The sequence below is a fragment of the Cynocephalus volans genome, chromosome 1, assembly GCF_027409185.1.
Source record: "Cynocephalus volans isolate mCynVol1 chromosome 1, mCynVol1.pri, whole genome shotgun sequence".
In the NCBI taxonomy this organism is placed as follows: Eukaryota; Metazoa; Chordata; class Mammalia; order Dermoptera; family Cynocephalidae; genus Cynocephalus; species Cynocephalus volans.
In genome coordinates this window covers 103,315,378-103,387,466 of record NC_084460.1, presented here as the reverse complement: position 1 = coordinate 103,387,466, position 72,089 = coordinate 103,315,378, and the positions used below count along the sequence as shown (strand labels likewise).

General features: G+C 36.7%; 1 protein-coding gene and 1 pseudogene across 2 annotated transcripts; one reads left to right on the top strand and one right to left on the bottom strand.

The window, feature by feature from the left end:
* Positions 1-14,963: 14,963 nt before the first annotated feature.
* LOC134365852 (small nucleolar RNA SNORA17) lies at positions 14,964-15,076 on the bottom strand (annotated as a pseudogene).
* Positions 15,077-37,715: 22,639 nt separating this feature from the next.
* ZMAT3 (zinc finger matrin-type 3) lies at positions 37,716-62,895 on the top strand. 2 transcript variants are annotated; one of them, XM_063100295.1, is made up of 6 exons: positions 37,716-37,864; positions 41,344-41,670; positions 56,696-56,815; positions 59,202-59,368; positions 59,484-59,584; positions 61,556-62,895. In XM_063100295.1, the coding sequence occupies exons 2-6, from the start codon at positions 41,401-41,403 to the stop codon at positions 61,762-61,764; spliced, it is 867 nt and encodes a 288-aa protein (XP_062956365.1). In that variant the 5' UTR covers positions 37,716-37,864; positions 41,344-41,400; the 3' UTR covers positions 61,765-62,895. The 2 variants fall into 2 exon arrangements, with proteins under 2 accessions (XP_062956365.1, XP_062956358.1); XM_063100288.1 differs by having other exon boundaries at positions 61,553-62,895.
* The last annotated feature ends 9,194 nt before the right edge of the window (positions 62,896-72,089 follow it).

Here is a 72,089-nt window from a genome sequence, read left to right as displayed (position 1 = left end):
CAAGTAATGAGCCATCTTAACAAGGATCCTCCAAATCTTCAGAAAACTGTAGCCCCAGCTGACAGCTTTCTCATGAAAGACCCTAAGCCAGTTGCTCCCTGATTCTTGACTCACAGAAACTGTATGAGGAAATAAATGTTTGCTGTAAGCTGCTAAGTTTTGGGGTAATTTGCAATAGACGGCTAACACACCTTACCTCTTAGTGTTCCTTTTTATGGCAACTGTTCTTGTTTCACAGATGCCCTATGTTCTGTTATTCCACAGGACATTATTAGTCTTTGTTTAAGTTTCCTTTTGCTGACTGCATTGTCTCAAATTCCTTTGAGTTTTATTTTATTATTTTTTGGATTGAGGATTGTTGACAAAAAGCCAAAAAGGTCAAAGGGGATACAGATTTTGGGAATGAGTTTGGGGAAGAGGAGGCAAACAAATGGCAAATGTCTGTTACAGGAATCAAGAAAAGTAAAGTAGAAGGAAAAGATAAATATCCTGCAAGATAAAGAGAGCTATGAATATATTCTAGAGGCTTGTTTGTTTTGCTCACTTATAAATCATGGAAAGCATTAAACACATAAATTCTGTCTACCTGATTTCATCAACTATCATCAACACTCAAATTCCTTAATCCATGTCACCTTTGGCAAAGAGTTTTACATAATACAACTTAGAAGTACTTAATGGTGATTCCACACATTTTATTTGGATTCTATTGTTCCTAAAGCTTTATGATGAATAGACAAGACTGTGTTAAGAAAACCTACACATTATTTATGTAATAAGTGGATTGAGTGTTGAATTAGTCATTGGAATCCTTGTAGATCCCGTCACTTACTGTCTGGGACTCTGAGTAATTTTCTTAAATTTTAAGAGCTTCTTTTGTAAAATGGTAATATTTATAGTATCTACCATTGGGTTGTTATAATGATTTAATGAAATAAGCTGCTTAGATTAGTGCTTGGTGCAGTGTTCCCCTTCTTTTTTCCTCTTCTTCTTCTGCTTCTCTTCTCCCCCTTATTCTCTTCCTTCTTCTCAGTCTACTTCTCTTTTTCTGTTTCTCCTCCTCTACCTTTTAGTTCTCCTAGTATCATATAACAAGATATTATCATGAATCTTGAATCTTGGAGAGACTTCTGGCTTATTGGCCAGTTTTATAAGTCTTATCCATATGCTACCACACTAAATTATGAGATAATGGCACCTACATGTGTAAATCATAATCAGACCTCTAACATGGAAGGCTCAATTTCCTTTAACACACCTAAATCATTCCACAACATTTTACAGAAAGCCAACTCCATGATAGAAACTGTGCTGGTTAGTGACTATACCAAAATGTGACATACTGCTCATAGTCTAGTGGAGGAGGCAGTCAAGTATAATAAATATAACATAGAACGACCCACTATTACAGGCATTCTCAAAATGTTGTAGGAACATAAAAGAAGGAGCTCTGACATGCTTATGATGGTCACTGAAGGCTTGGCAAAAGAGAAAGTACTTGAAAGGGATGGTGTGTGTGTGTGTGCATATGTGCATGTATGTAGGGGTTAGACAAATCATTCCACCTGTAGAGAATAATATCTACAAACAAAAGAGGTGTGAGAGTACATGTTATAATTGGAGACTAGAAAGTAGCTAAGTGTGAAATCTGAAGACCTACTATGAATCAAAGTTATATGGCAAACACTGAATCTTCAAGGACCAAAATATATTGCTTGTACAAGAGCAACCCTAATCCTAACCCTAACTCTAACCCTAATTAAGTCTGTGCTTAGTATCTGAGAATTATAATATTAGCAGAGAGGAAACAGTTTCACGGCACTTTTTTATAGTCTAAGTGTTTGTTAATAATCTGTCAGTGTTTGTTGGATGAAGAAATAAAGAAATGACAAATCTTGAAGAATGTTCAGGAGTCAGGCAGTTAGAAGCTTTATTTCTCTTTCCCAAATATAACTGTTATCTCTCTATTCATTCCAGTGCTTCAGTATTTATGTGAAACTTAAGTGTTTCTTTTTATTGGGTGGGACTTTCTAATTGTTTGCTGCCATCTAGTGTAATAACGATGATGTTGTAATGTTTTTAATTAAAATGATACTCGGTTTTTGAGGAGTAATGCCTTTCATAATTCATTTTAAAATTTAAGCCATAATTAAATTTTCAATAAAAAGTGAGAAAGTATTATCACAATGGTGCTGTTTAAGAGTGTATAATGATGACTTTTGAGATTAGATTCTACATATTAAAGCTAAATCAATGAAAGAACCTGGGAAATATTCAAGAGCCGGTAGGTCCATAAAGGTAACTAATATAAATTTAAAAATTAAAAATGTTCTAAAGTAATGTAATGGAATGGGGTGCAACTTGGAGTACCTTCTGTCCACTATTGCTGTGTCCTAGGTTCCTATGTTCCATCTACTCAAAGTTCATTAATATTTTCCTGATGATGATTTTGTAAAATATAAAAATGAGGTCAATCATTTTCTTTCTTGATAATTAAAAAAAAAAAATCCTAAGCAAGCTAAGGTCAGAAAATATCATTTAATTTATTCACTGGCTTTTATTGTTGCTGTGGTCTGAATGTGTCTCCCTCAAATTTATATGTTGAAACCTAATCCCTAATGCAATAGTATTAAGAGGTGTGTTCTTTAAGGGGTGGTTAGGGTCACCATGAATATGCTTAATGCCCTTATAAAAGAGGCCTGGGGAGCTTGTTTGCCTCTTCCATCACATGAGGACACATAAAAGGGGCCATGTATGTGGAATGAGCACTCATCAGACACCAAATTTGCTGGTTCCTTGATCTTGAACTGCCAGCCTTCAGAATTGTGAGCAATAAATTTCTGTTATTTATAAATTACCCAGTCTAAGGTATTTTGTTATAGTAGCTCCAACAGACTAATGCAATTGTCATATACTTACCATAGTGTCATTTTCTCTCCCTCCCTGCTCCCCTTTTTTATGTACTCTGTGAAAGAGAAAATATGATTTGGTTTTTGGTTTTTATTTCACTTTTGGAAAACTTGTGGCTCTGAAAGAAATGTTGGCTAGGTAGGCTTGCCATGACATCATTACTAGATTTTCATGGCAAATGTAAAATTGTTTTTGAAGCTAGCACTTTCTGTGATGGAAGAGACTCTGGATGGAGGACTTCCTGCCCTTCCAGGGTTAGGGTCTCTCAGAGTCTCCTTTGAGAGCACCAAATTAGAATTGGAATGCTTTATTAGAATATTTCATCTGCCTTTTTTTCCCCCTCCCAATTCTCTATCTGCTTGTACAATCAACATTATGAATTCTTACACATAAGAAATTCTCTGCTGGCACTAGGAGACCTGAATTCTAGTCCCAGTTCCTATTGTAAGTGGTGGTATGACATTAGTTGAGATACATAGGCCACTCTGAGTCTCACTTTCATCTTTTATAAATTCAAACATTGGATTAAGGCGTGTTCTTGTTTTTGTTTTTCCTTTTCGTCTCTAAGACGTAGTTTTTTTTCTTGCTATTTACTTTGCTGAACTTTATTCTCCAGATTTGAGGGGAAAGCAAACCTTGGTTAGAAAACAATCCTTGAAGAGGGAGGAAAATAGTAGTGGAAGAGTTGCTAGAGAAATAATGAGAGTTAACAGGTTGCCATTCTTCTTTTAGGTCTATTTGCTAAAAGATAATAATAGTTTTGGACTTATCTCTCATCCTCCCAAAATTTAAACATTGGTTAGATTAAATCTGGGCATATGTTTCTGTTACTATAATGATACAAGGACCAGTATTGGGAAAGATGTAAGTTCACAATGTATAGTTTATCACAGGGGGATGCAAAGTGCAGGTAAGGTAAAATGAAAAGGAAAGTATAGTAAAGTACTGGAGGCACATTAAAATATTCAAAACACCACAGGAGATAAAGAATGTACTAACTTCTCACTGATAAGTTGCATCTATCTACATTACTTGTGGAAACTGTATCTCTTTTTTATAAAGTAATTACTAGAACGGTTTATGAAAATTGATCTTATTGTCTCATAAGATGGATATTAGGCTTAATGAATAAATTATTGGGATAATCTGAAAAACGAAGAATTTTATGTTTAAAAGTGAGGCAATCTAATTTTATTTGGAGGTAGTAGAAAGGAACCACTTAACTTTATAAAAAAAATAAAGAAGAGTTAGGTGTCAGATTGAGAGTCTATCACTGCTAAGAACCCTTCCCAGAAGCTCGTTTTACGGGAAAGAAGATTCAAGCACTTCGTTGTGCTTTCTTTTCTATTTTCTTCTTTCAGGCCCATGCAATCTATTAAAAAACACTTACTTAGCACCAGTGGCTCCACACCATTTCAAATGCTCCTTTTTAAAAGCATTAAAAAAAAATTTAAAAGATGCCCACTTCATAGTAGTTATATTTTTGTATCTAGTAATTGGGAGAAGGCACAATGTATGAAAACTGCCATGAGTTTAGACCATTTTTAATGAAATTTGATTAATTATACTTAGTAGTTCTACATATTTGAAACATAGCATGTATATTGTCTGGAGACACTCTTCAGACTACAGATAATTTTGGCATGCAAAAGGATTGGATGACTTTTTGTATTATACCCACAGGGCCCCAAGTCCAAAGGTAGAAACCTGTTTACTGCTCTGGAACGATGACACCCAACCAAGTCAGGGAGTGAAAGATGTGAGATGCAAGGTGGTTAAGCTTCCCTTCTATAGTTAGTGTTATGAAAACAAAGGGTGTATTGAAAGGATAAGTTGTTTTTCCCCCTCAAACATTCTCCTGCCTTGAGATTCATGCACTGCCCTGCTGCCTCCTCTCCATTCCTCAATCCCTAGAATCCCTCAATCCCTAGGTGCAGTGGTGGTTCCTGCGCTTAGTAGTTTCATGCACAGGGAACATTTAACAAGACAAAACCAAATAAAAACACATAAATGCTGGGGGAAATGGAGACATTGTATGATTAAGAACATTAGAAAAAGCAATCACCATCCACTATGTGGGACTGTGAGCATAACTGACTCCATCTTGAGCCCATACCATTTGTTATGCCTTTGTGAGAGCTTTGCCCATAAAGTTATACAGTAGTTAAGGAAAATGTAGTTAGAACAATAGACAGGAACAACCTGCTGGCTGTAAAGAAGACATGTTTGAGTACTGGTGTGGCAATAAACCATCCTGGCCACCTGCATCAACATTTGGAGCTAGTTCTGTTAAGCTTGTTTATGAACTGCTTATATAAACCAGAGCTTAGCTAGGAGACAGTGTGGAGAAGCTTGGCATATGCCTTTGGGTTATTGCCTGTCTGACCCATCTCCCTATAAGTTACCCTTTAATAAAATTCCATGCTTTACTGCACAAAATACCCTATTTTGTTGTTCAGTCTTGAGATACCTTCTCAGTTTAGACTTTCTGCCTTTGGTCCACCTTCAGACACACTATTATGATCATATTATAAAAGAAGGCACATCAAAATTAAAAAGATAGTGACAACATAAATGGTCATATTTAAGCTGAACAAATTTAGTTTAATGGAAAATTGACTGTGTTGTCCTTATTTTTCTTATTTTTATAAGTCTTCTGGAGAACATCCTTATGGACTTGTGGTTGCGAATCACTATTCAAAGGACAAAAGATAATCTTCATTTCAAATAACTTATAATTTTGTTGAATACTTTAATTTTTTTCTGTCTAGAACTTATGTTCAAATCTTTTAAGAGAGCCTCACATAATAACTTGGTTTTTCCATGTGTAAGGAAGCTTCAAACTTTGGTCTTACTTGAAATGTTTATTTCTTTGCTTACATCCTCCTCTGTTTATATTTTGTGATAAAAATACTTTGTCTCATTTCCAAAAACTACTTGAGGTGGCTTACAGCATATATTATAGTAAAGTTAAATAAATAGAAGAGGAAATTGAAATTTAAAAAAATTGGCCGACCCGGTGGCGCACTTGGGAGAGTGCAGCGCTGGGAGCGCAGGAGTGCTCCCGCCGCGGGTTCGGATCCTATATAAGGATGGCCGGTGTGCTCACTGGCTGAGCGCGGTATGGCCAGTCACAAAAAGACCAAAGAAAAAAATGAAATTTAAAAAAATAAAGAAAAAATGTTAGAATACAAACATGCATGATGAGAGTCCTGTATAGATTTTATGGGTGAACCTCATGTATGAACCTAGAATTCCTAACAGCAAAAAGAAAGAGGGAAGCAAATAGGTAAACTATTTATTATTGTATAACAAATTACCTCAAAACTTAGCTGCTTTAAACAGAAAACATTTATTATATCTGAGGATCAGGAATCTTGAAGTGGCTTAGCTGGTGGTTCTGGCTCAGAGTTTTTCATGAGGTTGCAGTTAAGATGTCAGTTGGGGCAGCAGTTATCTGAAAGCTTGATTGGGCCTGAAGGATCCACTCCCAAGATAGTTCATCACATGGCTGTTGGCTGAGGCTAATGGCCTTGGTCCTTGCTGGGCTGGCTATTGGCAGGAGACATCAGTTCTTCACCGTGTCTCTCCACAGGGCAGAGCTGCCTGGGTGTCCTTACAAAATAGCAGCTGGATTTACAGAGAGGGAGTGATTTAAGAGCAGAAGATAGAGAGGAAGCTGTATTGCCTTTCATGATCTAGTCTCGGAAATGACATACCACACTTGTGTAGTGTTCTGTTGGGCACATAGACCAACCCTGGTACACTATGGGACTCAATTAAACAAGAATGTGTTTAATTGGAGGAAGCTGGGATCATTGGGGGCCATCTTAGCAGATTGCCACCATAGTCTTTTGAAATATAAGATTCAGTGTCATTAGTTTAAAAACCAAACTAGTTTCCTAGGAAAAGAAAAATGGGGTTTTTGTTTGTTTCTTTTTCCTAGACTGAGATAGAGGAATTTGTTTCATGGAACTGCATAAAGTGGACATTACATGAACTTGATGAATGTTCTCACCAATACATGTAGTATATTGGATATGAATGTTTTTTATGTATACCCTGAATGTAAATTAACGATGTAAAAATGATATATACCTCAGTGAAAGCACAGATATGAGAAATCTATATATTTAGCCAAAATTCAAAGTGTTCAGATGTACTAACATGATCCAAGGATTCTCTTTAGGCAAACTGGAGTGATGTTTCTCAAATTGAGGTAATTTTCCCCCTGGGATTATACATGTTGGTGTGCTGGGAAGTACCTAAAGTCAAAGAATTAACAAGTCCCATCTTTCTGAAGCATTACGTCTATGTGAAGATTTTGGAGGAAAGTTGTGAATATTTTTTCTTAAAACATTTTGTCACATAAACCCACAAGAAAAACCAGTAGTTTTGCTTTCATTTATACCAACTTTATGTTTTATGTTTGTTCGATTTTCATGTTTTTATATTGTTACATATCAGGAATTATTGGGAAATTTGGACTTATGAATGAGGAAACCTGGTTTATTTGCTGACCCCTCCCCACAGCTGGGTGAATTATTGCTATGAGCCTAGATTATGTGATTGTAACATTCCCCTTGCTACCACCCTCCCTCCCCAAAGTAGTGCTCAGACCTAAACCTTGTGATTTCTTCGTCATCCTATAGAGGCTCACACATTTATTTTTCAGAATTAGGTTGCCTCCCTTCAAACTCCTGGGTATATTTGTGTACATATGCATTTATTTATGTATCTATCTATGTATCTATCTCTCTCTCTATCATCTATTTATTTATATATTTATGATTTTGATTATAGAAAACAATTTTTTTTCTCACAAATCAGCTCAACTTTCTAACATAATTTTCTTTTCTTTTTTTTTCTTTTAAATTTTATTTTGTCGATATACGTTGTAGCTGATTATTGCTCCCCATCACCAAAACCTCCCTCCCTTCTCCCTCCCCCCTCCCCCCCAACAATGTCCTTTCTGTTTGCTTGTTGTATCAACTTCAAATAATTGTGGTTGTTATATCTTCTTCCCCCCCCCCAGTTTGTGTGTGTGTGTGTGTATGTGTGTGTGTAAATTTATATATTAATTTTTAGCTCCCTCCAATAAGTGAGAACATGTGGTATTTCTCTTTCTGTGCCTGACTTGTTTCACTTAATATAATTCTCTCGAGGTCCATCCATGTTGTTGCAAATGGCAGTATTTCATTCATTTTTATAGCTGAGTAGTATTCCATTGTGTAGATGTACCACATTTTCCGTATCCACTCATCTGATGATGGGCATTTGGGCTGGTTCCAACTCTTGGCTATTGTAAAGAGTGCTGCGATGAACATTGGGGAACAGGTATACCTTCGACTTGATGATTTCCATTCCTCTGGGTATATTCCCAACAGTGGGATGGCTGGGTCGTATGGTAGATCTATTTGCAATTGTTTAAGGAACCTCCATACCATTTTCCATAGAGGCTGCACCATTTTGCAGTCCCACCAACAATGTATGAGAGTTCCTTTTTCTCCGCAGCCTCGCCAGCATTTATCGTTCATAGTCTTTTGGATTTTAGCCATCCTAACTGGGGTTAGATGGTATCTCAATGTGGTTTTGATTTGCATTTCCCGGATGCTGAGTGATGTTGAGCATTTTTTCATATGTCTGTTGGCCCTTTGGATATCTTCCTTAGAGAAATGCCTACTTAGCTCTTTTGCCCATTTTTTAATTGGGTTGCTTGTTTTCTTCTTGTAAAGTTGTTTGAGTTCCTTATATATTCTGGATATTAATCCTTTGTCAGATGTATATTTTGCAAATATTTTCTCCCACTCTGTTGGTTGTCTTTTAACTCTTTTAATTGTTTCTTTTGCTGTGCAGAAGCTTTTTAGTTTGATATAATCCCATTTGTTTATTTTTCCTTTGGTTGCCTGTGCTTTTGGGGTCGTATTCATGAAGTCTGTGCCCAGTCCTATTTCCTGAAGTGTTTCTCCTATGTTTTCTTTAAGAAGTTTTATTGTCTCAGGGTGTATATTTAAGTCCTTAATCCATTTTGAGTTGATTTTAGTATATGGTGAGAGGTATGGATCTAGTTTCATTCTCCTGCATATCGATATCCAGTTATCCCAGCACCACTTGCTGAAGAGGCAGTCCCTTCCCCAGTGAATAGGCTTGGTGCCTTTGTCAAAGATCAGATGGCAGTAAGTGTGTGGGTTGATTTCTGGATTCTCTATTCTATTCCATTGGTCAGTGTGTCTGTTTTTATGCCAGTACCATACTGTTTTGGTTATTATAGCTTTGTAGTTTAGCTTAAAGTCAGGTAGTGTTATGCCTCCAGCTTTATTTTTTTTGCTGAGCATTGCTTTGGCTATTCGTGGTCTTTTATTGTTCCATATAAATGTCTGGATAGTTTTTTCCATTTCTGAGAAAAATGTCTTTGGAATTTTGATGGGGATTGCATTGAATTTGTATATCACTTTGGGTAGTATGGACATTTTCACTATGTTGATTCTTCCAATCCAAGAGCATGGAATATCTTTCCATCTTCTTGTATCCTCTCTAATTTCTCTCAGCAGTGGTTTGTAGTTCTCATTATAGAGATTTTTCACCTCCTTGGTTAACTCAATTCCTAAGTATTTTATATTTTTGGTGGCTATTGTAAATGGGCAGGCTTTCTTGATTTCTCGTTCTGCATGTCCACTATTGGAGAAAAGAAATGCTACTGATTTTTGTGTGTTGATTTTGTATCCTGCTACTGTGCTGAAATCATTTATCAATTCCAACAGTTTTTTTGTAGAGGTTTTAGGCTGTTCGATATATAGGATCATGTCATCTGCAAACAGGGACAGTTTGACTTCATCTTTTCCAATCTGGATGCCCTTTATTTCCTTCTCTTCTCTGATTGCTCTGGCTAGTACTTCCAACACTATGTTGAATAGGAGTGGTGAGAGTGGGCATCCTTGTCTAGTTCCTGTTCTTAAAGGAAAAGCTTTCAGCTTTTCCCCATTCAGGATGATATTGGCAGTGGGTTTGTCATATATGGCTTTAATTATGTTGAGATACTTTCCCTCTATACCTAACTTATAGAGGGTCTTTGTCATGAATGAGTGCTGAACTTTATCAAATGCTTTTTCAGCATCTATAGAGATGATCATATGGTCCTTGTGTTTGAGTTTATTAATATGGTGTATCACATTTATTGATTTGCGTATGTTGAACCAACCTTGCATCCCTGGGATGAATCCCACTTGATCGTGATGAATAATTTTTCGTATGTGTTGCTGTATTCTGTTTGCTAGTATGTTAGTGAGGATTTTTGCATCTATATTCATCAAGGATATCGGCCTGTAGTTTTCTTTTTTGGTTATATCTTTACCTGGTTTTGGTATCAGGATGATGTTTGCTTCATAGAATGAGTTTGGGAGATTTGCGTCCGTTTCAATCTTTTGGAATAGTTTGTAAAGAATCGGTGTCAATTCCTCTTTGAATGTTTGGTAAAATTCTGCTGTGAATCCATCTGGTCCTGGGCTTTTCTTTGTTGGGAGCCTTCTGATAACAGCTTCAATCTCCTTTATTGTTATTGGTCTGTTCAAATTTTCTACGTCTTCACGGTTCAGTTTTGGGAGCTTGTGTGTGTCCAGAAATTTATCCATTTCCTCCAGATTTTCAAATTTGTTGGCGTATAGTTGTTTATAGTAGTCTCGAATGATTCCTTGTATTTCAGATGAATCAGTTGTAATATCGCCTTTTTCATTTCTAATTTTTGTTATTTGAGTCTTCTCTCTTCTTTTTTTTGTTAGCCATGCTAATGGTTTGTCAATTTTATTTATCTTTTCAAAAAACCAACTTTTTGATTCATTGATCTTTTGAATTGTTTTTTGGTTTTCAATTTCATTCAGTTCTGCTCTGATCTTAATGATTTCTTTCCGTCTGCTAACTTTAGGATTGGATTGTTCTTGTTTTTCTAGTTCTTTAAGGTGAAGTGTTAGGTTGTTCACTTGCCATCTTTCCATTATTCTGAAGTGAGCATTTAATGCAATAAATTTTCCCCTCAATGCTGCTTTTGCAGTATCCCACAGGTTTTGGTATGATGTATCATTGTTTTCATTAGTTTCAATAAACTTTTTGATTTCCTGCTTGATTTCTTCTTGGACCCATATGTCATTAAGTAGAATGCTGTTTAATTTAAATGTGTTTGTATAGTTTCCAGAGTTTTGTTTGTTATTAATTTCTAGTTTTAATCCATTGTGGTCTGAGAAGATACATGGGATAATTCCAATTTTTTTGAATTTATTGAGACTTGATTTGTGACCTAATATGTGATCTATCCTGGAGAATGATCCATGTGCTGATGAGAAGAATGAATATTCTGAGGTTGTTGGGTGGAATGTTCTGTAGATATCTGCCAATTCCAATTGGTCTAGAGTCTTGTTTAGATCTTGTGTTTCTCTACTGATTCTTTGCCTAGATGATCTGTCTAATATTGACAGTGGAGTGTTCAGGTCCCCTGCTATTATGGTATTAGTGTCTATTTCCTTCTTTAGGTCTAATAGAGTTTGTTTTATAAATCTGGCTGCTCCAACATTGGGTGCGTACATATTTATGATTGTTATGTCTTCTTGATGGATCAGTCCTTTTATCATTAAGTAGTGTCCCTCATTGTCTCTTTTTATGGTTTTTAGTTTAAAGTCTATTTTGTCCAATATAAGAATAGCCACTCCAGCTCGTTTTTCTTTTCTGTTTGCATGGTAAATCTTTTTCCATCCTTTCACTCTTAGTCTGTGTGAATCTTTATGGGTGAGGTGGGTCTCTTGTAGGCAGCATATAGTTGGGTCCTGCTTTTTGATCCAGTCAGCCAGTCTGTGTCTTTTAATTGGGGAATTTAAGCCTTTAACATTAAGAGTTGTTATTGAAAGGTGTTGATTTATTCCTAGCATTTTATTGGTTGTTTGGTTGTCTTAGGTGTCTTTTGTTCCTTGCTTTCTGATTTACTGTTTGGTTTCTTTGTTTGTTGGTTCCTTAGGTTGTAGATAGTGTTTTTGTTAGCTTGTTTTCTCTTCATGAATGCCATTTTTATTGTACTAGCAGGTTTAGATTTTTCTTAGGTTTTTATGGCAGTGGTAGTTATTTTTCAGGAACCAAACCCAGTACTCCCTTGAGGATTTCTTGTAAGGGTGGTCTTGTGGTAGTGAACTCCTGCAGTTTTTGTTTGTCTGAGAAATATACTATTTGCCCCTCATTTCGGAAGGATAGCCTTGCAGGGTAGAGTATTCTTGGCTGGCAATCTTTGTCTTTTAGTATTTTGAAAATATCATCCCATTCCTTTCTAGCTTTTAGGGTTTGTGATGAAAAGTCTGATGTTAACCTGATTGGGGCTCCCTTATAGGTGATTTGACGCTTCTCTCTTGCAGCTTTTAAGATTCTCTCTTTGTCTCTGAGTTTTGCCAATTTGACTATGACATGTCTTGGAGAAGGCCTTTTTGGGTTGAATACGTTTGGAGATCGTTGAGCTTCCTGGATCTGAAGATCTGTGATTTTTCCTATACCTGGGAAGTTTTCTGCCACTATTTTGTTGAATATCTTTTCAATGGAATCTCCATTTTCCTCCCCTTCTGGAATACCCATGACTCGGATATTTGAGCGCTTGAGGTTGTCTGATATCTCTCTCAGATTTTCTTCCATGTCCTTGATTCTTTTTTCTTTCTTTTTGTCTCCTTGTGTTATTTCAAACAGCCCATCTTCAAGTTCAGAGGTTTTCTCTTCAACTTCGACAAGCCTGCTGGTTAAACTCTCCGTTGTGTTTTTTATTTCGCTGAATAACTTCTTCAGTTCAGCAAGTTCTGCTACATTTTTTTTCAGGACATTGATTTCCTTGTATATTTCCTCTTTCAGATCCTGTATACTTTTCCTCATTTCATCATGATGTCTAGCTGAGTTTTCTTGTATCTCATTCAGTTTCCTTAGAATTATCACTCGAAATTCCTTGTCAGTTATTTCAAGGTCTTCTTGTTCTGTAGGATCTAGAGTATGAGATTTATTAACTTTTGGTGGTGTACTTTCTTGATTTTTTGTATTTCTGGTGTCTTTTTTTTGGTGTTTATTCATTGTGGCAGGGGGTTTCACAGTCCACCGGTTTGAGACTAATGACTAACTAGGATGTTGCTGTGGTTGCCAATTTGGTATGGCTCCCGCCGTGACTGCTCAGTTGGCCTCTAGTGTCTTGTGTGTGTGGTTGCCTCGGGTCTTGGGCTTCTCCGGGGATCCACCTTTCTGGTCAGCTTGGACTCTGCTGGGCTGGTGGATCACGTACCACAGGGTGTGTGATCTCTGTTGAGCTTTCACTTTCTGTACAGGACTTCTCCCCGTTCCGTGTGCTCTGGCCCAGGCTCTTAGATAATGCTAGCCTGAAACCTCGAATCCTGAATAGGGCAGCTGGCCGCCTTCAGTGCGGCCCCAGCCTCCGGGATCCTGGCTGCATCCACAGGAGCCCTGGCGCCGTGTTCCCTGTTTCAAGACTCGCTTTTGCAGCTAAGAATCAGTTCTTTTCCTGCTCCACACTTCAAAGCTGTTGCCTGTAAATGAGGCAGCCTCTCCTGCCGGGGGCAAAGTGGCGTTGAGCCCCCATGACGGGCCAGCAGCAGCAGTCCTCCCTTAAGAGATGGCCAGAGGAAGGTCCACAAGTTTCCCGGCTGCCTGAGGCCCAGTGGCCACCTTTTCCACCTCAGCTACTCCGCGCCAGCCGCCGCAGCCGCCGCCATCTTGAAACTTCCATAGCACAGTCATTCTAACATAATTTTCCATAAACAAATCTTTTGTTTACAAATGTGAAGTTCTGCTTAGTTTTACTTACCAAGGAAATGAATTTCCTAGTAATATAAATATACCTGAAATTCTGTGTGGTTTTTTTTCAATTCAAGAACAGTTTATTCTCAAATTTTGCCCACACAGAACGAATTTCCTTGGAGAAAAGTGCATCAAATAGATTTTTCAATTGACTTTAAGACCTTTTGCTTAAAACTTCAACCATAGTTTGAGTTGAAATTCCAAAATTTCAGCTATAATGCCCATATTCTTATTGTAGTTCTTAAACCTCATCCTATATTTTAAAATAATTCTTCTTATCCATCCTTGGGGTGGGGGTGGGGGCCCCAAAACAAAATAATCCAAATACAGGAAGAAGAAGAAGAAGGAGGAGGAGGAGGAGGAGGAAGAGGAGGAGGAGGAAGAAGAGGAAGAAGAAGAAGAAGAAGAAGAGGAAGAGGAAGAGGAAGAGGAAGAGGAAGAGGAAGAGGAAGAGGAAGAAGAAGAAGAAGAAGAAGAAGAAGAAGAAGAAGAAGAAGAAGAAGAAGAAGAAGAAGAAGAAGAAGAAGAAGAAGAAGAAGAAGAAGAAGAAGAAGAAGAAGAAGAAGAAGAAGAAGAAGAAGAAGAAGAAAGAATTAAGATCTTGGGTTCTAGGCAGTTCAAAAACTGTCAAAAAATTGTATTTACTACCAGAATACAATGACAAAACAACCTAAGAATTAGGATACTAAGATGAAAGAGTTGAGTAATCCGTCAGTAAGGCGTTCCTGAGTCCTTCCCTCGCTGCAGGAGAGGGCCGTGCAGGGGGGTCCTGCAGCTGTCCTAACCAGCTGTGGTACAGCTGTGCAGCTGCAGCGCACAGCACTGCCAAGGGTGGAGGCAGGTGGGCGGCCCCCAGAAGCCGTTCTGCACTAGAGCAGACCCTGCACCTGCGGTGTGCTGAGGGTGGGGTGCAGCATCCCTCTGGGGTGGGACTCTATTCTGGCCGCAAGGCACAGATACATCCACATCCTTCCTGGCCTCTGGATCTTGATCTGGGCTGAGGATGTGATGGCGGGTCATTCTGGCTAATGCTCACGCCCGATCTTCCCAGGTTAATAGTTACCTTTCTTCCTAATAGGCTTCAGGTTGCCAGCAAACACATATCGCTGCGGTAGAACACTGTCAAGTGTCAGACTATTAACCATTTAAAAGTTCATGGGTGAAAACACTCAGTGTAGACCGGCCATTTAGCTCAGTTAGTTAGAGCACGGTGTTCTAACACCAAGGTCAAGTGTACCGGCCAGCCATAAAACAAAAAACACTAAGGGTAGACATAGCCTCTTCTCTCTGCCACCTAATGACACAAATGTGGCACAGCAGCCACATCTGCAACACCTCTAGGGGCAGTGTGAAATTGTTTTTAAAACTATTGTAATGCTTCTCTTTGTCTTCTTAAAATGTAATATTATACATTTAAAATTATATTTTCAACTAGGATCACCCATTGATGGTGGAAAGTGAAAAGTTTGATAGCATGAGCTTAAAACCTACAAATATGTAAAATATTCATACTCAAATAAAGAAAATTATTTAAATGATCAAAGGTTGTGAGCAAGTGGATTTGTGCCTGAAAACTCTCTCACTGAACTTGGCAGAAGAGTTAGCATTACCCTAGTCACAGTAGAATCAGCAGTATGAAGCACCAGTAAATAAAAAGGTGTAGAATATACTCAGATACTAAGTTATATGTGGTAGCAAATTAACCTCAAAATTTTAGTGACTTAACAGTACAATGGCCAGTAGTTGACCAGTTGATTGTGGGTTCAGTGACTCTCCAGGGCAGCTCCCTTCCAAACAGGGACTCAGGGCTCTAGTCTTCTTCTATAGTGTGACTCTCATCTCAAAACATAGCTTCTATATTCAAAAGACCATGTACTGGCTCTTAAATGCTTTGACTTAGAAATGACATGTATTATTTTCTTTCCCAGCCCAGAAGTGATTACAAGGCTTATCAAACTACAAGTGTGCAAGGAAATGTGGAGGAGCAATGAAAATTTGGTGAGTATGGATGCTACTCTAAGCATGAATCCTATCATGGGTGTGCCAAATAGCTTAAACCTTAGTATGATTTATGGGGACAGCTCTGAGTATATATATATATATAACTACCTCTCTTTCAGTGGCTTTTACAAACCAACCACATGAAATATGAAAAAAGTCATTAAAAATTTTCAACCCCCCCAAAAAAAAGGACATAATAATTTAAACAGAAAATAAAATAATTAAAGCTGCCTTTAAAATCAGCTTCAGGCAGCTGGCCAGTTAGCTCAGTTGGTTAGAGTGCAGCCCAATAACAACAAGGTCATGGGTTCAGATCCCCCAACCAGCTGGCTACAAAAATAAATAAAATCAGTTTCAGAATCCTTGTGGACAATGAAGCTACTGACCAGGAGCACGTTTGGCACTGATTATTTGGCCAAAACACGTTTTGCTTCAAAAATTGGTATCCAAGCTAAAACAATTGATCTTTTTGATCTATACATTGAAGAATACATTTTTATATGCTCAAAACATGTACCCAAATATAGCATGTTAAAGACAAATATTATCGATGTAGCTTTTCATTGATTTTTGTTTACTGCTGTTTACAATGAGAATATTTGTAAAGTTATGTTTATTTGCAAAGTGCAAACAAAAATATTTCAACAAGATAAGTGAGCTTTTAGTGAGCAGATTAGCAACTGAAAAAAAACTAATAAATGGGGCCAATTCAATCACATGTGATGCAGTGGGGATGCCTATCTCCTGAATTTATTAGCTAACACTGCATCGTTTATTGACAACATCCCATCTCAAGAAATTTGCTTCTTTACTTAGTATGTTTAACAGGATGGTAAAATTGGTAAATTGTGAATTTTGTTACTAAAAACAATAGCATTGCTTCAACCAAAAATGAAGTTCAAGGATTTTGTGAAGAATGATGATCTTGAAGACCATGAATCATTTGAGACTTTTTTATTCACATGTGCTAAAAATTATACCTTCAATGGTAAAATCTCAATTTCTTCATTGAAGTGTTTTTTTACATCTAATCCTGAGATTGAAAAACATACTGACCCTGGATTATGGAGCCTGTCAATCTTCCTCATGTCATTAGTGACTTGTTCTCACAGAATGTCTACAGTGGCCTGTAATTTCTGCTTGCATCCTATTTTCTCTGTACCTGCATTCTAAGTGTGTGCCCTTGATGATTTCCCTTCATAGCTTACAGTGTAGTGAAAACAAACATACATACAAACCTATTGTCATGTTTATCCACATTTTTATGGGATTCTGTGATCTCCAAAATACCGTTACTCTGAGAGGGAAGAGAAATTGACAAGAAATTGAAATCAATACATGGTAGTAGCTTGCTTCAGTCCAGTTTTGCAAAATTGATGTATTCACTGCAATTGCATCTTGTTTGTTTAAAAGACATGCTTTTACTTATTTTTTCCCTAGCAGTAACTAATTTAAAATATTGTTTCTATATTCAAGCAAACATTTGAAGTAGATTGTAAGAGTTCTGTGTTAGTCAGCGTTCTCCAGAGAAACCAAATCAATATGATATGTTATAATTATATGAGAGGGATTTATTAAGGGAATTAGCTCATGTGGCTGTGAAGAAAAGTCTCACGATAGGCCGTCTATAAACTGGATGCTGGTAGTGTGGCTCAGTCCATGTCCAAAGGCCTCAAAACCAGGGGAAGCTGATGGTGTCCTTGGTTTAAGTTCTGGAACCCAAAAGCTGAAGAGTCTCATACTCTAATGTCCATGGGCAGGAGAGAAGAGTGTATCCCAGCTCCACCAGATCGAGAGAGTGCTTTACCTCTTTCCTCTGTCTTTTGTCCTCTCCAGACTCCACCTCTTTCCTCTGTCTTTTGCTCTCTCCGGACCCCTAGCAGATTGGCTGGTTCCCACCCACATTGAGGGTGGGTCTTTCCCTCCCAGGCCACTCAGACTCAAACTAATCTCTGTTGGAAACACCCTCATGGACACACCTAAAAAGATAGCTTTAGAGGTTTCTCAGCATTCCTTCATCTAACCAAGTTGACACCTAGAATTAACCTTCACAAGTTCTAATAGGCAATTTCTAGTGTGGAGCTCCCATTGGGTTGGAGATCTGCATTGCTGTCTAAGGCTTTTCCTGCCCAATCCTGCTTCATTTTTAACTTTCATAGACATCACGTTCAAATAAATTTCTTGTATTCCTAACGACAGAGTCTGCTTACTTGAGGACCTGAGGTGACATAGTAGGCACCAGAAGTGAAGATTGGGAGGCAATGAGGGCCCCATCCCAGGTAGCATGTGAAGCACAGATAGTTTCTGGTACAAGATGGTAGCCAAACTGCTAAAACTTGCACCAGTGGTGATTTGGGGAAATGCTCTGGTGGAGGAGAACACCTCGGCTGGTACAGTACTTCAGGCTTTTGAAAAGTGCCCAGCAGTGGGGAGACAATGCATGCAAGGACATGAAATTGGTTGGCTGTTACTAAGTTGCATTGATGTCCTATGGAGGGATAACACAATGCTGAGAGAACTTAATAAACATTTGAAGATCAAGTCTGAAGGTAATAGGGCCTCTTTGGTAACTACAAAAGGCCTTTATCTCCTGCAATGTGAGAGCAGAAATAGCTGAGAACCATCCTCTGGACTTAATAGTTTGAGTCACTGAGCTTCAAAGACTATCGAACACTCAGCCATGGCAGGAAGGACTCCTATGTCAAGGTTAGGGCTCTGGGTGGGAAACCTGGGGCCTTGACATATGGATGAGGACATCTGTGTGGATAATACTGAAGATTTTGGATCCTCAGGCTTCTCTGAACCCTTAGAGTCTTCAGAGGCACCCCCCCTATGAGGGGCTGGCACACCCATCTTCTTTTCCCAATGTGAGAAGAAACTAGAGAGGCCTCTCCCCTGAAAGGCAAGGGAGACTCCCTGAGGATTTGTTCTTACTTCCTCTCCTGGCTTCCAGGCCAGTCACAGTATAACACATCCAGAGATATGCTAGACTTGACATGGAAAGGAAGAGACCATACCCCAAAGCAGCTGCAAGCGTTGGTTAGCATGCACTGCAATGAGCTAGGAAGGTTCTTGGTCAAGGTTACTGAAAATAAAGACTGGATAAAGAAGAGTTTATTGACTTGGGGCCACTCTTTTTGGGTGTGAGATTGAATACCCTAACAAGGATGCCAGAGGATGGTGCAAACTCATTGCTAGGGTAGTTCGCAGAAGCTTGGAAAAAGTGATGGCCCGGCTGAATGAAACTGAAATGCCTCTATCCCTTTTGTCATAGCAAGAGAGATGTAAGATCTAGCTCATAGGAAGGAAAGTTGTGAATTCCTGTGATTTATGCCAGGAGAACTTATAGTCTCTTCTTTCTGGCAATTCTCAAGGAAATTGTAGTCAGCTATTTTTGTTAATATTCAATATGACATCAGCCTGGAGTCATAGTACTCATTTTAAATAATAATAATTATTCCCATGCTTTATTGAGCTACACCTCCCTTTTGAGAAATAATGATGGATATTCTACTTACGTGTTTTCTCTACCTTAATCTGAACATCTTTCCACTGTTAGTTTTTATTATTATATTTGTTTTGCTGATAAGGAACTTAAAGCATAGAGCAGTTAAGTTACTAATATTAGTGAGCTCCAGGGTCCTGGGTAACTAGATGTCATGGAAGCCTCTTCAAGGTGCCATTACCAAGATGAATTGTCTGCAACTGTCCTCATCCCTGTTTTACTTGATTCAAAATTCTGATTCCCAGGAGAGGCCATTGATTTGACTTAGCCTGGATCATATCCCAACCCCTCAGCTAGGAGAGGGAGCCACTCTGATTGACAGTCACTTTATACTCTATGCATCAGAGTAGGAATAGCTTTATAAAAGAAAATCAGAGTTCTGTTCCAAATCGATGGCAGAAGCTGAGAACAGGCACAAACAACCAATATCTACCATTGAGTCACATTACTTAGAAAAAGTAGGAATTAGTTTAATTTCAACATCCCACTCTCTGCTCCTGAAGAGTTTGTATTTATCTGAGTTCTACATATCCACTAATTTTCAACAAGCCAAACTCTCTTTTTTCCTAAGTGAATAGGATACCATCTCTCTCTATAAAAGTGCACACACATGTTTGTGCATGTGTGTGTGTATTGTGTACTGAGAAAGAGAAGAGGAGAGAGTAAGAAAGAGAGAAAGGCAAGAGGGAGCTTGGGTATGCTAGCTGAGAGGCATGAAAACTGAGAGGAATGGGAAGGTTTGTGCTTTCTTAGAAACCGTGAATCAGCTTTGGTATGGTGCTTTAAATCTTGGGAGTGGAATAGCCTTAGATGGGGGCTAGTTTCATCAACAAAAAGCAAGGTAGTATCTGTAGGGCATTAAATGCTTTCAGATAAGTTTTTTTTAGATTTTGACTTAGAATAATGAAAAGAGAAAGAAGCATGTCTCTTTGTTTGACCGGCTACTAATGTCAAACAGTGCTTTGGGGTAGTTGGTGAAATTGAAGGCAATCTTCAAAATGTCATAGTTTTTAAAACTTGAGTCAAGTTCATTGAGTTGTATGATTTGCTTTATAATAGTCCTTTCCTATTAGACCAAGGGTCACATATTTAAATGTCTTCCAGGGCCAATCTGACAAGATAATAGGTGAAACAGGCCATTGTAAGATGATATGCCAAATGACACTCTCCCTCAGTACAGGGGATATAATAAGGAGTAGTAGGGACTGTGAGTTAAGTGGAGTTGCAGCTGAGTATTGCAATGTTGACTGCAGGCCTAGTGTTACTAGATAAAAATGAAAGCTAACATTTATGTAATAATGATTTAAATACTATATAAGTTAACTTATTTAATCTTCAGAACAATACTATGGTTGGTGGTATGCTATTATTATCCCCACCTAGCAGATGAGGAAACTGAGGCACAAAGAAGTTAGGTAACTTTCCCAAGGTGACATGGCTAGAGAGAGGCATAGCCAAGATTTAAACCCAAGTTCAAATCCACAAACCGTGCAATTTAATCACCATGCTCAGTTGAACTCCTGATTTTCGAGAGAAGCCAGAATTTGTTTTATGTGAAATCTACCAATTTAAAAAATGTTAGTGACCAAACAAAGTAAGTCCATCTACTGAATTTGATGTACAGGCTACCAGTTAAAACTTCCGGATTAGGCTTTAATATACAAAGAAGAGCTTCAGTAGCAAACAGAAAATAAAATTCAATTTAATAATGTAGGAAAATCACAATAATCAGTGCAGGCAGAGATTTGGGAAATTCCAAAATGCCAAGGCATACAAAGTTGTTAGGCTTGGCCAATGCTTAAATAAATTGGTTTCCGGATACCATTTTCCAATAAAGAGAACCAGGACTCTATGGAGAAATGGCTGATTCCAGGGCTGGGTCAGGGAAAGTAGGAGGAGGAGCCCAGCATATTTTGTGGTGTCAGAAAATAAGTTCTCAAATAATAATGGGAACATGTCGGAAGGACAAAGGAGACAACTTTATGGACCTTCCAATGGCCAGATCTAGGACAATTTGAGCAACAAATTAAATGATGACAGTAATGGACTATAGCCCATAGAATAAAATAAATATATATGAATTCATACCAATATAAATAATTGCATATGTAAATTAATGGGGAAGAAGGGAAGACTCTTCCTTACAGTTGAATTCTAATTAATAAATGTGGACTGATAATGGAAATAGAATATCACATTTTTTCAAACACCACAGTAATGATTGTTTCAAGTGGGGAATCATCAATGGAGCTAAAATCAAGGTGTGGTGGGTGACCTTGCAAACAGAATATTCACAAAGTCTCAAAGTATGTTCACAAGACGATTATTAATTACAAAAATAAAAATAGCAATTTTATGGTGGAAAATCCTGGCAGATACCATCTTAAACAAGTTATTAAGGTAATATCACCAATAATCAGACATTCACATCATGTACCTTCTGCTATGATGCACTGAAGAGGGCATAGCCTCATATCTGTGATATTCTTGTCAAAAATACGTAATGTGAATTTAATCATGAGGAAACATGGACAAACTCATATTCAAGGATGTTCTACAAAATAACCAGAGTACTCTTCAAAAATGTCAAGACTGAGAAAGGAAAGACTAAGGATTCAGATTAAGGGTGACATAAAATTAAATGCAATATATGATTTTGAACTAGATCCTGGACCAGAAAAAACAACATGATGGATACAATTGGTAAAATCTGAATAAGATCTATAGACTAGTTTTTAAATATTGTATCAATCTGAATTTCTTGGTTTTGATTATTTTACTATAGGCTATATTATATGTTAATATTTAGGGAGGCTGTGTTAGGGGCATATGCGAATTCTTTGTACTAACTTCGCAACTCTTTTGTAAGTCTGAAATTATTTAAAATTTAAAAATTAAAAAAAAATTAATCTGTTAAACATATGTAACTAATTTCATTGAAGAATGCCCAGAAAATTGTGAAAAATAGTTAGTATGAGAGTAGTGACCACTGGGAAAACATGCTTCTTGGTTTCAAGGCAAGTTTTTGTATTAGTCATGATGGGCTACCTTGTGATGTGATAAGAATGAAACTAGAAATCTTAGTGGCTTAGCACATAAAAGTTTATTTTCATGAAAAGTCCACTATAGGTCTGGTGGTTTCCAGGGCCACTCCCTAAGCAGCAAATCTCTGTTTCTACTTCTCATGTGGCTCCCAGAGTGGCTCAGTACAGGAGGATAGAGTATGTACAGTCTTGAACCCTTTGTACAGGAAGTTTAACATCTCTTCTGCTCAAAGCCCATTGGCCATGCCTAGTCATGTGGCCCCACCTAACTGCAGAGAGACTGGAAAACATAGGGGAAACTGTGGATAGAAGTAAATTGCCACGGTGTTATTATCTTGCTTAAGAGGAAACCGGCTCTGCAAAATTAAGTAACTTCTTCGAAGCCACATAATTTATTGTAAAACTTACTGTCTGTCCTAATTATTTCTGATAATTATGAAAAACCTGTTCTTTGTCTCATGTGGTAAAAAGCCAGTAAGATGTCACAAACACTTATCTTCATGAAATATAACCAGAATGGAGGAATAATGAAGTAGCCTGCAAGAACTTGTTAATAAGGTAAAGATTGCCATTTGAGAGTTTAAATGATTAAATCCACACTTTGTAGCTAAATAACTCGACATTAAGGTTAATACATTGGTGTGATTTTTGTTACCACTGACCTAACATCTCTATCATAGCCTCCTTCTACTCACCCTGCTCCTGTGATTACACTCTATATAAGTCTTCATTCTTATTTTGAAAATATAGCACACACTCAATAAAGTGTGAAAACCTATATGTATAATTTAAGGAGCAATAATGAATACTTACCCTCTGAAGGACCAAATGATTGAACTTTATCATATCCTAGAATCTCTGTATGTATTCTTCCTAGATTGCATTCGTTCATTTCCCAGAAGTAATTACTATCCAGAATTTGTGTTAATTAATCTCCTACTTTTCTTTATTGTTTTTACTATCTAGGAATACAAGGGAACTTCAAAAAGTTTGTGGAAAAATAAAATTAAAAGGTAATACAAATCTTTTCACAAACTTTTTGAAGATCCCTTGTACATCCCTAAATAATACATTGCTTAGTTTCGCCTGTATATGAGGGTAATCATTCTGTATGTGCTCTTCTGTGATTTGTTTTTTAGTGCAACAAGTGTTGTTGAGATTCATTGATATGTATGCATGTAGCTATAGTTTAATTTTCATTGCTCTATAGTATCCCATTTCATTACTGTACCATAACTTATTAATAAGTTCTACCTTCATGGGCATTTGGGTTATTTCAAGTTTTTTGCTATTGCAAACAATATTGCTGTAAACATTTTTGTTCATGTCTCCTGATGAACATAGGTACGAGTTTATCTAGGTTTTGTATCTAGGACTGAAATTGTTAGGCTGTAGGACATATGCATGTTCAACTATACTAGGTAATTAAAAATTATTTTCTGAAGTGTCTGTGCCAATTTGTACTTCCCCACAAAGGGTGAGAATTGCCATTGCTTCACATCACTGTCAAAACTGGGAATTTGAGATTTTATTTTATTTTTTCATATATGGTGATGTGAAATGGTATCTCATTGGAGTTTTATTTTAATTAAAATTTTTATTGATCCCCGATAACTAGTTTAACATTTTTATGTAAGTTTATCAGCCATTTGAGCTTTTTTTTCAAGTTCCTTTTCATTACTTTTGCCTATTTTTCTACTGGGTTTTGTCCTTATGCAATTAATTTATAAGAATTCTTTATGTATATAATGTGTGTGTGTGTGTATACATATATATATATATATATATATATATATATATATATATATATATATATATATATAGGTTTTTTTTTTTTTTCTTTTTGTAGCTGGTCAGTGTAAGGATTGAACCCCAGACCTTGGTGTTATCAGTCCCATGCTCTAACCAACTGAGCTAACTGGCCAGTCCTATATATATATGTATATATACATATATAATATATACATAAATAATATATATATTCTTATAGATTACTTATACACACATGCACACACACACACACATATGCATTCTAATCCTTTGTTGATTGTACATCTATATTCCAAATATTTTTTCTAGCTTATGGCTGGCCTTTTTATTCCCTTTTTTATTGTTTTTTTTTTTTTTTTTCATGGAATGAAATTTGTTTAGCTTTGTGAGACTTTATTTTTACATTACGTGCTCTTTGCACAGAAAGACCTTATTAAAACACATAAGTTTCCTTAATAAGATAGATCTTCAGGGTGATGCTGAAAATTGAGGCTTTCAGATCTTGTGTGTGTTTAGGAAGATTAATGGTTGACAGAGCTTGCATATATGATCACAATAAAAAGTAAAGAAATCCAAGAAACAGACTTTTATATCCCCAAACTCCTAATAAATTACTTTTGTAGGCAAACAGTTATCCTTGTGATATGTTCATTTTGTTCTTTTAATTTTTGTCTATCTTATAGTCTCTGATGATTTCTTTGGACATAAATTTCAATGTAATTATATTTTAAGTTATCTCTCGAGGCTTGATTAAACAAAGTTGGCTATTTTGCCTAGCTGTATTTTTTATTGTAGAACAGAATGTGCTCATTTGCATAGTTATTCTCCAGAACAAGTAATAATCATTTATTTCATTCATCTTCAACCAGTTTCAGAAGGTCTTAAATTACTTTACTAAAATTGCAGTTCTACCTGGTGGATTTTCTCCTCATAAATGGAAACTGAAAAGAAAGTGAAATTGTGGGAAACCTATGATAGATTACTAGATGTAAATATGTGCTACTAGTAGTTCAAAACTGGCAGTACCAAAAATCAAGAGTAAATTAATAGCATGTCATTAAAAACCTTATGTTTTAATAAGTATTGTGTATAGAAACAATTAAATAAGCTGTCCAAGGTACATAATTAGGATATCTAAGTGTTTTTATAATTTTTTGTCTTTCATATTTATAATGAATATTTATTAAAGTTTAATGTGCAATTTTCCATTTATCATTTGTGGCATATACTAGAAAGCAAATGTATTTCACAGGGCCTCCAAAGCCCTGTGGTTTCAGGTTTAGCCTAACCTTTTGGGATTACATATAGATATTTTAACCTTGCAAAAGACAGGAAACTTTCCCCAGGCTAAAGTCTCTGTCGTAAGATATAGAATTGTAACACAGCAAGGTTGCTGGCTCAAGGACAGACGAGTTACTTGATTGATTTGTAAAAATGCTGGGGAAATTGCTGTGGGGAAAAACAGTGTTTGCTAAGATCAAGTTTTTGTTGGTGGATTGACTTAACCTTTTGCAAATTGCATTATGGAATGTCACCTTGCTTGTCTCACTGATGTTACCAGCCTCTATTGTTAAACCCCACCTGTGTTCTTTTCCTGTAACTTCCTGGTCTGGATAATAAATGCAGGAAGAGAACCCCAGTTCATGGTTAATTTCCAAAAGAAAGGAATGCCTCTCTCTTGAGGGTTGCAGTAGATTAACCCCTTCAGGGTCTCTCACTGCTTGGAAGAAATGGGCTTTGAGTAATCTTTTTGCAGCTCTGTCAGCTAGGGGAAGAAAGGTGAGAAATCTGTGTGAGGAAAAGCAGCAATCGTTTTGGAAGGCCTCATTATGAAGACAGGTCTTCGTATCTGGTAACAAACATTAGGCTTGTTGGTGATTATGTTGAACCCCCCTCAGGGTGAAATTTTATTTTTCCTGAGATACAAACTTCCTTCCTTTTTTCTGAAGTTTTTATTATTTCTCTGGTGCCTGATGAATTTGGATGCATTGATAAATCCAGCGATTTACTTCCCACAGGATGCTGAGAAATTGCGAAAGAGTGAGATGGTCTTCCTACCTACCTCCAGTCATTGGGATTGGGATTGTCTTTTCTGTCAGGGAACTTTGTTAAGAGTTTGTCTTGACTACTTGAACCACAAATGTCCAGCATAACCTCTGACTAGGTGCGGCTTCCTCTGTGATGTCTTTTGACAATTAGCTGTTCTTAGTTGTAATGCATTCAAGTTATCAGTCTTTGTCTTCATGATCTATGCTCTTCATTTAAGAGCTTAAGAGTTTAAGAGCTCCTGCACTACTACTCTGAGGTCATAAAAATATTCCTCTATATTGTCTTCTAAAAGTTTTATAATTTTGTCTATTTGGTTTCTAATCAACTTGCAATTAACATATAAAGTGCACATACATACATTTTACTATCAATATGTCAAGTTCAACCAAATAAAATTTTTTGGATTTTGGTTGTAATAACTTTAGATCTGTAAATCCATATGGGGAGAATTGACATCTTGATAATATGTAGTCTTCAATTTATGAACATGGTGTATTTCCTTTTTATTTGGATTTTCTTTAGTGTATTTCAATAAAATTTATGCTTCTGTCTTTAAAACATTTGACCCTCTTTTGTTAGAGTTATTTCTAAAAAGGATTTTTAAAAATACTTTTAATTTTTGCTGCATTTTATTTTTAACACTTAATTTGATACCTTTTATAGGTGTCATTTTTAAAATTTGCTCTTTAGCTATTGGAGAATAGAAAATGATTTTTATTTATTTTATGTCCGGTAACCTCATTAAACTCCCTTTTTAATTATCTGTAGATTTTCTTATTTGGGTAAACATTCTTTGCAAATAATGAGTTATTTTCTTCTTTTACATCCTTATATTATTATTATAAACTTTAATATCTCTCTCTCTCTTTCTCTTTTACCTTAACTACCCTTGTTTGGATCTCCAATACAATGTTGAGGGATGGCTGGTTAGCTCAGTTGGTTAGAGCACACTCTTATAAACACCAGTGTCATGGATTTTGATCCCTATACTGGCCAGTCGCCAATGTTGAAAGGATGTTGTGATAGTGGATACTCTTGGATTGGTTCCAATTTTAAAAGAAGTATTTCCAACATTTCACCATTATGTATTATGTTTGCCATACATCTTATTGATCTAAGGAAATTCCTATTACTCGATTGGTAGTTTTCAAAATCATCAATAGATGTTGAATATTTAATCAAATGCTTTTCCTGTATCTATTGAAATCATCACAAATTTCCTTTTTTAATCTGCTAACATGGTTAATTACCTAATTGGTTTTGTAATGTTAAACTAATGTCACATTTCTGGTATAAATCCAATATGGCAGGCCATTTTTCACACAGTTAAAGCAATCTTCATAATAGTACACTACAGATCATGTTACACTCTGTTCAAAAGAACTCAACCCTTCTCATCACACTTAGAATAAAATCTGAACTCTTTCTGTGGCCTCTATGATCAGCTCTTGCCTCTTTCTTCAGTGTCATCTCCTATCACTCTACTTCTTTGTATTGGATGTTTTTCCATTTCTGCAACATGTCATGCTAATTCCCTTCTTAGGGCTCTTGCTTTCTGACTGTATTGCTGTTTCTTTAAATCTTAACATGGCTGGCTCCTTTTGCTCATTCAGGCCTCAAATCAACTATCACCTTTTTAGAAATAAGACCCTAATGAGGGTTCTTGATGACCCTTCTCTCAGGTTATTCCCACCACCCTCCTGCAGTCACTTTGCAAAAACCACATTTTCTTCATAACACTTATAATCTGAAATTATTTTATTCATGCCTTTATTATTTATCTCATTAATTAGCATATAAGCACCAAGAGCTCAGGAATCTTCTTTGCTTTGCTTTCTATTGTATCCCCAGCACCTAGAATAGTGCCTGACACATAACAGATTTCAGTTAAACTTGTTAAATGTATGAATAAATGAATGAGGTAATAAGTTCCCATAAAGAAAAACAACTTTCTTGGAAGCCAGTCAGCCTTTTTCTATTCATACCTTTCAAGCTGAAAGTTCAACCATGGATTTGCTTTTATTACCTGTGGTTGTTACTCCCAAACCCCTGTTTTGTTAAGCAGAGGGAGGGTGGGGTTGCCTTGGTTGAAAAAAAAAATAATTTGACGGTAAAGGCCAGGGACAAGTTATAACAAACCACACATAATTTTATCAACTTCAAGTGCACTCTCCTTTCAAATGCAACTTGTGAGCCTCCTGACATTAGAGAACTTTAGCACTGGAATAGTCCTTTGGGACCTCGTCAGGTATGCCAGCCATTCTTCAATAGTTCGGAAAATACTAATTGAAGATGGTGCCATTTTATAGATTTTTTAAAAAGCTAACATTTAAACTTGAACAAATCCTACATTTTGATCTTACATTTATAGTGTCACAAAATTTTATATTTGGATATGACCTCAGATATCATCTAATCTGAAGCATTTATTATGCAAGTAAGGAAGATAATGGCCAAAGCTATTAAGTGATTTATCCAAAGCCACTTAGGAAATGAGTGTCATAATCAGGACAACTACCTAGGTTTCCTGACTTCTAATCCAGTTTTGTTCTCTAGCACTTAAATGGTGTTCACTGTGGTAGTCACCAATTGACCAACTGAAGTAGCTGGTACTTCACAGAAAGATGTACTCTGAGCCCAACCCCTCTGATGGATCTAGGGGTGGACATCTAATCCCCTTTTGTCCAAGCAAACTCTGTCTCATGGGTTTTAATATTTGGAATGGAAAGACAGAGACTGAGATTCAGTCTTCCCTGATGGTAGAAGTCATGAGCTGTAAGGCTTGGGAACTATGAACACCCATGTTTCTCTCTTTGTGAGAAACAAGGTTGCAGTGAAGCAGAGTGAAGTCCATCTGCCCTAGGAGAGAAACAGATCCTACAGAGGAAGAGAGATTCCAGACAGCATCTGAATCCTTGGTTTCAGGTTCTCAGCTGCCTTCCTCACACACAGTTGGGCTACTAGAAAATCTCCAGCATCCTTCCATTCCTTCCGCTCAAATCAGTTTGAGTGTGTTTCTGTCATTGTCACCAAAGAGTGCACATATTCAATACCTAGAAGTTTTGTAGCAACATTCTACATTCCCAATGAGAGGCAAATCAATACTGAGGCTCTACTATTTGTCAAGTACCGGAAATACATTATTTTTTATCCTAACAATCCTATGAAGCTGGTCTTATTTTCTCCATTGTTTAAATTAAGGAACTGAAGTTCAGAAAGAATCTATGCTAAGTCAGAAAGCTAGGAAGTATCTACATTAGAATTTGAATTCAGATGATCAAATTCTAAAGTCTGTACTCCTTCCAATGAGTCATATTGCCTTAAATTCAGTGTGATCTATGTTTTGCTTCTCAAAGTGGTGTGGAGACTTGTGGTGTTGACATCACCTGAGGGCTTGTTAGAAATGCAGAATCTCAGTCCTGATGTCAGACCTACTGAGACACTGTCTGCACTTTAAAAAGATCTCCAGGGATTTGTGTGTATGAGTCTAAGTTCTGATCTAATGAAAAGGCATTGTGGTCAGGGATACATAAGCTGAATAACTTTGAACTATAGCCTAACATTTCAGAATCATTTCCCTCATCTGTAAAATGAATAAAATAATACCTACCTCACTGGAATTGTTGTGAGGATTGTGTAGGATGAGGTATGAAAGCCCCTAGTACAGTGCCTGACATAGTAGTTTCTTATTACAAGTGTCCTTTCTTTCTAACTTTAAAGAAACATATCATTCTTCCCATTGTTGGATAGCACCCATAAGCACATACACAAAATGGTGCAGATAAGAACACATGGAAGCATTATGAATAGGCATTTCCCCCAAATAGTACAGTGACTGCAAGGGTGAAGAGTCAGGAGGAAGTATAGTTTGGTTTTCTTTGTCATAATGGGTATGCAAAATTAAGTTCATATTAATGATATCAATGGCAAAGAAACAGCTGGAAGTTAACTGGTCTGAATAAGGGAGACATAGTATTAAAACAAAAATTAACTCTAGTTTAATTTTTAGAATTGGCAGAGAAGTTGTGCAAGTTGAGAGAGGGAAAAGAATATTAGGTCAGGAAAGGAATATGAAGTTTTTAGAAAGTAGCTAATTATTTCCACTGCTTTCAGATTGTAAAACCTAAACTGGGTAATCTTACAACTCACAGGATACAGAAAAAGAACGTAATTGCTATCATATTAAAAGCATTCATTTTCTCTCTTTATTGATAGATCTGTCCATAATGAAGAGTATAGAATTCTAGTAATAGTACAAGCAGACAATAAAGTACTCTAAATAACTGAGTATAATACAAGACCTTGGTAGTTTTTCTATATGCCAGCAATGTTACTTAAAAGAAAATAGATTTCATTCATGAAAGCAAAAATGGATTTCATTCATGAAAGCAAAAAACATATATTTTCCCAATAATAGTAAAATATATCAAATATTTTACTTATGATGAAGAAAACCACAAAATCTTAATGAAGGGCATGAAAGTCTTAAATCACTGTAGAGTGCCAGTAAGGAGAGAATTGTAAAATTTTAACTTCTCCCCAGATGAATTTATAGGCTTGATGCAATTCAGGTTAAAATCCCAACGGAAGTTTTCCTTGGGGAATTTGACAATGTGATTCTAAAGTTAACCAGGAAGTATATATAGCAAATAATAGGCAAGGGAACTAAAACAACAACAACAAAAAAGAAAAACACCCAGTAATGAGATATTTATTTTTATTTTTAGCCTAGTAATCTATATACATAGTTTAAAGAGTCAAAAAGTTGGGCGGAACTTATGTTAGTCATTTCTGCATAACAAATAACCCAAAACTTAGCAGTTTAAAGCAACATTCATTATCTCACATGATCTCTGTGGCTAGAACTCTGGGAGTGGTTTAATTGGGTGGTTCTGACTCAGGGTCTCACGAGGTTGCTGTCAAGATGTTATGATGGCAGTCTTCTGAAAGCTTGACTAGGGCCAGAGGATCTGCTTCTAGGGTCACTCACATGGCTGCTGGCAGGATCTTCAGGTTCTCACCATGCAGGCTCCTCTACAGGGCAATTTGAGTGAGGCAAGGGTCTCAAAAAGGGCAAGCTTTTAGTCTTAGTAAGTAGCTCTTCCAGCAGGTTCACATTCTTATCTTTTAGGAGCAAATAATTTCAGGAGCAAGTAACTAAGTTTTGTTTTGTTTTGCTTGTTTTAGTTTTAACAGAGGTACAAGAAAGTATGCCTGGTTTCAGAATAATTTAACACAGGACAGGAAATTAATGTTTGGTACCAATATTGTTAACACAGGGAGCAGGGAATTATGTTGGTTTAGTTCTCAGGTCTATGAAGGTAAGTACTTGGCATAGATATACCTAGGAGGGACTGGTAACTGTGACTTTGGGGTTAGGATAGACTTAACAGAAGAGATGCCATATAAGCTGAGGCCCAAATCAAAATATATTGTAAGTAAACAAAAAACTGGGGGAAACTGTTTTTAACAAAAAGTGACAAAGGATTGACATTCTCGAGAGTGCTTACATAATCAATGAGATTACTCTCCAAAAGAAAAACAAAGGAAAGATCAGATAATTCTAAAAAAAAAAACTGCAAAAATTAAATAAAGAAATGAAACTGACAATCTACCATTTTATTGCCTATCAAACTGTAAAAAAAAAAACTTATAATATGTAATATTGTGTGTGAACAGTGAGATGATTACACTCAGACAGTGCCTAGTGGAAATGTTGAGTGGGTCAATGTTTTGAAAAGGCAATTTGGCAAAATATGCTAAAAGCCTTGTGCTCATTTCCTTTGATCTAGAATTTCATATTCTAATAATTTAATCTGAGAAAAGTCATCATAAATTCAGATCAAGATATATGAACAAAGATGAGGAACAGTGGCGTACAGTTTATTTTAGTGAAATATTGGAAAGAACCTCAATGTCCAATTGATAAGTGAATGTTTAAATTATACTATATCTATTGGATGGAATATTACAGAGACATTAAAATTGCCATTTTCTAGGATTACTTATTGATAGTGCTTACAATATAAGCAAAAATAAGGTACATATTTAGCATAATCCAATTTTAGTAAAAATAAGTTTTTATACATGTGGAAAAAAGCCTGAAAGGAGGCAGTACAAACTTAAAATGCATGATGTGACTGTGAAAAGTCAAATTATGCTTTATATAGTTTCTTCTCTTTTAAAAAGTAACTTTATTGTGAAATATTTCATAGATACAGGAACATGCATAAAGCAAATATATGGCTTAATGAATTATTAGAGTTCTATTATTTCTTGACCACCACCTGTGTCAATAAATAGAACTTTGCCAGCTACTCCAGAAGCCTTCTGTGTTCCTTCTTTCAATCGCAATCCTTCTCTAACTCAAAAAAAAAAAGAAAAGAAAAAGAAAAAAATACCACTGTCCTGACTGTTGCGGTAATCAATTCTTTGCATTTGGTTATGGCTTATCACCCAAGCATACTTTTTTAAACATTGTAATTTAGTTTTGCCAGTGTTTTAAAATCTTTTAAGACTTTTAAAAATTTACGTATTCCCCTTTCATTCCCTGCCCCCCTTTTCCTGGGTAATCTAATTGTTGAAGAAATCAGGTCATTGTTCTATAGTCTGGATTTTGTTGAGTGCATGGCCACACTGCAGTTTAACGTGTTTCTCTGCCCTCTGTATTTCTTGCAAGCCAGCAGTTGAATCTACAGGTTTGATCAAAAGCTGAAGGATGGGTGGTTTAGGATACCTTTCCAAATTCAGACTCCCTCTTCTCTTGTCCTCAAGTAGTGTGGTTCACAAAGGTGAGGACTTACTTTCTGAGATCTCCTGGTTCCTCCTTGTTCTGGATCTTTTCTATATCTCTAGCCTATACAGTTTGGATTCTATTCCCAGCATTTTCTCTTCAGTTCAGGAAGGGAGTTTGGGTTAGTTTGTTCTGGGAGTTTATGGGTACCAAACTGCTGCAGTCTTTTCAGAACTCACCACATGCCCATTGCACAAATCCGCTTTTAGAATGTGCAAAACTTCTTCTGTAGGAGGCCCTGTCCCCTGATACTGTGGCCCCATCAAAACAGTGGATCAGCACAACTTCCAAAGTGAGATATAAAGTTCATGTTTGGCATGAACTTTTCCTAAAGCTATGAATAAAACCCTTTTTTATATTAAAAAAAAAAAGGTTAAAGCTTCTTTTGGTTTCAGCTACTCTCCTTAAACCAGCCCTCCAAGCTTACCAGTGAATCCCATCAGCTATTTTGGTTTTCTCATGTCTGTCTGTTGTTTCTCTCTGCTTTCTCCTGCTGATTCTACAGAGACCTTATAGCTATTGGTTTGTCTCCATCCCTGCTTATATTTTGTATATTATAGTAGTTAGCTATAGGCTTTTGGTTTTGCTACCTACTTGGTCTATTTAATTAGGGCAATTGAAGGAGGTTAAAAAATTGTGCCACTGCTGTTGCCATCTTTCTGCTATCTCTCCATATTTTATTTTTAGGTTAAAAAAATGTTAAAATGTTACTAAAATGCCTGAGAGGCTATTTTGCTTGCTTTGAGATCTTAATTGTGTTGTGTTGCTCTGATTGTAAAGGAAGAATGGTGTTGAAAAGCAGAAGTTAGTGTGAGAAACATTTTGGAGCCTTTCTCTGATGATTTAAAGAAAGAAGTAGATCTGGAAGACATTATGTGTCATGGCCTGGGTAGGAGAATAAAAATATGTGGAGTCTCAAAGGATGATGCAAATTTCCATACAAATTTCCATACAAGAGCGGATCTGACCTGACAAGTTGCATTAGTCCATGGTGAGGGACGAGTGTTTCTCTCCTTGTGATTGTGGGTACAGCATGAAGATTTATGGCTTAGATTCTCTAGAGGCTCAAGCCATGACACCAAAAGTGTTTTGGAACCATCCCCTTGGTAAACAAACTAGTACAAAATGTAGATTTTCTCTGTATGGGACCTAGCATAATGAAAAATAATTATCCTTGTTTTAATATGAGTTTCCTCCTGATAAATTCAGAAAGTTTCCCACATAATAGTTACACTAAAGAGACAACATTCCTGTGAAGGACAATTTTCAGGCACTGTAATTCCTATTATAAATGGAGGAAACAGAAATCCTTCATTCATTCATACTTTTATTCAATCAACTATTGCCACACAAATAAACTGGTTATGCTATATCGGATCATAAAACTCAAGTGTACAAAAAAATTTCTTAAAAAAAATAATTGAAATTGGTCTCAATGTTGATATCCTGTCCTTCCTAAAGAGAGAAAACAATTTAGACAATTCCACAGGCACTTTGTTTCCCACAAATCTCTCCTGCCCCCAAATCATTTCTGGCTAAAATGTAATCACTTCAGAATGATCTCTCTTCTCCTTGTCTTTCTGAGGATAGCCTCAAAGTTTTTTTGTAGAGAGTAGCGTGGGGTGGGGAGGGAGGTGGCAAGGGGAGGTATCTGGTTGTTGGCTTTGGCCTCAAAAGTTGATGCCCACTTTTTTATGGCTTTCGGATCACTGATCTGTGCATTGAGTTCCATCTTTCCTCATTCTGACCTATAGGCTCTTCAACCCTTTACCGCCCTGTCTCAGCTCCTTTGAATTGCCTTTAATGACATAAACACTAAAAAAATAGAACATGTTTGAAGCATTCCTCTGGCTCATCATATCCAGACCTTTCATGCTGACATGCTGCTCTCTGTTGAGGGGAAAACCTAGGACCTTGGTCACTTTTCTGATCTCCACTGGGAAAACAGCTCAGATGCCCTCTGTCTTTAGATCTTCTATCTGGGAGTTCTATTATTTCCATCCCCACAGCTTCTTTCTAACAAATCATAGGGACTGTGTGTGTGTGTGCATGTGCGTGTGTGTGTGGTGGTGGTGGTGCTGGTGATACAGGATGGAGATATACACCAATACCTCTGGGTTGAGAAAATTGGTTCCCCCATATTTGTGGCAGATTGCATTATAACAACACAATCCCTTCCCTCCCCACCCCCAAGATTATAATCCATGCCTATTGTCATGTGATTTGCCTATGAAAGCAGTAGACTTCTCCATTGTCTTGGGATTTGGTCATATGAAAGGCTTTGGCCAATGGGATTTGAGTGGATGTGTCATGACATGTTGGAGAAGCAGCTTTAAGAGACTTCACAAGTTTCCACCAGTACTCTGGATTTTCCCATCTGTCATGAGAATTGCCAAGTCCCACATGGGGGCTGTTTCTTCAGCCGGGGTCCTGGAATGAGAAGACCCATGGAGCAGAAGCTCAGCTGACCCATAGCATATAATACAGGCAAGAAATAAACCTTTGTGGCCATAAGCCATTGAGATTTGGGGGTTGTTTTTTTCAGCAATAGTGATGAGTACATTGTTTGTAGTCTTTTTTTTTTTCCTTTCAGCTCTTTAGGAGCTGAAACTCATGAAGTTCAGCTATTCCAAGCCAACATCTCTGACTTATGACACTTTTGTTACTGCCAAGAGCTTCAGATGTCTAGTAAACAAACATTTGAGAATTGCCTTCTTCTGTTTCCCAGAGATGGAAAAAAAAAATGCCCTAGCTGTCTGAGAAGAGTATTCTTGACCAGGGGCAGAGAATACAGAATTGTGTGTGTGTGTGTGTGTGTGTGTGTGTGTAGAGCTACAGAGCGGGGTACATCAGTAAATATTTCAGATTTTTATCCTGACATACAAAAATGCATACCACGAAATACAAAATTTGAAAATTCCAAATTCTTCTACATATTCTTCCTGCAGTCAAGGAGCTTATAAGGCAGATTAAGTATCACTTCAATTATAAAGGGAGGCAACAAATATTAAGTGTGTCATCAAGGTGTGCAGAGAAAGTGCTATGGGAGATCACAGAAGAAGAGGCCTTCAAGGATGGGTAGGATTTGGAACTGCATGGAGAGGGGAGAAAAGGCATTTTGCACTCAAGATGCAGATGGAGCTAAAACACAGATTAGGGCAAGTAAGTGGAGTGGACAGGGCTGTGAGTAAAGATGAGGAGCCTGGTGGGAGGTCAGATTGCAAAGGCTAGCCAAGGGCCTAGTCGTGGTCCTCTCTGAGTGGGGATCGTGAAGTTCTCCCAGGTAGAAAAAGGGCTAGAGAGTGGATTTAGGCAGCATTTATTATTTTATTAAATTAAATTAATTAATTAATTTAGTTTTTTAAAAAGATGACCGGTAAGGGTATCTTAACCCTTGACTTGGTGTTGTCAGCACCACGCTCACTCAGTGAGCTAACTGGCCATCCCTATATGGGATCCGAACCCGGGGCTTTGGTGTTATCAGCACCATACTCTCCCGAGTAAGCCACGGGCCGGCCCCAGCATTTATTATTTTAAAAACAATGTGGCCATTTAAAATTTTGACACAAAGTATATGTGCACATGTCATTGGAAAGATAATTCAGATGATAGATTACTCTCCCCAAATGGCTGGTTTACAGTAGCTGTGTGTATGTTTGCTAAATAATCATTTTACTTATGAAGTCATTTCTGGTTTGTTGGTGGTGGTATTGGATGGTGCATGTTTCAGCCAAAGAAACAGCCTTACTTTCTTGTAGTAGTTTGCCCACTACTGGGGCACATCTTATTACACTTAGATCTCCTTGGCACAGCCTTCAGCTGTGGAGGAGGCTCAGCATATTTTTTACAGACTAAAAAAATAACCACACAACAATGTGAATGTACTTAATGCTACTGAAGCATACTCCTGAAATGGTTAAAATGATAAATTTATGTTATGTATAGTTTAACACACACACACACACACACACACACACACACCCAACAAATCTTCATATGCGTAAATTTACAAACTGGTAGAATTTTGGAGCGGGATTCCTCAGTTCATCTCTCAATGTCAACTCTGAAGATGTCCAGGTTGGCTATGAGAGGATGCGACATCCTAGCGTTAGCCAGTCTCTTCCTGGTCCTTCTTGTCTTGCAGGTGAGGCTCCGGGGGTCAGGAGAAAGTCTTCTCTGTCTCTTGCTCATTAGTGCAGAGGAGAGGTAAGGTATGTGGGGGTCGGTAGAGGGTGGGTTCTTACGTGATGAGAGGCCACTGTGCAGAAGCCACGCTTTCCGCTTTTCTTCTTCCATCCCGGGGCGGAAGTGGGGAAGAGCTGCATTCTAAAGGTTCTGTTGCAGAATTTAAAGGATCCTGGGCATTTGGCAGCTCCACTCAGCCGCCCTTAGGCGGCAATCAGCAGGTCGAGAGCGGGGCTGGAATGAAACTGTTTGGATGTCAAAGACAGGAGCCGAAAGTTGCAAAAACTCTGCCCAGGCTTCTGCTATGGATCAACTTTCCAGGGTCTACGACGAACAGTTCTCAGGAGCTGTCTCCTGAGATAGCGGTGGTGCATCCTCTTCCGACTCGTGGCTTTGTTCTTTCTCCACGCCGGCCCAGCCCAGCGCCCCTGCACTCTCGGTCACGGCACCTGTCCTGCACGCCGCCCGCTGCCGGGGATGCAGGAGCGGCCGCTGCCGCCGCGGGGCCTGCTCCGCCAGGCACATGCGCAGTGGCGACGCCGACCGGCGCCCTCAGTCTCCTCCTCCGCCGCCTCCCGGTTCCGCAGTCACTTCCTGCAGCTGTTTCCCTGTGGGTCGCGTTGGACTGACTTTTGACAGTCAGCCTTCGGCTGAGGAGCGGGTTCGGCGGCCTCCAGCCGAGAAAGTTGCTCCGAGGAGAGGCGGAGTCGGGCCGGGCCGAGGCGGACGCGCAGGGTGGGCGTCCCGGGCGGACGGCGCCTTGACCGCCGGCGCGTCCCGGGGGTTCCGGTAAGTGCGGGCGACGGGGAGCCTCGGGGCATTTCGGACGAAGCCGGGGGCGCCGGGACTGGCGGTTCCTCTGGGATGCTGTTTCCACCTGTCCTCCACGTGACAGGGCGTGCGCTGCCTTTATTTATCTGTTTGTTTGTTTGAAGCACTTCACGTGCACCATTTGGATCCTCTGTGCGCGCGGCTGCCTTGGCCCTTGCACTGGCACCCGCCCCGTGGGGGTCTGGGGATTCCATCGTTCGTGATGGCATCTTTACGGGATGGAGGTGCGTGTGTGCGTGCGTGTGTGTGTGTGTGTGTGCGCGTGTGCGCGCTCGCTCGAGTGTATGCGTGCGCATCTAAAGGTATATGTGGGCGATGCTGAAGTATCTATAGCTGTGATTTCAACAGGATTAGGAACCGTCGTAGCTGAGACTGGAAAACATTCACCAATTCACCAAGGCCTCTTGCTCCCCAGTTTCCTGCGTTCTTTCCAGTCTTCCTTGTGTAATATACCTTGCCTCAGCTGATTATTTTTCTTTTTCTCCCTTTCATTCCTTCTTGCTGCGTTCTGATGACCAGAGTAAGGCTTGCAGTCTTTCTTTTATTTCCAGAATTCCCAATTACAGACTTCCCTAGTTTGCTGAGGTGTCAGTAACCTGTTTCTTTTATCTTTCCTCTTCTCTTTCCTCTGTAGATTTCTCCAAATGGGAAAGCGACAGTCTTTAATTCAGTGTGTGAAGAGTAGGCCCCAGTCCAATCATGAAAACTAAGTATGCTATGATAATTCGTTTTCTTTCAGCAGGGTACATCGTGAAGCTTTGATTTTCTTTAATGTCCTCTCACCCCCTTCCCAAACCAGGACATTAACCACTATAAAGTCTGCATTTCTGCCACTGCAGGCATCCAATTGAATGGTTTTTAAGACGTGAGCAATATTTATTTATATCAGCCTTCAATTTAGTCTCTTAAACTAATGCAACAGTTGAAAGGATCCGAGTCGCATATGCTTTGGGTCTCTATTTCCACCGTTTATGTATTCACTGAATACTTGGTTTTATTTATTTTAGAGTTATATTTTATGCTAATTTTTGTTTTCAAATGTGTGAATACCTGATGTAACTGCCACATATAGGTCTTTTTGGGGAGCTGACATCATGTTGATTGTTACATGCAACAGAAGAAATAATTTTGGAATATCTGGTTAGCTATTCCTTAAAAATTAGAAAGATAAAATGTGATAAGGGTTAAGTCTGTACTTGGCAAGAATTTTTTCTTCAATCCAGGGAATTTTATCACCTTTGGTAGGGGGCCTTTTGTACCTTTGTGCTTTGAGAAGGCCTTTATTTTGATGGAAACTTGTAGGTAAGGCAGGGGGGGAACAGATGCTGGAATTTCCTCAAGTGGGAGTGAGCTTTCATAAAACAAGTCCAGACATGTCTAGGCAATTGGTAGCATTTGATTTTCGCTTTATATTGCTAATTTCCTTTATTCAGAAGTTTTGACACTTTTTTCCACCTTTTCTCTTACGAACAAGCAGCATGTTTGTGGCAATGTGGCATCAGTATAACTCTGTATAGGTAGTATGTATAGTCTTTTAACATTATGAATTATAATAATTAGGTAGTTAAACTTTTTAAAAAGCTGTTCTTTGTCTTCTTAGTTTCCCTTTTTTAAATGTCCATATTCGTCTTTGCTTTCTAGATGTCTTTGCTTGATTTAATTGAGAGAAATACCATTATAGAGAACCTGACTTTTTAAAGTTCTCAATCTGTATTGCTTTCCTTTATGTTACCAGAGCTATGGGCAATGTACTAATGCTTAAAAATCAAATGATGTTATTTTTCTAAATATTATGATTAATGAGAAGTATTGTTAAATGCTGTGACTGATAATTTATGCACTTTGCCCTTAATTACATTATTTCCCTATCACACTTATTTCCTTTGCTGCCTCCAGACTCTGAATTTAGTACAAAAGTTGTTACTTGATTGCAATTTCCAGGTACAGTGTAGTTATCAAATGTGGTAAAACAGACTTTTAACTTTTCAAAATTTACTTGATTCATTTTAGTAAACCCATTATTATTGCCATAATGTACACATGTCCATTGCAGAAGGAAAATTTCAGCAGCTTAAAATAGCCATATTCTATTAACTAAGAGAAGAGACTTTAATAGTATTGAGAGACTGGAAGGAATTGTAGATTTTGAAATAAGGATTCTGATTTGGGTTAATTAGAATCTTGGGAACTCAAAGAGTGTACTGTGGTTCATTTTGAGATACTCAGAGTTAGAAGATGCCACCAGGGTGGAAGCAGAAGAAATCATGAATAAAGATCGAAGAAGAAATGGAACATATTGGTTCTTTTCTGAGGGAAATAGAATAGAAACTATCAGTTATTTAATAAGAAGAGGGAAAGAAATAGCCTAAAGACTGAGGAACTGGAATTATATTGGTGTTTATGGTAGTGTGATCCATTACTCCATTGAACATTTACTTGATACCTTGTTTTGTAGAGGCAGTTTGCCTTTAGAAGGAGAGAAGATGTTTTATAGGGGACTCATGAATATAGTCTCAGGTTAAGTGAGGAGGGATCATAAACTCAAGGGCCTACCGGGAGAAGGCAAGTAACACAAGTACAGGCAGCAGGCTGAGTTGGGACTGAGGTGGCCTGGAGAAGGCAGGCCTGGCTACAGGGGACAGTGCCTCTGAACACTGACTAGCGTTGCCAGATTATTCTTTTAGCAAGAGAAGTCATGAATCTCTTGATTTTTAAATGTTGGTAACTAATTCAATTAAAAAATGAAAGCAAAACCAAACACTGTATATCTCAAGCAGCATATCTGTGCCCTTATGTGGCCCATAGGCCATCTGTTTGCAACCTTTGCTGTAAGGAATTATTGGCTCAACTACTTAAATATTGCCAGTTGATCAGAAGGAACACTTTGATTTATTTGCCACATTTTAATTTGGGGTTATTCCTAGAGTTCCATCATATTTTAGCTAATTCTAGAAGTGTTTTAAGGATTCTGAGGTGATACGCTTTCATTTTTTTTGATGTTGTTTGGACGGAAAAGAAATATTTGCTAAGATATTTAGCTAGTGGTGTTTTTGTCTATGCGTGATTACCATCGAGAGTGTTTAAGTGTAAGTGTGCCTGAGGGAAGAGGTCTGGACTAGGTGACCTTTGATGTCCATTTCAGCCATGTGACCTTTAGATTTAATTAGCCATGGATGCAATGCTATTAATGTTCATGGGCCAGAGGGATAGCAGTTGGAGCTGTGCCAAGGAAAATAAAGCCAAATCTATAAAACCATTCTCAGTGGAAGAGCATTGGGTCAATGTGAATTAACAGACAGGGGAAGTCTGCTAGATAAAGCAAAAGGAAAGAAGTCCTAAAGATGGTTTGGAGAAGTAGAGGAAAGGGTCAGAAGGTGCTGTCATTTACATGTATTGCTGAGGTCTCATTTTTAAGTATTTCTTTTGTGTTGATTCAGATTTGAAGACCCGGCTTCTCATCGCCAACTGGATTATGCCCAAGGCTCTACTACCCAATGATCCTCTTGCAACACGCCGGCCTTCCTCTGCCTAAGCGGTCCTCATCCTCTCCTCCTATGTCAGTAGCCACTAGGTCTACAGGAACCTTGCAGCTTCCACCACAGAAGCCTTTTGGGCAGGAGACTTCCTTGCCTCTGGCAGGGGAAGAAGAGTTACCTAAGGGAGGGGAGCAAGACTCTGCCCTGGAGGAGCTATGTAAGCCTCTGTACTGCAAACTCTGCAATGTCACCTTGAACTCTGCGCAGCAAGCCCAGGCGCATTATCAGGTAAGGGAAGAAAAGAAAATCGGCATTTAGTGAGATGAACATTTCAGGCTCTGGCTGTGTAGTGGTTGCCTATCCAGATATGATCACTTGTGCCTAGAAAAAGAAGATGGATTAGAGAATGATCATTAGTTTGTTTGACTAAAAGCATAATGTTCCTACTTTAAAAATAATTATCATTTTTCTTACAGTGGGTCTTAACCTCCTATACTAAGCTGTGTGGCATTTGTTAGCTTACCAGTCTTTGTAGGCAGATGTGATGCTGGTGTTCCAACCCATGGTGCTAAAAAGGACAGGTGTTCAAAATGTGATTTACTAAACTCAGTTTAGTGTAAAATTGTTCAGAAGCTAATACAATTTGCATCAGTTCAAGGTGATTTCTATGTATGACTCTTACACTTTCATTTTTGACTTCTAACTCTTCCTATGTGTCCTGTGACTGTTAAGGAAAACATGGGCATCTTTTTGTAGTGAGAATAAAATGACATGGGAGTATAGAGCCCTTTATTCATAGTATGCATATTCCAATTCCTTTTAGCTTGTTCATGTGAACGAGATACTTATTTTTAAGATTTAAAGCTTTCACTTCCACATAGAATTGCTAGTGGAAAGGATCTTTTTAAAGGGTCCTTTACCTGAGAACAAATGAAAAATTAAATTTTGGCTAGAAAGAGAGGGTACAGTATTTCTTTTTATTTTAGATTATCTTCTGTATAAAATTGTATCATTTCCTTTTTGGAGAAAAGAAACCTGGAAATAATTGAAACCAACCCCCACTGAATGAAGGGATGTCTTCTGGGTCATTAATGATTTGACTGTTATCTGCATGAATATTTCTAGTAATAAGACAATATGGTAGAAAACTTTTGTAAAGGTACTTCTTCTATCATGCCACTATAACTGGCACTACCTTGAAGTTTTTGTTTACTCTGGGTATAAGTCTTTTTTGTTTTGATCACAAAGAGTGGTAACTGCGTCACTTTGTGATAGTCTGTCAGAAGTACTTTGTTGGTGAATTTTTTCCCTGGGATTTAGGGGAAGAAATGATGTGTTACTTCCCCGGAGTTCCCTTTGGCTTTGTTTTACCCTCAGGTGCAGAGAGTTGAGTTAGTTATATCTCAGATCTTAGCACATGTCATCATTGGTTCATAAAGGCCTCTTCTGGTTTTATTTTACATTTTTCCCCCTTCCCGAGTCCCTCCTCTCATCTCCTCTGCGTGCGAGTCCCCACTACAATGGTTTGATACAGGCTCTTCCTTTGCCTGTCTTTACAAATCAAGTAGAGTCTGTTAGGATGATTAATCTCAAACCCAAGACTCTTTGTGTGCTTTCTTCATCATTTATTCCTGTGCAATGTTCAGTTTTGTGACCTAAGACTCACTTTGAAAAATTAAGCCTGGGTTCTAAAGTTTTGATTTTTTAGCTGTATAAAGCTCCTAATAAATCGTTAACTTGGGAGCAAACCCACTTGCATGCTATACTCATACATAATTACATTTTAAAGAGGAGAAGTTTACTTTTATGAGGGGAAACTTGGGCATTGTGTAATTTTAATATGTGTGTGCATGGATTAGACATATACCTCCTGTCTTTTTTTCTCCTAGTACCACTTTGTGACTTTATAGATAATGATGGATGCTTCTGGTCATGCACAGGGAGAATTCAGTTTGATGCAAGATCATTGGATTGTAAGGCTTAAACTAGATAAGAAACAGAATCAACATCTATTTGTTTTTTTTTCTTTTATTGTACATTTTTGCGTGTGTTTGCTCTAAACTTTTTAGTTGACAGGATTAGTAATTATACTTAATTTCAGCTCCCTCAGTGATACAGTGAATAAATAAATGAGAAAATATAAGAAAAGGGAAATAAAATTACTTTTAAAAATTAGGTATATTACTCAATAATCAGAATTTTTAGGTGAAAAAGTTGGAGGAGAAGGGTCACTTGTTGTAGGAGACAATTTAAGCAGACAAAAATTAGTTGAAAGAGAAAGAAAGAAGAGGCAAGTGGATATTAAGAAAGTAGAACCTAATGAAAAATGAAAAGTTTGGGTTTAATAAAGCATATTTCTAAAAGCTTAGAAGCAAATATTTGAATGAGACCAACATTACTGATAACTCTTAAAAGAAGGAGAATTTTTTTTAGATTGCCAAGCCAAAGTATTTAATGTATAAAAGTACAGAACAATTTCATTAGGGTAGCATAGAAGAGATCTAATCTTAGAAGTGAAATCTGAATTTCAGTAAGATAAAAATGGTCAAAATGAGAGTGTGGATCAAAGCGTAGGTTAGAATAATAAACAATCAGAACATGAACATAACCTAGAGGTGGGTAAACCAACATAGAAGGAAAGCATAGAAGTGTTAGCCTGAAAGATGCGTCAGAAAGGACATAAATATGCAGTCATAAAAGAAAGGCTATTAAAGACAAGGGTAAGACCAATGAATAAGGCTTATCAAGCATCCGGAATAGGCAGAATGGCAGTGACTGTAGACTAATAAAACAAAGTGGTTTAGGATTAAGTGAGATAATGGATGTAAAGTTTTGTCTCAAGGCTAAAAACCAACTTTGTAATTTTTAATGCAGTGTGATACCAAGACTGCAAATTCATTATTTTGGTTATGTGTGAGAGAAAAGGGGTCACTGGTACCTGTTTGTGAGCTAGAAACACATTTGGGTGAACTGAGAAATCACTGTGATTACATTACTCAAAACTTTTTCGTCAGTTGGTGCCATTGTTGAAATCACAAAGTTTCAAATTGCCCAGGGTATTGTAAACAACCATGGTTACACTAGAATCTGACCGTATCATGTTCCAGTAATCCAGGACAAGTGGTGGAAACTTTTCAATAAATACTTCCCTTTAAGCTCACTACCATTTTCCCTGACAACCCGGTGTTGCCAATCTGGGGCTACCTTTGCGATGACCAATGTGTGTCTGTAGTCATCACAGATTCAGTTTTATTCCCGGGACTTTTTTTTTTTCACCCCTCCCCTGTTCCCAGGACTTTTTAACTTGGTCAGTTGGCTTCAAAACATCCTCAGCTGTTATTTTATTTTTAATGAGGCTATCTCATTTTACAGTCTCAAAAATATGGTTTTGGCTATAACTTAATTTAAAATCAGATCTTTGGAGAACTATGTCTTCATTTCATTAAAATCTGTCTGCAGGCTTCAGGTTACTTAGGGCAAGCCTGGCGTGGAGTAACATAGCACTGTTTCATCAGCATAAATGCCCACAGGAAGAACTGTTTTAAGATGGAAGGTTATTAACAGAAATAATAAAAGCAAATAGCATGGGTAAATTTTGCTAAGGGATCCAGGTTAAAGTCACCAATTTATCCGCTAATTTGCATATACGTTTTAAAAATAACTAGTTACTGGAAGTACATTTCTAAAATTTGTCATAAACAGATTTCTATTTGTAATATTTAGTAGCAAAATAACAACCTACCATATTAATTAGATTAATTAGAAAGAGAGACAGAACACAGCTAAAAAAAGAAGTTCTAGAATTATGATGTTGAATGTAGTGGTCTTAATTCATAACGAAGAGAATGCAATTAGATTTTTCCCAAAATTTAAAGCACTGATTTGGGTACATAAATTTTAACATCGATCACTCAGGCTTGGATGGCATGATCAGTTACTCTAATCTAGCCAGTTTTTAAAATTTTCATTACTCATTTTATAAATGAGTAAAACTTTGCCCTCCTTGGTCATTCTCCAAATATCCTTTTCTGAATCCAGACACCAACTTATATTAAAGGATTCTCATAAAGAATAATTCAATCAACAGAAGAGGTAATATAAAATGATTCTCAAATGTAAAAGTGTTTTCAACCATAGTATGAGGCCTGTCATCTTAGTCTATTTATTTAATAATAAGTACTTGTTGGTTCTCTTGTTTTGCTGTTTGAAACGACCAGTTCTGTAAGCTTTTCCATCTCCTGCTTTGGTCACAATTAGAGGACAGATCTCTCTGTGATCCTGCTATTAGCTGGATCTTACCAGCTTTCTGACTGTGTCTGAGTCCACCCCTACTTCATTTCTTCTTATTTTAGAAGAATAAATATCTCTTCTTTTGTCCAAGTTGGTTCTTCACCCTGTACTCTGGATTTCTTTTTTAATTGAAACATAATTGATTATACATATTTGTAGGGTATGGAGTTGAATATCAAAACCTGTGTACAATATGTGATGATTAAATTAGGATAATTAGTATATTCATCATTACAAAAATGTAATCATTCTTTGTGACTCTTTACCAATTTCTCACTATGTACTCTGGATTTCATCACCTGTCATCGCCTCTTCATCCTTGTCAAATTAAAAGCACGCTCAGATCTCTTCCATATAAATAGAAATAGCAACCCCAATCTTCCCTTTACTTTCCGTCTGTCTTGTTAGCAACCTTTCTCCTCTTCTCTCCTGTCCTTAGAGTTCTGCTGGGTATAATTGTCCTCATCAGGTCTTCATTTCCCAGCCTACTGCACTCTGGTTTCCATTATAGTATTCTACTGAAATGGTCTTTTCCAGGTCTTACTGAACGGTCTTACTGAAATTTTGCAAGGCAAATTTAATTCTTTCTCACTTGACCACTTTGTAACATTTGTCGCTGGTAACAACTTTCTCCTTAAAAAATCTAAAAATGTTTTCCTTTAAAATAATGCCTTTGGGACAGTAATTACTTGCTCTCCCTTCCACCCATTTCTTACCTTTTCTTTCTTCTCCATTCTCTTCTCTTTTCTTCCTCCCAACTTGGGCTGGCTAGAGTTTTACTTTGACGCTGTCAAGATTGATCACATTTTTGTCTATTCTGTAATCAAATTAACTTTTCCATGCTCTATTTTCAGGTTGATTCTAATTGTTGAGAATTGACTTTCAGCTTTTGCATCATTATGATTATGGAAATATTGTTCATGGCAGAGCTGTTTCCTACCCTATGTTTTCAGTGTCATGATCCCATGCTACTTAAAAGAGATGTTCAAATGGGTAACCCTTTGAATGTCACCAATTTGCTCAAAATCATGTCCAGTTTAGTTTGCTTTATATGCGGATTATAGCTTTGAAATAGCTTTTTGTTTTTTCTTGGGTTTTTGATGCTTTTTTAAAAACAGGGAGAAGAATCTTACACCTTTAAAAAATCTAGTATATTCTTAACCCTTCTTTTTATTGCTTATGATCCATTTCATTTGTCTTTGTGAAACCCTCTGATTTCCTGTTTTAATTTGGATGAGCTGTTCCATATTTGGATGATGACTTCATTGTGTAGCTTTTTGTATTTTTTAAAGTTTTAAGTCTCTTTTCTTCTTTTCCCCTCTTTTTTTCTGGATTATGTTTATCATATCCTAATTCCTTCCCCCACCCTACCTAAAACCTATCCACTGTATGGAATCCCCCTTTCATCCTAGATCCCTCTGTCTTCTTGCTCCATTTTCCACTGGTTGCCCTCTGAGTTCGCTGCATAGGTGTCAACTTTGGACTTCTCTTCCTTGCTCTCTGGGTTGGGCTACTGTTTTCTAAACATACATGTTTTCTTTTTTCTTGTTTTTTAAAAATCTTGTTTTGTTGGAGTACACTTTCACACTACTTGAAAGAAGAAAGGATAATTATAAATGTATGTTACAACACATCTCTCTCTTTAAAATAAAATGAGGGAGTAATGGGAAATAAATTTTCTGAGCCCTTGTATTTCTGAAAAATATGTTTGCATTGTGCCTTCATATTTGACAGTTTAGTTCCAGGTTGAAGTTATTTTTCCTTAGAATATTAAAGGCTGTATGCCATTGGTTTTCTGTTTTTGTTTTTAATCATCTAATGATGCTGAAGAGAAATCTTACTCTGATCTTATTCTTTCGTGGGTGATCTGCTTTAATTTTGTGACTTTTTTTTTTCCCTGGAAGCTTTTAGATTCTCCTTTTTATCCTAGGAGTCTGAAATTTCACAATGATTGATGTGTCTAGGTCTGGGTCTTTTTTCATTTGTCCTGGTCAGCACTAGTAGATCCTTTCTGTTTGTATACTTCTGTTTTCCCTGAGCTCTGAGGAATTGTCTTTGATGTTATTTCTTAGATGATACTCTACAGTTTTTCTCTCTCTTTCTAGAAATCCTGTTAGCTCTATTCTGGACCTGCTGGATTGATTCTTTTTTTTCTTCTTTCAGCTGTACTTAAGTGTAACTAATGGATTGGTTCTTTATATTGCTTGTCTCTTCTCTATTTTATCATTCCTTTATTTTAGTTTAAAAGGTGTTCTTGACTTCTCATCCTATGTTGATTATTTTTTTATTTTGATAATTGTATTTTTAATATTTGAGAATTTCTTTGTTACTGTTCTCTTTTCATAGCATCTGTTTTATACAATATTAGATGAGGACATGAAATTATGGACTTTGGGGTCACAGTAGCATTCCACTTGTAGTCATACTACTTACTAGATGTATGATGTTGGAAATATTTTCTAACCTCTCTCAGCCTCGTGAAGGTGATGATGATGATGATGATGATGATGATGGTACTAGAAACTAGACTCCTTATAATAATACCTGCAAGTTAGTATGTATAAGCCATTTAGAACAGTTCCTGCTACCTGAGATGGTCCTTAATAAAACTGAGGGGTACTAGTGTGTAGTAGAACCAGATTGTTGTCCCCAGTTATGACAAATACTTGTGGCTTTGGATAGTTTATTTTATTTTATTAACTTTATAGTTTGAATTATTTTAGATTTACAAAACAGTTCCAAAAATAGTACAAAGTATTTCTGTATACACCTCATCCAGATACCCAAACACTACAGTACAATTATCAAAATCAGGAAATTCACACTGATACAGTAAGATTATCTAATCCCCAAATTATTTACACTTCACCAATTGTCTACTAGTGACTTTTCTCTTGTTCCAGTATCCAGTCCAGGATGAAATTTTGCATGTAGTTTTCATGTCTTCTTTAATATGGATAGGTCCTTTTTTTTTCTTGCAATATTTGAAGAGTTGTTTTGTATGTGTCCCAAATTTGGGCTTGTTCTATGTTTGATTAAGAAGTTTTTGCAAGAATCCACAGAAGTGAAAACTGTGTTCTTATCAGTGCATCATATCAGAAAGGACATGACTTGAATATATTGCATCACTGGTGCTGTTAACTTTGATCACTTGTTTAAGGTGGTGCCTGCCAGGGTTTTCCTTCATAAAGTTTACGTTTTACTTTTTGTGTTGAATAGGTATCAAATGGGAGATAACTTGAGACTATGTGAATATTTTATTTCTTATCATATCCTTTGTTCAGTGATGATTCTATCCTGCAATGATTATTACTGTGGTGTTTGGCAAATGGTAATTTTTCTGTTTTAATCGTTCCTTCTACATTTATTAGTTGGAATTTTACTTTAAGGAAAAACTTTGCCCTTTCTCACATTTATTTATTTATTCAGTTATTTATTAATGTCATGGATTTATGGATTCTTATTTTATTCTAGGGATATAATCTATTACTGTCATTTATTTTGATGTTTAACGTGTCCTGGATTTGACCATTGTGAATTCCTTTATGCTGGTGCTTGTGTACTTTTGACATGTCTCCATATTTTTTTTGCATACTTCTTTACTTTTCTGGCAATACAAAATATTTGAGGATCTTCTTATACTTTCTTCATGCCAGCCATTTTTCAAGGAGTCTAATTTCTTTTATTGGAGAATGGTAGTTAGAAACCATTTTCTTTTGATCTAAGGTGTTCCTTTTGATCCGTGGAGGTCACTGTTTCTAGAACCTATCAGTGGACAGAGCTGGTAAATATATGTATGTACACACACATCTGTATCTATCTAAGTGCACACATAATAAAAACTGAGTTCAGACTGATAACTCCAATTTCAGGACAACACAACAGTGTTCATTGTAGCTTTCCATCTAATCTTACGTTTAACTTCTTTCTTTGATAGTGAGGAGCCTGGACTTTTGTTATTCAGAAAAAACACACATGAATGTGCACACACACACGCATGTGTGCTCACACACCCTCAGTGCACATAAAGTAGTTTGGGAATTGATAATCCATACTCCTGTGAAAAATAGACTTTCTAACTGGAGGATAATATTGGTGTGCTGTGTATTTTTTCTGTAGCGTTACAATGTATAGTCAAAATATTGTTTTCCAAAGTTCTTAGGTTACAAAGATGGGGCCTGCCAGGGTTCTCCTTGTAAAGGTGCTATGTTTTTGTGTGTGTTTAATAGGTATTATGTGAGAAGATACTTTGAGACTATGTGAATATGTGAGTAGTATTTTTCTCTCTTCCTCCTTTAGTGTGGTTATGGTATTCATTTTTTTTTTTTTCAATGTAATTAGGTTTGTTTGTTTCTATTTGAACACATTTTGGGTCCTCCCCCATCCTTATTGATTTTGATTCTTTTTCTAAGTCTGCAGGGTATTAATATAATTCTAAAAATTAGAACTATAAAAAGGTATATACTTAGAGGAGTGTCACATCTTACTGTCCCTTGTAGTCCACTCTTATTCCCTTAATATTTACACCTTTTAAAATGACTTTACTTTTTTGTGATTTTATGTTTTAGTATTTGGTTTGTCAGTTGTTAATGGCTTCCCAACTTTTGCCTATTGCAGAATCAATGAGCTAATTCTACTTCCCACTTTCTTTTTTTCTTCCCATTTTTGTTGCATTATTTCCACTGTGTCATAATTTGTGACATTCGAACACGAATCTTTCACTCTCATTTCCACCTTCAACTTAGTCTTTCTTCTATGGTTATATACATGAAGATACCATCAGCCCTTTTGCTGAAGTTTTCCCAGTCATTTCTTGGTCTGGATGAAGCTCTAATGGATTCCTTAAGAAGAACTTACAAGTACTGAATTTCCTAAGTTCTTGAATGTTTAAAATTGTTTTTTTCAATAGTGTTGACATTTAATACTGGCACTCTTGGCTGGATAGAAAATCCTTGATTCACACTTTAAGTTTTTTAAAAAAGTTGCCCCATTGTTTTCTTGTTTTGTATGTTGTGGATGCCATTAAAATTCTTTTGCCTTGGTCTGGCCCCATGGCTCACTCGGGAGAGTGCGGCGCACTGGTAGCGCCGAGGCCATGGGTTCGAATCCTATATAGGGATGGCTGGTGAGCTCACTGGCTGAGTGTGGTGTGGACCACACCAAGCCAGGGGTTGCGATCCCCTTACCGGTAAAAAAAAAAAAAAAAATTGTTTTGCATTTGTAAGTTATTTGATCTTTTTTTGCTTGGAGAGTTTGAAGGATTTTTTTCTTTTTTCTTTGAAGTCTTATATTTTTTCTAAGATATGCCCCAGATTTGATTGTTCCGGGTTAATTTTCCCATATACCTGATTTGCCTTTTCAATATGTAGATTCAGGTCTTCATTTATTTTTAGAAAATTTTCTTGGATTGTAGTTTTAAATATGAGTTTTATTTGATTGTTTTGTCTTTCTTCTTCAAATACTTCAGTTTTCCATAGTTATTCTTTCTTTCCTTGTCTTCCGTTTCCACTGCTTCCTCTCTGACCCTTTTAATTCAGTTTTTTAATTCTCTTTTATTTTCTTGATAGATTTTCTGCCTTTCTTTAACTCCACTTATTACTTTTCATTTGAGTATTCTCCCTTGGCACTTGTAATTTACTCTTCATTTTGCAGTGATATTCGTTTTCTTTTCTGAAGTTAATTATCATTCTTTTCATTTCTTAGTATGTTTTACCCATTTTTCTTTGTACATTTTGAATTTCTGATTCACAGTGATTTTTCATATTCTCAAATGACTGTTTGACTATATTTGATTTAATTTGGAGTGTTGTCTTAATGGTTCTCTACTGCTCCATGTTTTTTTTTGAAGGGGGGCGGGAAGATTTTGTTGAGATGTGTTGATATTTTGGTAGTAACTTTGTATAGACTTGATTAATTTTCTTCTCATTTTGTAATTTTTGGTGATTTATGAGATTCTTAATTCAATGGCAGCCTCTTCTATCACTGCATCAATGTCCAGTTTCTTTAATAATTTTTTTTTTTTTTTTGGTGGTCAAAGGAAACTTAGTATGTTCTCTGATTTTTGTTGTTGTCGTTGTTTGTTTTTGTCTTGCAGGACATTGAATTTTCCTATTTTGCTTTGTTTCCCTTCAATCATTCAGTTGCCAAATGGTATCTTTCCCTTTCAGTTTGCCTGTTCCTTCTCTAGAAACCCCTTTGAAGATAGCCGTTTTAAGTCATGTGTACATTTAAACTACTTTCTAGTAGTTGGTGCTCTGATCCACTAGGTCATGTTTTGGTATTTACAAACTTAGAGGGACTTTCTTTTTCTGGTAGTGGTTTTAGAACAATTTTAGGCCTGCTGCTAGCTCCACTCTTCTCTCTTTCCTGTGTTTTTTGTCAGACTGCTCTTGCTTACTGTGAAGGCTTGTGGCAGCATCTTGAGTGATTGCTTATTGATTGGCACTTGATATTTTTCTTTTCTACTTATAGTTATTTTGAAGTCTGGTCATTCTGTGCTTCTAATTATGTGGAGGGTATGGTTTTTGTGTAGTTTTATTTGTTTTTCTTATTATTCTGTGTTGTTTATAGATTATACATGTGGAGATGCAAGTCTAGGCAGATGCAAGTCTAGGCAGCCACTGCCTAGCCATCAGGAAGCTCTTGGGTAAGTTTTTAATCTCTGAGCTTAGTTTCCTCATATGTAAAATTGGGATAATAATTGTACCTACCTGATAGAGATTTCATGAATATTAAGTTAGATAATATTTATGAAGTGCTTAGAACACTGTCTGATACATAAGCGCTCAAAAATTATTAGTTGTCATTATTATCATTAGTATTATTAGGTTATGGATGCAGTATCTGCTTGAGTACTACTGGGGATGCTACTTTGGAAATGAAATACCTGATTCTACATAAAGTTGACCCCTTCTGTAGTGCTGTGTACCTCATCTGCCTTTCTTGGACTGTGCTCCTGTAGCCATGCCCTTTAGCTCCTGCATCATCTGTTCTTCTGTTATTAGTGATTTCCATCTGTTGTCATGCAAATAAACCTGAGTAAAACCCATCTTTAAAAGGAATCTTCCATTGACCCTATTTCCGCCTTTAACTATATACCCTACTTTTCTGCTCCGTGTCATAGTAGAACTCTTCCATATAGTTGCCTGTACTGGTTGTTTACTTTTACTGGTTGTTTATTTTTGTATCTCCTATTATTTCATTAAACCATGCCACATGACCTTTTGATCTCGTAACCTTTCTACTGAAGTGATTCTTACCAAGGCCAGTCTTAACCTGTGTCTTTTTGAATCCAAGCATCATTTCTCTGTCCTCGCTTTACTCAGCCCTACAGTAGCTTTTGACCTGGTGAGTCGCTCCCTTTTTTGACTATTGTTTTAAATGATTATGAAAAAAAAGACATAAAAAAAACCCAAAAAATTTAATGAATATTTGTTTTTGCCATCTAGTTTAAAGAGTAAAATCATTAATTCAACTGAAGTCCTCATGTATCCTCTCTTTTGCTCTACATGTAGCCACTATACTGAATTGGTATTTTGTTACCACACTTTTTTTGTACTTTTGCTCCATGTGAGTTTGCCAATATAATATGTGGTGTTATTTCATATTTTTAAACCCCATGTTAAAAATTTTTCTTATGTATCTTCTTTTGAAACATGTTCTTTTTATTCAACATTTTGTTATTAGAATCATTCATGTTGCCATGCATGGCCCTAGAATATTTACTTTCACTACTATATAGTATTTCCTTATATGAATAGACTACAATTTATCTCTTATCCTGAAGATGGATGCTTAAGTTATTTCCACTTTTCTGCTGTTACAGTCTTTCTCAGAATATTCTTAGAGATAACTTTTCATAAGTATGCGCCTGCTTGGTTATACCTAGAAGTAGAGTTCCTGGGTTATGATGTATCTAATTAGACTCTTTTCTTTTGAAATACCTTGTTCTAGGCTTCCTTGATACCACATTCACCTAGTTTTCATCATACTTCTTAGGCGAGCCATTCTCAGCCTCATGTTTTGGATTCTCATTCTTCACTACATTCTATATTGTAGTGTTAGGGTTTTGTCCTACCACTCTTTGTATCTTCTTGACTCTCTGCTGTATCTTCCCAGCTTCCAGCTTTGGTCTACTTTAACTTATCCTGCCATGCTGATGCCAGAATGATCTTTATCTAATACAATCCAATCATGTCACTGCTTTGCTTAAAGTCTCTCAAATCCTAGTTCTGTATCATTGACAAAACCATTAAGGATGGAGCCTCTCGTGTATCTTAACTCCTGCCTCTTCTCCAAAGGATGCTGAAGACCATCTCTCCTTGTGGCTCCTCTACATAGCAGGCTGGGCCTTTGCTCATGCCATTTCCTCGGTGCACAATTTTATTTTCCCCTCACTCCTTACTGCCCAGTAAAACTTTTACTGATTTAAAAAGATGACTCAATGTCCCCCTTTCAGGGAAGCCTTCCCTGACACATTCAGGCAAAAGAAATTCCCTCTCTATGTTCTCCTAGCAGTTTATTATTTCCATTATAATACTTGATTCATTTATCTAACAAATATTTGATTGCTTGCTGTATGCTAGAAACCATTACAGGTACTGGGGTAGAACAGTAAACAAGACAGACGGGGACCTTATTTTCAAAGAGTCTACATTCCAGAGGGGAGGAAAGAGAAAAAACAAGTAAACAAACAATATTCTTTCAGACAGTGATAAGTGATACTAAGGAAAACCAGACAGTGTGGCAATGTGATAGAAAATGTGTCTCTGTGTGGTGGGGGAGGTATGAGTGTGTCACTTGAGACTGAGTGAGTTGCTGTTTGAATTGAGACTTGAAGGATAAGAAGGCAGCAACTATGCAGAGATGTAAAAGGGCACATTCTAGGTAGAAGGAACAGTAAGTGCAAAGTCTCTGGAGCTAGAATGAGCTTGATATGGTGAAGGAACAGAAAGCAGGCCAGTGAGGCAGGAGCATATGAGCAGGGGAAGGAGTGCTGTATGGCATAAGTTCCGAGAGGTAAGTGCAGCCAGTTTGTGTAGGTAGGTGCAGCCAGTTCTAAGGCCTTACAGGTAAGATTTGCCAATTTTAGGCATAGTGGGAAGTCATTGGAAGATTTTAAGTGAGAGAGCAACATGATCTGATTTATGTCTAGAATGATCACTGTGGTTTATAATGAGAATTATAGGGAACAAAATGGAGATAAGAGATCAGTTATGAGTTGTTCCCTACTGTAAGTGAAAAATGTTGTTAGCTTGGATTATGGTGGTATTTGTAGTATCCATGGAGAAAAGTGAGATATATTTTGAAGTTGGGCTGACAAGACTTGCTGAAGGATTGTATGTTAGGTTTAGAGAGGTATGGAATCAAGGAAAAGACCAGTTGGCTTTTCTCGAATAATTGAGTGGATGGTGGTGCCATTTACTGACATGTGGATGACTAGTGGTGGCAGCGGTGATGGTGTGAAAGTTCTGGGGGAAAAGAACCAAAAGTTATATTAAGTTGGATGTATGGTTCTGAAGGTCAGGGCTGGAGATAGACAATTTTGGTAGTCACCAAATTACTTGTATTTTAAAGCTATGGGGCTGGGCAAATAGCCTAAAGTTGGAGTGTAGATGGAGAGAGAAGAGGGCCATGGGTGAGGCCTCAGGCATGTGGAGGTCAGAGCTCTGATAGAGGAGCAGAGGCAGGGAAGTAAGAGGGGGTCACAGATGACAGGAGGAGAAGTGTTTGAAGAAGGAGGGAGGGTCAACTGTGCAATGCTGCCTAGAGTTCAAGGAAGATAAGGCACAGATGTGAATGCTGGATTTGACTCTCTGGAGGTCACTGTGACCTTAGTAAGAACACCTTTAAAGCATTTGAGTGGGCAGAAGATGGAACTTAGTTCATTATTTTAACTGCTTTTGTATCTGTCTCCTCCTCTACACTGTGTGCTAGAGCTTAGTTTATTTCTAGGGCTTAGTATGTAGTAGGTGGTGAATGAATGGTTGCCTGCAGGTTTGAATTTTACAATACAGTTTAAAGAATATGTTGTTTTACCCTCATTTAGAATGCTTTTGGGGGCCGAACCAGCGGCTCACTCGGGAGAGTGCGGCGCTGGGAGCGCCAAGGCCGCAGGTTCGGACCCTATATAGGGATGGCTGGTGCGCTCACTGGCTGAGTGCGGTGCGGACCACACCAGGCCAAGGGTTGCGATCCCCTTACCGGTCACAAAAAAAAAAAAAAAAAAGAATGCCAATGACCATTGACCCTTGCCACCAGTTTGCATCAGTTCAAAGAATGTAATTATGTGAATAATAACTTAAACAAAACATGGCAAGAAAGGCAAATCCATTTTCATAGAGGTTCACAGTGCACCGTGAAGCTACTGTGCTGAAAAAGAACCATTCTTTGGATTTGGAAGTCCTGTCTCATTCTTTGGCTCCACTACTTAGCGCTTCTGAAGAGGTCTGGGGGCAAGTTCCCTGTACTCCCAGCATTGTAGTTCCTTGGCTGTTATATAAGGACAATTTTAACAAATTCCTTTTACAGGATTTTTGTGAGCAGCAAATGAGCTACTGCACATGAACATCCTTTGTAATAAAAAGACAGTCTGTAAGTGCTATTTTTGTAAAAATAATTGAATTATCCAATTTATTAGTGACTTATACAGTAGATTAGATCAGAGTCTCATGAAATTCATATTTAAGCAGTGGCATATAAATGGCAACAAGTTGGGGGAGGACACAGGTCACTGGAAAATGTGAAACTTTTTCAGAAACATATAGGAAATTAATTTCTTTTAGCATTTTTCTCTTATATTTCCCTGATAAATTTAATCATTCTTTTAGAACCAGTGAGTACTCTTCTACTTCAAGATCTAGCAGTCAAATGTAGCTACTGGTCTGTTTACCTCAGTGTGTGTATTTATGAAGGAATAAAATGTAGTCAGTATTCCTCATTTTTTTTTTAAAGTGAATACATTGATGAAATTGATTTGACAAATTTTCCTTATGGTGATTTCTCATTTTATTTTTACTTCTAGGGTAAAAATCATGGTAAGAAACTTCGAAATTACTATGCAGCAAATAGCTGTCCTCCTCCTGCCAGAATGAGCAATGTGGTGGAGCCTGCAGCTACTCCAGTTGTCCCAGTCCCTCCGCAGGTGAGATGAATGTGTCAGGGTGAAGCAGCTTTAGGGTGGGAGCTGTTGTGTGCACTAATGTTCATAAATGAAATTTGGTGTCCATGTGTCCATCAGGATACAGTTGGGCAGATTATCCTGAAAGGTACTACTTGGTACTTCTAACTCCTTGAACTATAGAGCTGGATTTAATGCATGCCAAAACCTGTGAACCTTGAGATTTCTCATTGGCTTTGGTTGTGATGCATGAAATGATGAAACAAATATTGTTACATAAGTCTTTCTGTATGCATTTCTCAAAATTCTGGGTTAAATGGCCCTGAATGTCTGGGCTAACCCCTGAATGAAAAGAGAGCTTTTAAAACGTTTATTTCTTTATTGCAGTTAATCCCATTTACCTTTTCTTTTGTCTTCCAGTTGCAGGATTAGTTTCTTGAGATTGTCCTTTACTTACCTCTATGCATAGAGCCTATATAAATGCTTTCTGGACTTTGCTATTATGAGACACACTTGAAAGCCAAGTTCTTTTCACTCTTTGGAAGATAAAGCAGGTGACATAGGCAAGATATTCCTGCATTTTAATAGCCTATGAAATATGGATTCTTTTCCTTAATCTATCTTTGAAGTATTATTTGTTCATAGAACAATACAGTGGTCATAAATAATAGTAACTATAATTACATGCTTACTATGCCAGGAACTGTGCTAAGTACTTTTCATGTGTTGTTTCATTCAAAGCTGAAACTAGGGTGAGGTGCGGGATGCCCTTGACGTGGACACAGAATTTATGGGGGAGCCAAAAACTCAAGATAAATATTAAATGCAATATTTAAAAAATTCAAAATTAATGTAAAAAATCAATGGTGAACAAAACATCAAAAACTTAAAGATAGGATAAGTATTGCTGGTTTTCCTTTCACCTCAGGCTGCGATATGACTTGGCATGGCACTGTTACTGATCTTGTCTTTATTTAAAATTTTGATATTTTGCTTATCATTAATTTTTTTTCAGTAGGTTTGATTTTTAAAAATATTTCATTAAAGTATTTTTTATCTTGATTACTGAGTTTTAATGCTCTCGTAAATTCTGTGCCCAAGGCTTTGTTCTAGTCCTGGGCCCTGACTTCATTTAATGCTTGCAACAACTTAAAGGTATCATCAGCCTTATTACTTAAAGCGTAATTCATGGGTCAGCAGCATAGGCCTCACTGGAAGTTTCTTAGAAGCTCAGGTAAGCTAAGTAACTTTCCACTGTTACACATTTTGTAAAGTGGTGGAGCAAGAATTTCTTCTGATCTTAGACCTTTGCTCCTAACCACCATGGTATAATTTTACTTTTCTGAGTGTCACTTTTTTAGTACTTAAAGTGTAGATAGCAATTCCAGCTGTTCCTCCTTCTTATGGACTTGTGGGAGAAATGAGTTGTGTTAAAAAGGGAAACAGAGGACGGGAAAATACCCAGAGAGATCTTCAGGTGGAATAGTTTGCCCATCCTTGGTTCCTGAAGGCTGCTCTAGAATTGGATAGCCCCCTCCTGCCGGGAATTGTTTTCAGTGGGCTCCACCCTCCTGGGCAAACAGCCAAAGCATGCCTTCATTACATAGCCCTTTGTGAATTTTGAAGACAGCTATCCTGTCCACAGAAAATCTTCCTTTCCAGGTGAAGCAACACTCTTTCCTTCAACTATTCTTCATATATGTAGTCTCCAGAATCTTTATCATATATATTATTCTCCTCTAGCCAAAATCTAGTTTGTCTTTTCTTGTTAACCCAGCAATATTTATTGAGTGCCTGCTATCTTCCAGGCACTGTGTTAGGTTTTTCTTAACATGTTGTTCCTCAAGCTGAATACAGTTGTCTGGATCTGCTGCTTATTTTTCCCTGATTATTTTATATCTGTAGCTAGTTTGTAGACTCCTTGAAGACAGGGGATCTTTTTAAAATACATGACTGTATGTCCCTTCTGGACTAGGCAGCAAAGCCAATAAACAGCATTCAGTAAATGCTTATCAAGAAATTCTGAGCAGACTTTACTCTTTCTGGTTATGTGATTTTAGTCCTTACTTGCTTATTTCTTTACCCATTGTTTACTGCCCTAAATCTTCCATGCATAAGTTTTTCAACTCACTTTTAAGATTTCTTTGATGGAGATAGCAACGAGCCATTCCCATTCGCTAATTAGATAGTAGGTGATTATAATGCAAAACCATGAAACCATGAATAAGTGTCTCTCAACCTTTTTTTTTTTCTTAAATGAATTATTTCCTTTCTTTATAAAGCTGAGTCCTTGTAGTCAGGCCATATCCTTTGATTATTTTTCAACTCTTAGAAGAACCTTTGAGGAGGAGGAGGAGGGAATAACCTCCATATTTTTTTAACCTGTTTCTTCTTGTGTCTTTGATGTCAGATGGGCTCCTTTAAACCAGGAGGCAGAGTGATCCTGGCCACAGAGAATGATTACTGTAAGCTCTGTGATGCCTCCTTTAGTTCTCCGGCTGTGGCCCAGGCTCACTATCAAGGGAAGAATCATGCCAAGAGGCTGCGGTTGGCGGAAGCTCAGAGTAACTCATTCTCGTAGGTATTGCCATTTTCTCTGAGGCCAGAGTGTTATGTGAGACTGACTGTAAAGAAAAAGAGTTGAAAGGTATCCTTGTTTAGAAATCTTACTCTTCTAAAATTTTTTCTCCAGGGAATCCTCAGAGGTGGGTCAACGGCGGGCCCGGAAAGATGGGAATGAATTTAAGATGATGCCTAATAGAAGAAATATGTATGCAGTACAGAATAATTCAGGTATCCTGTGTATTTCCACATACCTTGGCTACATTCTGCAAATAGTCTCCTTTATTTTTATTTCCTTTAATGGTAATAGATAGCCCTGAGAATTTGGGGTTAGTCATTGCTTTGTTGAATTGGTCTAGTGACTTTTCAGGCTGATGTTTATTTCAGGTCTTATTTATTCACTTCCTATTTAGTATATTATTTGTTTTTGTTATAAACCGTAGTCTGTGTCTTAGGTTCTCATCATGATCCCTTTATGTTTTTTCTGGTATTTGGCAGTGAGAAGTGTAAAATGCATTGTAAAAATGGGCTACTTGGTTTAAAGTTGCTCCACATTCAATTCCCATTTCTTGGGGGAAAGAAAAAAGATTATAGCAGTGGTTTTTAACAGGGTAGTGAATCAGAATCACCCAGGGAGTTTTTATAAAATGCACATGTCTGAACCATAACTTAGAGATTTTCAATCAGTGAATTTGGAGTGAGACCCAGATGTGTGTGTTTTGAAAATGCTTAGCTCAGTTGGTTAAAGCATGGTGTTATAACACCAAGATCAAGGGTTCGGATCCCTGTACTGGCCAGCCACCAGAAAAACAAAAGAAAAAAAGAAAATGCTTCTTTGGTGATTCTGATTTACACATTCAGTTGAGAAACACTAGTTTATAGAAATGTTTTCTGCTTTTTCTGATTATCTTCAGTAGGGAGAGTAGGACTGAGTAGTCCCTCATCCTTCCCCCTACCTCAGCCTCCAATACATACATACATACCAGAAGAAGTCATTTATGTGAACAGTAAATCAAACAAAAAAACAAAGGTAATTGAAGAGCAAGAGAAGCCTAAAGGAACATATAGAAAGTACAATGCAATATGACTAATAAAAGTCTAAACATATGTTAGTAATTATAGCAAATGTAAATTTACTAAAGTCCAGCTGAAATGAAGGGAGCTGGGATTCTTGTGTTAATATCAGATAAAATAAATTTTAGGATGAAGGTAGTATAGATTATATTATCTAACCAGAGTACAATTAAATGAGATGTCAATAATAAAAATATAAAAACAAATGAAATTTCTATTTGGGACTTTTACAATACTTCTAAATAAGTCATGGTCCAAAGAAGAAATCATACTAGAAATTAAAAATTCTTAGTACCAAACAGTAATGAAAATATCATATCAAAACTTGTAGAGTGCAGTGAAAGCAGTATTTTGAGAAAAGCATTAAATATTTATTACTGTAGTAAAAAGCAGAAAATTAATGAAGTAATGGTCTAGCTTAAGAAGTTAGTTATGTAAAAAGAAAAAAATAAAGTTATCAGTGATGTCACCAACATATCTGTATATGTCAGTCTGATCTCTTCATATATTACTTCTTTAAAATATAAATGGGATCATATTTTGTGATATTCTTGGCTTACTTAATAGCATATTATAATCATATTTCATATAGTTAAAAGAATTTTGTGTAGCATATTTAGTGACTGCATAGTTTTCCATTGCATTTGTTACCATAATTTTTCAAATTCTATTTTTGGATCTCCCCATCCCACCCAGATATTTACTTTTATAAAAACTGCTGAAATAAGTGTTGTTGCTGGTAAATCTCTGTGTAGGAATTCTTAATCTTAGGATAATTCTTAGAAGTAGAATTTTTGGATTAAAAGCATAATTATAAGACTTTTGACATAATGCTTAGAAATTTTTAAAAACTGTATCGACTTTTTAGAGACTTAGCTATTTAGATTTGGGGTTTGGCTCCACAGTATTCTCTTTCTGAGAACAGTTGGGGTAATCATTTTATCTTTTTAGATTGAACCTGTATAAAATTATAATTTTAAAAACCTATTAACTTCACATTCATTTAAAGCTAAGAATCTGTGAACTCTGTAATTTGAATATAGAATTACACATTACACTGGTAATTGGTCAGACCATCATTCACTTAGTGAATATTTTGAATGTTCTTTTTATCTCTTGCTTTAGCAGGTCCTTACTTCAATCCCCGCTCTCGGCAGAGAATTCCACGTGATTTAGCCATGTGTGTTACTCCAAGTGGCCAGTTTTACTGCTCAATGTGTAATGTTGGGGCTGGCGAAGAGGTGGAATTCCGGCAGCATTTAGAGAGCAAGCAACATAAAAGCAAGGTGTCTGAACAGCGGTATAGGAATGAGATGGAGAATCTGGGATATGTATAGTGATTGTTATATTCAGATAGAGCAGCTTGTCCTGCCTGTTGTTTGCCTTCTGTCAACTTGCCCTGCTTTGTGGTCCTTTTGATATGAGTATGTTCTTCTGCTTAGCATTAATACATGTAACCAACCTGCAGTGGTACTGTGAGATGTCAAAACTGGGGGTGGGCTGGGAGTGGGGGAGAACGTGCTTCTTAGGTCAAAATGCTTTTTCAGGTCAGTTGTGTTGAGCTACTTATAGCATGTGATCTACCTACCCCATCAGAAACAACTTTTTATCTTGGCCAAGTTCGTCAGCTAGTAGCCTGACCACTTACAGCTATGACTATTTAAAAATGTCATCTTCTTTGCAATTTTAGTTTTATGTACTGATAAATAAAGAATTGTATTAAGTTCTTACTTGAAATCACAGTAAAAACAGGTAAGCAGAGATTTCAGTTTCCCAAGGCTTCATTGGAACCACCACCTCAATGCATTGTCGGTGGGATACGCTATTAGAAACTGCATTAGAGTCATTCCCAGGACCTTTTTTCCTTGGATTGTTTTCCTCCATAATTGAAATGCAGGTTTTCTTGAATTCAGACACTTCCAATGTGCTTGTGTATTTAATAGCAGCTAAAGTTAATTTCCAATTGTAGATTTCACACATTTAGTTGATACCTTCTTTCCTCCTCTTTTATTCCCGCCACCCCCGCCCCAGTTGAATCAGCTTCTGTGACAGGCTCATTTTTATACCCCAGCTGTGCTATGGGTTTTCCAAGTCCCACGTTTGAATATCTAATGAGTTTAAGATGGATATGATTAAAAGAATTTTTTTTCACCTGGACTTAGGAAACGTAAAGATGTGTTATGTTTTTAAATTTAGAGTTACTTCATCATCGACAGTAACATAACACTTACATGATGGTCTTAACCATAAGTTCAGATCTCTTGGTATTTTGTTTTGGCACACTTTTTAGATAATCCAATCCTTACACTTTACTTACGTTCTTCCTGTCCTGCCGGTTTGTGGCTGTCCTGAAAAATACTACCACCTGCTGTTTATAAACAGCAGACATTTTTTGAAAAGCTAACCAAGTTTCAGTTTCATCATTTCGAGTAGAAAAATACATGAACTTTAGTTTTATTCTTTGTAATTTGGACTCCTTTAAAATATATTATAGATTACTTTGTTGTAATCTGATAATTACAACAGTATTATTATTATTATTATTTTTTGGTTTTTTAAAAATAAGGTTTAGTGTATGTCTAGATTAACTAATGGAGTATCCTGTGACCTTTCATTAACTGCATTGTGTCCATTACTGTACTTTACATGGCTAAGACTGGTGCTCACCCACACTTCTTTTGAAAGGCCACATTCACCAGGAAGTTTATGTTGAGCAGTATCTTTGCACTTTGCTCACTTCACATTTGATTGCTTATGTCACTAATTAAAACTCCTATTTTTCCTTGATAATTTTATAGGGAAATTGTTGGGGAAAAGGAAATTATAATTATAATCATCGTTCTTTTTCTGTAATACTTTGAAACAAATTTTGAATAATCTAGACCCATATTTAAAAATCAGGTTTGTGATTAACCTCTAGTTATCTACTACAGCGTCAAGGTGAAGTGGTGGTTTATGGAAAACTAGAATTATTTATTAATTTTTTTCTCTCCAAAACAGAAGAATGACATAATGATCTGTTGAGATTCTATTTAGACCTGTGACTCTTAATAACATAACCCTTTTTTCAGTAATCTATACAGTTGATTAGTTTAGGGCGATTTTGGGCTTATCTTATGGGCCAGTAGTTTACTCATTTTGCTGCTAAGTATATTTTTCTGGTAGATTTTAATATTATAGTGCTGGCCACTTGGTTCTATGATTACTTAAAAATCTCATTTTCTTTCTCTTTTTGTAGGTGTGTGTGTATACACATACTCCCATATATAAAACAGTTTTATGTGATACCATAGAAAACATTTCATTGAATCCTTCTTTCTGATAACATAAAAAGATTGTGGATAGGAATTTACATTTTGTAAAGGTGGCATTTGTCTACTTTTGGTTTTTCCTTTGGAAATAAAATTAAAGGAAAGGTTTCCCCCACTCTCCCCACTTAACACTTTCATTATATACATACAAAAAGCAGTGGACTTAAGGGCTTGATATTTTTTCAAGCCTTGTGTATTCAGGTTTCCAGTTTCCCAGTGCCCTTAATGGATGTTATGAATGCATAAGCGCATTTTCTTTTAAAAAATGAAGTTAGATTTATAGTGTTATTTTTTACTTGCTATATTTCTTTGCACTAAAAAAGAACTATGTTTATTTTATATGACACTTTAGTACCATATTGCCTACAGTAACTCAATTTTCTTCTTAATTTCTAAACTCCAGGGAGTTGAGGAATAACTTCCATGATCATTTATAGAGCTTACATGCACATCTGAAAAAAACCACAAATCTCTGTGACAGTAGGTTGTGTTTGGAGCTTGTTACCTTGCAGTGTTCTCCTGTGTTCCATAGGTGAAACAAAGGGTGACAGAGGTAGTTAGGCAGGAAATGCCTAAATAGATACATCTCTGCATGATAGAATTTCTTATATTCATGCATTTTGTGTTGACAGTGTTTTTTCCCTAAGCAGGCTGTTGCTTCTGAGTCAGTGAGTCAGTTGGTTTCATTTTGTGTAGTCTAGTCCTTTTCTGTAATGTGCTTTAGGATTTGTATCCTGTGCTCCCCAGGAATAATGTTAGTATCATTTTATATGCTGTATACAAGGATGGACAGAAGCCTAAACAACAAAATATCTTTAGTCATAAAAATCATTCATAAGAACTCATAGCATCAAAGTCTCTTTTCTCTGTGAATATCTTTGTGTAAAGTTGTCATTAAAAATCGATGTGAGAAGATAACAATTAGAAGCTCTTCTAAGATACTGAGAGCAAGAAGTTGTAAAGATAAATAAAATTCTATGTTCCAATTAAAAGATTGGATTGCATATGCCTTCAAAATGGTTTTTAAAAACAGTTCAATTACCGAACTGAGTGTGCCCAGTAACCCTTTGACCCCGCACTGAAGAGAAAATACTTTGTTGGTCTTGACTTTGTATATCATGTCCTGCAACTTGTAAATATGTGCATGTTGTTTATTACATTTGTCTGCTTGTCTCTTATCACGCTGAATTCTGCAAGGCAAATGATTTGTTTATACTGTCATTTAAAAAAAAATTTTAACTTCTCAATATACATTGTAGTTGATTTTCATGACCCTTTATTCGTTCCTCTTCCTCCCTCCCTCTCTCCCCATCATTTTGAAGAAGTTCCCTCCCCAACTCTTGCTCACCATTTCCCTTTTTAATTAGTTGGTAATCTTAGAAAAACATTTAGGATTTTTAAAACTCTAAGGATGAAAGAAGAACCATGGCTATTGAAATTATCCTCATATCTTTCTGACTTAAAAGGTTAATTGGAAGCATGAGATCTTCCACCCCATTTTACAAAGCTGTTCTACAGAACTATATGCTCGTTTTACAGGACTATATGCTTGTTCTGTATACAGAACTGTATACTTGCCTATCTACAGTTTGAACGGGGTAAAGGAGAAATACATACGTATACGTATATGTATATATCTGGCTAAATCTTCCTCTGTAGATAGGTTCTAAGGATTGCTGGGGGTTTATGATTCTTTCATTCCTGAGTTGTCTGGGACTACAAGCAACCACAGTTTGAGGACTGTCCAGTGACCTATGTAAAATAAATCTTGTTTGTGTCAGAGGAGACATGTAACTGTTTGACATAGTGTTCTCTGCAGAGAGGCCTAGGAATGGTGGATTTGGAACCTAACCTATTTTGTCTCCTCAATGTCAGAACTTAGTACTATCTAAAGAACTTGGTGAGACATGTACTAAGGACAATAGAGCTACTTTAGAAATAAATTGAGAAATATTTTGTCAGTATAGGCAAAAGTTTAATGTAGGTGTTTGAACAGATGTTTAAAAAAATTCCATCTTACCAACTATTTTTTCTTACTAGCCAAGTCATTGCTCAGGAGTTTCGTATATAACAAAAAAGTATTTTGTTGTTGTTTTTGGTTTCTTGGCGGGGGAACCCCTACCACTGTCAGCTATTACTGTCAATCTAGCCAAATGGAAAAGAGCTATGTAAACAGCTTCTCATAAGACATTTCTACTGCTATCTGTTTGGCTTTTCTTCCCATTATGAAAGGGAAGAACATTTATTTGTTAACTCCCTTCCTGGGTAGCTACCAAAAACAGTACTGGCTTATGGTCCCATGTGACCCTCTCTCTGTTAAGCCCAGAATATGAGTGCCTTTAACAAGTGTTAGCATTTCACAGAGATAAGAGATAACAAAATTATTGCCATTAATCAAAATTCATAAAACAGGAGCTTGGAATAGCAAAGGTGAGTGTGAATTCTGTGAATTCCATTCTACATCTTTTTTTTTTTTTTCTTAATGCAGTCTTAATTTGATATCAAGTAAAACTGTTATGATTATTGATCAGAAACTATACACATTGAAAATGAATCCAGTTGTCCCAGGCTGGCAATAGCCATAGAACATTTTTCACCTTGATCTGTATAGTGTTTATATTTAGTGAATGGTAGTATAGTGGATTGGAAGAGCTTGCACTGACGTTTAGAGAAATTGTTTATTCCAGTGGTCTTTTTCAAATTTGTCTTTCCAGTAGAAAGGACAGAATTATGTATTTGCAAATAAAGTGTATGAAGAGACTGTCTGGTGCAATAATTATAAATTTTGTTAGTTCGTCTCTGCATTGAGAGGCATCTTCACAAATCAGGTTTGAGGCCTTTTAATTTTTTTTTTTTTTAAATTTTTTGTGGTTTGAGGCCTTTTAAAGCAAAAATTTCCCTACTTCAATTAATTAAAATTCTAAATTGCCTGAGTACTTAGAATCTTTAAAACATACTGCTAAGTTAATTTTATTATAGAAATATTAACATTTTCCTCAACATTTTATTATGAAAAACTTCAAACATATGTCAAAGTTGGAAAAACTTTACAATATACCTATCACTAGATTCTACCATCAACATTTTATTATGCTTGTATTACCATATAACTCTCTCTCTCTCTCTCTCTCTATCCATCAACTCATTGGGTTTTATTCTTCTACGTTTCAATGTAAATTTCAGACAATACACTTACCCTGAACACTTCAATGTAGGTGTCATTAACTAGGGTTTAATACTTGTTTAAATATTAATATCTGTTTGAAAGCAGTGTAGGAAGTTGATAACCTGAGCCAACTAATGTATTTATTTTTCTTTTGGATTTAATCTTGTAGTTTCTGTTTTTGTGTGTGCTCAGAGTGATGGAAGACAACCCATTTTCAAACTGAAGTTTTCTAGAGTTGGTCATTTAAAATGCTTAATTGTCATAAACTTTAAAGTTTCAAGATAAGAATGTTTTCCTCACCCTTCTTCTAGTGATGTATTTTTTTGCTGAACTATGCAGCTTCTTCAAAAAACTGTAAATTACTGATTGGGGGTTATGAAGCCAGCCTATGCCTCATTCCCATCGCTGCTTTTCTCCCTGTTGCCGCATCTCCTTTCACTACTCTCAGCTGCTCCACCAGGAGAGGGGTGTAAAGGGTCAAGCTCATGTATGATTAGCTGTTCTAGAGGGACAGATAGTAGTTTAGGAAGTTGAAACTATTAATTTATCAAAAGAATTTGAATTCTCTGAGAATTATAATCGCCCATTCCTCCTCTAGCTATAATTAGCAGAATTAAAAATGATTGTACTGTACAGTGAGTTGTTGAAATTGTGAGCCTTAGTAACCATTGTTAGCGTTACTCTAGTAATGTTTAGAAAATTTTTTGAATGCCTTTATTTTTGTGCCCATTTTTTGTGGATAAAATCTGAAGAATTTAAGTGATTTGCTGCAGGTCATGAAGATTTGATGGGTAGAACTAAATCAAAATTGAAACTTAGAAGTTCCTGATTCATTTTCTTATGCTTATTTGATAAGATTCATGTTTTCCAAAATAAGTGAAACATTTCCTTTGCACCCTTAAAAGGAAAATACGTATTTTTACTGATTAGACTTTTATTTTTAGAGATTTCACGATTCTTTGAACTTAAAGATTCTCATGGTCATAGTTCTTAATTAAGCTCAGTGCAATTGCTAAAAATCTCACTGCACTGTTGAATACTAATAATGCAGCATTTATCAGATTTCTTTTTGTGTTTAAATGACCTTCATGATTCACTCATGAATCTTTCTATGTAAGTGCTTAAGTGACCCCCTCACTAGTGAAATAAATGTTCTGTATCACTGATTACATGTGTATTCTGTACATGATATATTTTTTAAAGAAAAGTAACTCCATGTGTCAGGATGAGTGATATTATCCCAGGGAAAAGCACATATAAAGAATTTTATTTCTACTCTGCAAATCTGGTGTGTATGGGAACAATATGCTATCAGAGTGGCTGGTCATTGTTTTGCCTTCTTTTGGTACCTGAGTACCTTTCTGTGGTTTTGTAAATCAGTGTGTCATTTAGTAAGAATTTCATGTTGATTATGTGTTAATTGGTGTTTACTTTGTGATATCTTCAGCTGGCCATAATGATTTTGTTTGGGTATGGTGTGTCTGCTTTGAAATGCCTTACTAGAGTATGTCAGACTCTGCTTTAAAGCATTCCATGTATCTGCTAGGACAATAAGTTGCCTCTCTTGGATGTATGCTCTAGATCCAGAAGCAAATCTGATTTTGCTTTCACTGTTAAAGTTGTATTTTAATGCAGTTATTATTTTAAATTAGGGAATAAAATCATGGAAAACCAAGGGAAATTTTAGAACCCTTCATTTAATGGCGTGGCAAACTTTTAAAACTGCTTTTGCTATTTCACTAGAGCCGTATCTTTGGTAAAGGATATAGCTAAAAATTGCCAGTCAAAACTGTGTGAAATTGGGATTGTTTCCTAAAATATTTTCTCAATGTCTAAAGTTTAAGATCTGTGTATGCTATTGGGGCAAAGTGCCAGTCACTGCTTTGGAAATCTATGTTCTGGGTCTTCAGAAATGACAAACGTGTCATGGGATTAAAACCAATCAACTGTGAATTGTGAAACTGAAATTGCTCTTTTGGTTTTATTTTCTTCAGCATATTGAATATAGAAATCTGAAAGTTATTTAAAATTTACACTGCTTGTGTTGATGGCTCAATTTGGCTGTGTATCCTCACTTATGTACTAATTTCTGATAAAGGCTTGATGTTATTATAACAAGCATTTTGTGTCCAATTTAATAAAACAGTTTCTGAGTCTTGTCTGAATATTGTTTGGTTATAAGTTGGAGACTAAGGGAAGAAGGTAAATATTCAGCATTGAGGTGTTATTTTGATGCTGATTTTCGATGACTGTGGGTTTTGCATTTGTCATTCTGCACATAATCTGCCAGGGACTTCTTGAACTACTGCAGAGTATTGTTAGCTCTTGGGCTTGCAGTAGAATTGACCTAGCTGCCCACACTACTCCTTCCGCCTATCACTGGAGTTAGCCTGGGACTGGTCTGAGCTCACAATTTTATTGACGTATTTTAATATTTATCTTCTCTTCAAATTTTGCGAAAGGCTGGCTTAGCAGGACCATAACTGCTTCTGGAAATAAACACATATTAAAAAGAATATACTCATTAATCTTTTGGGTGTTTCATGTATAAAATACTCTTACAATATAATCAATTTATATATACAATATATTATTGAGATGTGGCCCTTGAAGCACTCTAGTTTACTGTATGCAGTGTGCTTTTGAATTTAAATAATCATTTTAAAAAGTAGATTATAGGCTGTAAGATGCTGTTATGTTTTGTTTAATTGGGATGCAAGACACACACACTTTTTGTGGGAAAAATTCTTGTCTGAGCACAAAAAAATGTTTCTGAATGAAGTGAATAGATCTCATTGAATTTGTGTGTTGTAAAATACTCAAGGCATTAGCACATTTTATTAAATCATCTCCAAGAGATTTTTAGTGTAAAAGCCATGATAATAGGCATCAAAAAAAGACTTAAATCACTAGAGATTTTCAGCTCTTCTTTCTTTAGGCATTTCTGAGGCTTATTCACTGGCTGGAAACCTATTCAAGATCGATCTCTGGGTGTTAGCCTTTAAAATTGCTTGTATGTAAAAGATTAGCACTGAACTTTCCCAATCTATTATAAATTGTTATAAGATTGTGAAGAGATCAGAAATAGATCTTTCTTTGATGATTTTTAAGGCTGAGTCAGTATCATCTGGGTTGAGGCTTACCTCACCAAGTTTTATCTCTATTTGTGGGATATTCATTAACTATTGAAAATTGAGAACTTACAGAAAGATGAAGACAATTAAGTATTGTGAAATGTGAATATTATTTAATAGGGATGTGATTTATGAGTTCCTGCCAAAAAAAAAATCTAAAAGTGCATTTCATGGTGTGTGTGTGCTTGTGTGTACGTGTGTTTATTATTCTGGTATATGTGTATGTATATAATAATAATCACATTTCACAATAGTTAACTCTTCATTTTTGTAAGTTCCCAATTTTCGATATATATATTTGAATATATTATATTTATATTTATTTATTAACGAATATGTACATATTTAGAGGGGGGATGTGTATGAAAAGGGAAATCTGTGGAAATATGTTTAAGATGATCAAATACTAGTAAAGTATGTCCAAAGGAACAGAAATAAATTTGCCACTGGAAGAAATGTACTTCACCTTAGGCAGTCTATAACTTATGCTTGGCATTTTGGATAAGACTTTAAATATGTAATTAGAGCTTCAAAACTGTTTTGGCTGGCAGCCGTCCCTCCAGATATGAACAAGATGTCTTTCATATTAGCTTCCATTTTTAATCTTTGCTGATGCCAGAGGCGTTTCTTTAACCCTGTTTTCCAGAAATAGCTTACTAGGTTATGGACTTTGACCAAAGGTATCTAGTGCCACCTGGTGGACCCTTTAAGTTTCACAGTTAGCAGTTTCAATGGGGTTGGTACACTGCGTTTGAAGCAGGACCTTTGATTAAAACACACCTTGTGGATGACATGAATCTTTTATTAAAAATTTCAAACATTTAGCAAAAGCACATACTGAATAAATAACTGGTCCCAGTTCTGTCACCTCTGTGCTTTTTGTCCTGTCAATTAACCTCTCTGAAATTGTGTTCCCCATAATTGAGGTATTAAGTGTGAATTCCAGTTATTTCTTTTCATCTCTCTCTCTCTCACTATGGATAATTTAGATTACTGATCTCTTTAAAAAATGAATTGATTCTTTAAAAATAGATTATTCCTGAACTAACCTCTGAACTCTGTGCTCCCCTGTCTCCCTGCCCAAAGGGGGGGAAAAAAAAATCTTAGTTACTAGTTCCTAGGGTATTTTCCAGAGATATTCTATACAATATGAATGGTGGCATTCCATCCCCACTGTTCATCACCTTGGCTTTTCTTGGTGACCAGTGTACCTTGACAAGCATTCCAGACCAGCACATGCGGATCTATCACATTCTTTTTGATTGTGTGGTGTTCCCTGTATGATTTCCAGAATTTCTTTTATTGATCCTTCTATTGATAGACATATATATCATGATTTTTTAAATTAAAAACTTAAGTTGTAAAATATACATAACATAAAATTTACCATTTTAACTATGTTTAGTATACAGTTCAGTGGCATTAAGTACATTCATTTGATTGTGCAATCATGACCACTATCCATCTCTAGAACATTTTTTATCTTCCCAAACTGAAACTCTGTGCCCATTAAACAATAACGCCCCATACTTCTCTCCCTAATCTGGAGCAAACGCCATTTTATTTTCTGTCTCTGAATTAGACTACTCTAGGAGCCTTATATAAGTGGAATCATACAGCATTTGTCCTTTTGTGTCTGGCTTATTTCACTCAGCGTAATGTCCTCAAGGTTCATCCACGTTGTAGCATGTGTCAGAATTTCCTTCTTTTTTAAGGTTGGATAATATTCCATTGTATTTGTACCACATTTTGTTTATTCATTTATCCATTGATGGACACTTGGGTTGCTTCCACCTTTTAGCTATTGTGAGTAATGCTGCTATGAACATAAATTACTATATAAATTACTATGAACATAAAAAACTACAAATTATTTCACATACGCAAAGTATAGAGGATAACCAAATAAATACACATATACTCATCACTGAACTTCCTGGCACCATCAAATCTTAAGAATCTGCCATATTTTATTCTATTTTTAAAAGAAACAAAACATTATAGATTCAAGGCCCACTGTGCACCTCTCCCCAATTCCAATCTTCTTTCTC

What these genes read in the sequence shown, in the direction of transcription:
- ZMAT3 (XM_063100288.1), top strand. Translation starts at nt 41,401, where the DNA reads ATGATCCTCTTGCAACACGCCGGCCTTCCTCTGCCTAAGCGGTCCTCA. An exon ending in TTGTCCCAGTCCCTCCGCAG is followed by an intron (nt 56,816 to 59,201) that starts GTGAGATGAATG and finishes CTTTGATGTCAG; the next exon opens with ATGGGCTCCTTTAAACCAGG. An exon ending in TGCAGTACAGAATAATTCAG is followed by an intron (nt 59,585 to 61,552) that starts GTATCCTGTGTA and finishes CTCTTGCTTTAG; the next exon opens with CAGGTCCTTACTTCAATCCC.